Consider the following 63298-nt stretch of genomic DNA (forward strand, 5'->3'; position numbering starts at 1 on the left):
GTTCTCGGAAACTCCCACCTGCTATCATAGATCTAGTAAACGAATTAAAAAATAGAATAAGTCAATAAGATATCTATTATTATAGATGAGAACCCATAAACAAAAATAAGCATTGGCTTGATGGAGTGAAATGAATTCTTGAAGTGCTTAGTCCTATGACCACGGGATTGATCCCTGCCGGTTGTTGTCTTTTTTTTTTAAAAAAAAAATATTATTAAATATTACTTTATTTTATTGAGAATCCATAAATTTAAAATCTTAATTCGCCTCTAATTTTATATTTATTTTTAGTACAGTAAACATTTATATTTATTTTTAGTACAACAAACAAGTATCGTAGATCAAAGGTAAAAGATTAACAGTGAGATGTAGAAATACCGGTTGAATGTAGTAAAAAGATTGCTCAATTTCACACTATGTTCTTATCCTATTGTAACTTTTGAGTGTAGTTGCAAGTTTCTTTGCGAAAATCTGCACCGCAGCTGCCACAATTCAGGTGAGCACGGGATAAACACGCTCTTGTGCAATAGCTTGCAAATCACACAAAAAGCAAACTGGGTGCAACATACTCAACTGAAAAGGCATTGGAAGAATACAATACTAAACAGACTAACTACGACAAGTTCAACTGAGGTGGTGGGGGAGATCGATCCCCGACCTCCTTCCTTGTGGGATATTCTCTGCTGCACTAACTCAGCCACCCTTACGAGTTGCAAGAAATCATTAGAACTTGGTTCTAGTAACAATCTTTTCCCATAGTCCGCGGTTACATCGGAATAGCGAAGAGATAATCGTATCTAACACCATTTCACTATTTTTGATTGATTGCCAAAGTCTAGGTAGCACAATTCAATTTGTGACAAAAGGGAGTACAGCTGAAAGGAGGAGCCACAAAATAACATCACAATACACAATTTAAAACCCACATTGCTAATAACTGCTACACTGGCTAGCACAAGTTTGCAAAATAGCAACTCATAAATCAGTTGCCGCCAGACTTTAGCCCCTGGATTCTACCTGCTGCATACAACAAATAAAACTTTCTTTAGATAACATGGAAAACAAACAACTCTCCATAATTAGGCACCTAGACTTTATGCATATACCAGTTCGAGTTATCTCAAAAACTGTTGTAGATCTAAGAGCCAGATATTAGGTCATTCAGAAAGGAGAAATATGACAAACTTGATTTAAAAGAAGTCGTAATCAAAAGAAGAGGAACATTTATAATCATATCTAAAGAAAAAAAGTAATATTGGAGAGTAACTTTTTCTACAATATATAAGAATCGATGCACAGAAAACTATATGACCAACAGAACTTAGCTAGCATTAACTCAAAATAGTGTTAGTACGCATCCATTACATCCGGTGTTTGTCAGGCAATTTTTTTAGTTTATTTTGAGATTTGCATGTCAATAGGCATAAAAGTATGAGACTTTGGGAAACCCCTGGTGTGACAAAATCTCTAATTATTGTCTTGAAAGATAAATCATTGACAATAGGAATGAACAGGCTCAAATATAACAAAATAGACATACAGAGTTCAAGCAGCCGACTCAAGCCGGTTTGGGATAGAAGTTTAGGTGTTGTTTTAATGCAAGAAAAATGACTGCTACAATATTGATGAAACAACTTGGCGGTTCGACCAATTTTTCCAATCTACAGTTTTGCAACTGAGGACCTAATAAGTACGGTTTAATACGTTTAGCTACTTTTATGGGAAGTATATACAACAGAAAATATTTTCTTAAAGTTATCTTCCAAAGTTAGGTTGAATGAAAAGGCCACTGACTCACTAGCTCATAATGATCAGGGTGGGGGATCTGGCATCCAGAATGGTGTTTAGTTTAGGCCATTTGTCGTAAAGAGTAAAGTAGAAACAGCATTTACACGTTAGTTGATCGTTTTATGGATCAGGGCTACTCAAAAAGGCAAAAATGATTTCCCCTCTTACATGGATCTCTTTCCCACATTGGCTGTCAAATTTTTCCATGAGGAAACCATTATGTGAAGTCCAAGACAACCAAAACTCACAATTACGCATCAATTGAAACATGTTATCTTAATAAATAGGGTGTACGTATTGCAATTTTTTTCTTTTTCTTGTTATATTAAAGGCCATAGAGAATCAAAAGCAAATTACAAAAGTAGAGGCAAGGGAAAACTAGTCTTAGAATGTTGTCAAATTACTAATAATCAAGAAGTCATCTCATAAAAGTGCTCATTATGATTATGTGAAGTAATTACTGACCCGAAAATCTCATACTCATGTGTCATCAATGAACTCATTTAGACACTGATTATAACCTGGAGATAAAGAAGAGTATTAGAATATATTACAATTCCTAGGTCATAAAAGTAGAATATTTCATTACGCGAATCAAAGACACCTTTGGAAACCTAAAAAAGAGTACATTGCTAGCAGATCAGATCATGAGATCAACAATAAAACCACTTCAAAAATTCACCCTTGCCCCAATTTAAGCTTCATACATGGAACTTGGAAGCAGTGTTCATGGAAGCGTGATGCGGAAAAAAGCGACAAGGCTCCGCATCAGGCATTATGCGATGCGTGAAACGATGCATGAAACGATGCAACCGCATCATTGAACTGAAGCGCAATTTAAAAGAATAAAGACCAAATAGCATCCAAGCAGTAAGTCATAACTGAAAAGACCACAACAACAATATAGACAACAACAAAGATAAATATATAAAAGCAAAAGTTTAAACGAAACACCAAAATCACAAGTTTGATCACCGAAATTAGAGAAAAAACAAGTGAGAAACATAAGTAAAAAAACAGAGAAAAGGAAAAAGAAAAATAGAGAAAGAAAATACAGCAAAGCAGTAACTGATCGCAGAATTGAAAAAAGAAGAAGCAGCAGAAGATAAAATATATATAAGCAAAAGTAAACGAAACACCAAAATCACAAGTTTGATCACCGAAATTAGAGAAAAAAGAAGTGAGAAACATAAGTAAAAAAACAGAGAAAAGGAAAACGAAAAATAGAGAGAGAAAATAGAGCAGAACAGTAACTGATCGCAGAATTGAAAAAAGAAGAAGCAGCAGAAGAAAAAAGCAGTGAAGTCGCCGCAGTGAAACACAGCAAAGCAGAGAAGAAAGAAGAAGGAAGAAGAAAGACGAAGGAAGAAAAATTACCATCAAATCTCGGTGAAGAGGAGAAGAGGTCGCAGCAGTGAAGTCGCGACTCTCTTCAGAGCTAACCTTAAAATTTCGCAGAAGTGAAGGCAACAGTGCTCTGACTCTTTTTTAACTTTAAATTGACCTGACTCTTTTTTTTTTTTTAATATAAAAATGACCCTAAAAATAAAATCAACATAATGTGAGCACATCGACTCGCATCTCGCATCACAGGGTTACGCGCCCGCATTTGTTAAAAAGCCTCGCATCAGTTACTCGCAGCAGGAAAGCCTCGCATTGCATCACCGCATAATGCGATGATGCGCTCACATTCCAGAACACTGCTTGGAAGAGCTCCTGGCTAACTTAAAACCTCATCTTGGGTTAGTGAATTATCTTAAATCTCATTCGTCCATCCACCAGAGCAGGTTTATACAGAAATTGCAACTCCTTCCAGCAAAATAAGGGAATGAAAATGGATCACAACAGACACTGCTACAAAGTTACCATATGCCACACTTTGATCAAAGTTATTTTCGGCACAAAGCATAGTAGAGTGGAACTCTGTACCTAGTCAACTTTGATACATCAACAGAGTACAAGAATAAGTGCTTGTTGACATATTTGCAAAGAGACTTTAAGCCCCAAATACTTCAATGACCATTTAAGTCTAAAGTCATTCAGATTTTATAAGATAAGATGGTAAAAGTAGAAAAGTTAATAAGATGATGAGATGGTAAAGGTAAAAAGGCGCACGGAAGCTGCAATAAGCTACTGACCTAGCTCTAAAAAAATGTGTCTACCATAACAGCTAAACTAATTTACCACATCTAATTATGACATGTACATATATAAATAAATCAACATCCTTTTGGCAGAGAGACAGTATAGTTTGCGATCTTTTAATGTCAATCATATCCTACTAGCTTTACACACACATACAAACAAACACTAACTAGTTAAGCCTCTTTTTTCAACTTCTGAATGTATAAAATTCATCCTTATATAAAAAATTATTAAATATAAAGTTAATAAAAAACTAAAATACTAAATAAATCTAATACTACATCAAACCTAATACATTCAAAAAATTATATGGCAGTTGGTGGTGGTGGCTGTAGTTGTGGATGTCAATGGAAACGATGTTGGCTAATGTTGGTGGGTAGCAGTTAGCTAGTGGTGATGGTGGCAAGTAGTGGTTGATGGTGGTAGTTGGTGGTGGCGGCGGATAGTTGTGGTGGAAGATAATGATAGCTTATAATTGAGATGGTGAATGATGTCAATGGTTGGCGATATATAGTGATGACTAATCGTGGTGATTGCCGGTAGTGACGGAGGTTGTTATGGTAAAGATGATTGGTGGTGGTGATTGTAAAAGGTGGCTAGTGATGGAAATAGTTGTAATGATTGACAACGCTAGCGGTTGTGACTGAGAATGATAGTTGTGAGTAGTGGGTGGTGGTGGTCTATTGTTGTGGTAATGGTGGTTGGTAGTATTGTTGTAAATGGTGGCTAGTGGTGGTGACGCTGATTGTAGTGCTTGGAAGCGGTGATGGTTGTGGTTGAAGATGGTAGTTGTGGTGGTGGTGGTAGTTGATAATGGTGGGAGGCGATGATCATGATTAATGATAATAGTGAACAGTGGTGGTGAATGAATAGAATTGGTGAACTGTCACCTTTATAAAAAACTTTTGAATAGACATCTTAATGATGCTAAAACATTGTTACAGATACTCAAACCAATTCAAACTCATTAAGGGGTTGTAACATAAAATAAAACTCACTTAGTGGTCAAGATTTGAATGGTTGAGATTCAGACCTAAGAAAAACAAACTTAATAACTAAGATCTGAATGATTAAATTAAGACCTTCTTTAAGTGCACAAGTGAGGCCTTAATATATTAGAAGAAATATAAATACTAAAGTATATTAGAGAGCATCTAATGTTTGATAATCTATAAATACAGAGTATTTAAACATTACAGGCCCAAAAAGAGCATTTATGCTATTAAGGATTCATTCAAATAGTGCAAGGTCATTAAGAGAGGTAAATTTACTTTTCTTTATAAGTGGATACGAGACTAAGGTTCAAGCGACTGCATAGATACAATTACAGAAATTGCAGACAACTATTGTAGATTAGATACAACAGACATTAACAAAAAAGCCAGCAGGCAGCTAAAAACTTTATCACAAGAAGCAAGACAGTCACAACATTAAATAACAATCTCAATACAAAAACTATTTCTCAAAGAGACCATTCAGCGTAACACTTCAAATCTAATTCCAAGATCCATTTCAAAGTACCGGAAAGTAGCAAGCACAACGCCATGTGACAGCCTACATGAAATAGTTTATCTGGGTCCTTGAGCTCGTTGCAAATCATAACCACTCCAAGCACCAGGTCCATGACCATATTGAGAATAACCTTCAGTACCACCCTGCACCTAAAATATAAAAGAACAACTAAACTTAGAAAATAAAACACTAAAAGGAAAAAATGTTTCACATTTCATCTAAATGAACAAGAGCAAAGTGTTGATTGCCTTCTTCACATTATAATCCCATCAAATGCCAAGACCACCACAGAGAATAACTTACAGGATGAGCAGGGTTCATAGGATTCACTCCGTAACTAGCAGGATAATAATTCCCTGGATAACCAGATTCCGTATTCCCATAATTTGCATTGTACCCTGAACCTGTGCAGGTAAAGATGAACTTCATGAAACTGTTACAGTACTAATATTCTATGTCCAATGAACTTGAGAAATATTAACGCAGCAACTGTGAAAGATTGCGTGTGTCTCTCTGTCTGTACACAAAAAATTATTAAATGGGGACCAACTGGAGCAATCATATCCTACTGAGCCTGTCAGGGATTTGAACGGTTGATTGCTCCAGTTGGTCCCCATTTAATAATTAAAAAATTTGTTAATTATATTACCCACTAAATGTATACACGACCAGAAAAACCCCTGAATTCTGATAGGAAGCAATAAATCAAATGACAACCAGGTAATGGCATGAACCATAATAGCTAGCTTAATACATTAAAACAACATCACTATCCAATCATGCTTAAAAGTGCTCTCCAGGCCCCATTTTTCATTGTGTGTAAAGAAGAAAATTCCGTTGAGAAACACAACAGCGAGGAAAATTTGTCCTCATCACAAGATGGACCCTTGAACGTGCTTTTCCATATCTGCATTTTATAGTTTTCTGAACTTGGATAGGGAAAAGTACCTGGATTCCCAACAGCTGCTGCTGCTCGAGCTCTTTTTTCTGCATTAGCAACCTCAGCTCGAAGTTTTTCAAGCTCTCGAGCCATTGTTAGTAAATTTTTCTCCATAACCTGACCATGTTCATAGTTTTCTGCATATCCTTTCTTTTCATTCTCAATAGCTGCCCTGTAAGCCAAGAGTGCAGTAAGAAACTATCAATTTGAAAATGTTCCACATAGAGCAGATTCACTCTGGAAAAAAAATACCTTGCTCGCTGCAGCTCTTGTTTTAGACCTTCAATTTCAGCTTTTATTGCTGGAGTCTGATGTAGATCTGCAGTCATTCTGGTCAAATCCTGTGTCATTCTTTGGACCTCAACAGTAAGCTCTTGCCTGGCAGCAGTAAACTCCTTAATATCTGAGCGCACTCGCATAAGCTCTGACCTCATACCATCAGCTACTTGGAGATCCATTTCCATCTTAGCAGACTTCTCATAAAGTTCTCTCATTTGCACATCAGTTTCCATACGCAAAGAACGGGCATAATGATCAGTTCGCTGAAGTTCGTATTGAGCAGCTTCTACTTCTTGTTTCAAGGCTACATGAGTTGCAGCCAACCGCTGGTTATCAACTAATAGTCCCTGAATCTCGTCATGCTGAGAAGCCAGGTGTTCTTCAAGAACAGCGGGGTGTGGAGGCATCGGTCTGTGGCCCATTGCAAACTGCGATTCTCTTATTTCTTCAAGCAATGCCGGATGAGGCACTGGAACACGACCCATGGAAAATGGGGGTTCATGAACCGGCGGAGGAAGTCCACCATGAGGACCACCTTTCATTGGAATAGGATGCCCACGGTTTCGACCAGCCATCTTCTTTGCTTATAAGGAGATCAAATATATTTGTTAGAAGAAAACACCAGTTCTCTACCAAAGATAGCAAGAAAAACAAATTCAGTAGTAGTCAGGCATTTAATGTTCCCCTTCCCAGAGTTTTAGTATTATTCGCTTCTTCCCCTTAATGTTAGATTTCTATCACTACTTGTTGTTTCAGTATCTCATTACCTTGCTGTTGTTTCCATTTGTTGCTATTGCCACATTTTCACTTTTTGCTCAGCCAAAGGTCAGTCGGAAAGACGGAAACAACATCTCTGCCTTCCAAAGGTAAGGATAAGGTCTGTGTACACTCCACCCTCCCCAAACCCCACTAGTGGGAACACACTGGGTTTATTATTATTACAAACAAAGTTGCATGGACTGTTCACTTTCAATGCCGCACCAGTGTCAGATTCTCCAAAAACATGCCGCACCCACGTCGGATTCTCCAATACTAGCTTTGGATAATCCAACATGCAACCATTGACATTGTTGAAGAGTCCGAACAGCATAGGTTACAAAAACTATGATGAATAAGGGGGTGTTAGTCACAGTAAATGAGTTCCATTCCCCACTCCAAAACCTGATCTTAAAATCAATAGTGACCGAGCAAGCATCAATAGAGATTTTCTTTTTTAATAACCGTGGCACACGGGCCAGCTTTCGTGCACTTCAACTAAATCCACGGGGTACCTCCCACCTCCCACCAACAAAACATACCACGTAACTCTGTCCACCAAGGCTAGGACAGATAGGAAGAATCAATCCCCTAGTGTGTTTTGCCTCTGTTGGAATTCGAACCTGAGACCTTCCATTCTCAACCCACTTCATTAACCACTAAACCACACCCTTGGGTCCATTTTCTTTTGTCAAACAAAAGCAAGTACCTCAACAAAAAGTACATAAAAATTGAAGCTTGATAGTTCAATCTAATCAAGAATAATTCAAACAAATATAAACGGCTCAAGAACAGCTTATCTCTTTAATTCACAAACAAATGAATACATCTAGATACAGATTACATGAAATTAAACAAACTGAACCCTAAAAAGAGCGAAAAAAATAAACAAAAAATTGAAAAAAAATAAATAGAAAAGTAAACAAAACAAATAGATTTAGCTAATAATTAAGAAGATTGAAAGACCAACCTTAAAAAAAAAAAAATTGGAAAATCCAGGAGAAGTGAAGTGTTGGTCACCTGTAGCCGACGAACAAAATAGTAAAAGCCCTCCCTTCTTTACATGTGTTTATGAAAAAGAACAAACAGCCCCTTGTTTTATATTTTTTCTTTTGATGGGTTTTGGTTATATTTTTGCATATAGTTTGGCCCCAAAAGTTTGTAAATGTAATTTATTTATTATTTAACTTACCCGTTTAACCATAGATTTTCAAAGTATATTTTAAAAATTTTGTTAACAAATGTATGTTTGTTGTCAAGTCTTTTGATCATTATAAACTTATATTTTATCAAAATAAAATCAATTCAAGATAGAATTGTCTGATATTTATTGTTGTTGAAGTATTGTGTAAAATCCGTGAAAATTGATCCAAACAATATAATCATTAAAAGAAAAAATAATTCACAGTCGGGGATAGTAGAAAGGAAATATTTGTTAATCAATTTTTTAATAATTAATATTTTATTTAAATATCATAAATAAATGCTAATTTCAAATCAAAACTTTAAACTTCTATACCAATTGCAAAATTTTAAAATGAATGTACATGAGCTAAGAAGTCATTAAAAAGACAATAAATAAAAAGAGTTGTTGGGGAATATTATTATGAATTCAATTTAATTAATTATGAAAGATCGTGATGAAATAAATAAAATTTTATCAATATTATTCATTTTTTTTTCTTGGTAATAATATGTGAAAGATTGTCATAACAAACAAATAAAAGTACAATCTAAAGAGCCTATGATGGCTTAAGAAAAAACAACATAAAAGAACAGCTCGGTGCACTAAAGCTATTGCTATGCACGATATTCGGGGAAGGATCCCACCACAAGAGTGTATCATACGCAGCTTGACCTTATATTTCTGTCAGAGGTTGTTTCCAAGGTTTGAACCCATGACTTTCTGGTCACATGACAATAACTTTATCAGTTATTTCAAGGCTTCCCTTCAAGGAAAAAACCACATCCAGATACATATTTGTTGTATCAATCTATGACATTTTTGTGCTCTCTTTGAGCCTTTAAGCATCAATTTTGTTGAAAATGCAATCGAAAAGAATTTTTTATGGATCTTCCTACTTTTTTATTTTATATTTTAAAGATTAGAAATCGTAAATTACATAAAATGGAAACTATTTTTTTTGTGCACTTTATTTCTCAAAAATATTCCTTGCGGAATAGCAGAGTTTCATCAATACTTGTTAAGCTAAAATTTGATGATCACACAGGCGTTTTGTTGTCATTCATTTGGCTCAACTTGACTCGTAAGGACGTGTGGGACATTTAAGTACCATTTCAACACCTTGTAACGATTCCAAAATAAATTTCATAATCGCATCTCCTTGAATATATTCTTTAACCGATCAAATTTTTTTAATAACAGCTCCAACAAATTGCCTATAAAAGCAACCTATCCCATTATATGAATTACAAGGCACAAAGATATGCTCTCATCCTCTCGAAAAGTTGTTCTTCTCATCTGTTTTGACCAATTTTATTTTTACAAATTCCAAACTTCGAATCACAAGTGCACGTGTTCACGAATATTGTAGAACAAGATTTCAGGTTTAAACCTTGAAAAGGAAAAAAAAAAAAAAAACGTAACAGGGAGCTAGCACTTATCCCTCCAATTAGTTTCGAGTAGCGAATTTGAACTAATCAAGATAGTAAGACAGTTTAAATTCCCATTTCGTTACCAATTATCATTTGGTAATAGGTAGAAACAAATACTTCTCCTACTTATTTTCTAATTAAATTTTTATTTTTACATGTCATTTTCGACATATCAAGCAAAAACAACTATTTTTTATATTTCACCCTTAATATTAATTGTTTATTCTCTGAACTAGTTTCAACACAATAATAACTACTCCCTTTGTCCCATTTTATTCATCCTAATTTGACATTGCATATTGATTAAGAAAAATTATTAATAACATAACTACTTTATTATAGTACCTCTATTAAATGATATTTATATTTTAACTTGGAGATAAAACAATTAATATTAAGGGCTGAATAGAAAAAAATGTTTGTCTTGTCTTAAGTAATGAAAAATGACAAGTAAAATAAGAAATCAAATTAGAAAATTTGGAACGAGTAAAATGAGACGAAGGAAGTATGTACTCTTGTAAGTGTTTTCTCAATAGGCGTGTCAAGTTAAAATGTGTCAAGTAAAAGCGAACGGTCTGAGCAGAAAAGATTAACAATAGGAACAAACGGCTAACTACAATTATTCAATGGGACGAAGGCCCCACTTATAGAAATTTAAAGCACCAAATTAAAGTGAGTCAACATCAGTAAGGCGCCTAGAGATTGCAATACAACAACAAACAAACCCAACGACTAGTTTTTTTTTTTTTTTCCTTCAAATATATGCACATAATTCATTCTCCTAATCATTTCATCAATTATTTTCTGATACTTACTTGCTATACAACATGGAAGCAATATGGAATTTAGAAGACAAATGGAAAATTTCGACGCTTGGAGCTATCGCGTTACTGGTAATATGCACCTGTTTCTTAGTTATTGGAACTTGCATTGTCGCTGTTTTAAGGAGAAATGTAAGAAGGAGAAGCGAGGATCAAGAACCACAACGTGCTGATGAGTCAACCAGCGTAGTAGATTGTGCAGAGCCACGAGGAGAGTTGGGTCCGGTGAAGGATGTGCTTACGAGTTCTATGAGGTGGAGCCAGAAAGAGAAGCTTAGCGGAGATCAGCTAATTGAAGCTGATTTTGGTTGCCAGAGTAGCAGTTCAGATTCACCTGTGTGGAAAAGACCGATACTTATGGGTGAAAAGTGTGAGCTGCCAAAGTTTAGCGGGCTGATTCTCTATGATCAGAGAGGTTACGCCACTTCATCAAGTCGATAATGTGTTCAAATATGATCACGCAACACATCAGAGAAACAACTACTTATGATCGATCCTGAAGCATTTGTATTTATAGTTGGTTTTCCATCACGAACTTTGACAGCATACATATATACTAGAAAAAATGCAAACATACACAGCGAGTACTTTTACACTTAGCAACCTAGGAAATTTCATTCAACAATTTTATATTTGTTCGAAAAAGTTGTGCTTACCTGATTTGCAGTATAACTTTCTGAAGGGGGAAATTCAATCGAACCCTTATCAATAATGCATTTGGCTACGCCACTGCGTATAAGTTCTGAATAATTACTTTCCAGAAAGTGGTATAGTTGAAGGTGTTCAATGAACAGGAAACCGTCATCACCTTGAGCTTGGAATTCTCATCATGCACAAATAAAAGGGAAAAAAGAAGACAGCTTGAGAAAGATAAATCTATGTTCACAAAATGCACAAGTAAAGACCATTAGTACTAAGATTCTTCTTGATGAATCAAATGCTAAAGATGTAGAGCATTCACCTTTTCTCCTAGGTGTTTTTTCGCGCATAAGATACTACTTTCTTTAATTTTACGTCATGAATAAGACACTATAAATTAAAGCCTTCAGTAGAGTCTCTTAGAGGAATTCAAGTAAGATGCATATAATTGCAATTGTACAGCTCCTAAAACTGTTCCTATGCCCTTTGGTACCCGAAATTCAAGTAGAAACGCTTTGTGAGTCAGGCGAGAGAATATAAGGTAAGGATTCGAGTACACTCCTGGTCCTGCTCACCAGACTGTATGAGTTATTCAGTGAATCAGCGAACGTTAAGAATAAGAACTTGGTAGAAACGCTCAGAGGAAATATGGATGTCAATGGTCAGACATGCAATGACAAACAGTACTGGCCGGGGAGGCAAACATTGATGTGAGGGAAGCACAAAGATTAAGTATAAGCAAGCTCACAAGTACGATAACTGCAAATAGGCCAAAGACTGTGAGTATCCATCCGAGCATCCTGAACTACGAGCAATATTTATGGGCACGCAGATTAAAAGGTTACGCTATGAACAAGTGCACAACTGCTTTAAATATTACTACAACAGAAGATTATTATTAACCCTTTTCTCTTCCTCTGTATGCATACATTACAAAATGTACAACGCAGGCAAGGCAAGTTGAAAACAGCCTACCAGGCCACAGATCAAGCAGTTCAAGAATGGAAGTATGAAAAGCTTAAGACACATTGGAGACGGAAACAATCCAAAAGCAAAAATTTCCCTGCAACAAGAAGCTAAGATGGTTAAATTTTTCTCTTGAGTCGCGATAAAGCCTCAACAATAAGTTTGCAAACCTAAATTTAGGGGGGAAAACGCGTTGCAATCTCATTTTCCCTATACAACTTATTTCATTTTATAGTGCGGCAAAAAATATGAATCCGATGAGATTGAACAAAAAGCGACTTTAACATGAAAAACAATTCATCAAGAGTTCAATCTAGAAATTGAGCTTCTAAAATTGCTTTAAACCAGCAAGTTTGGCACCATTTCGGTCTATGTAAAACCTTCTCAAATCTCAATAATATTAAATTTGAATCCATAATTTTAATGTTACAGCGACTTGAGCATTAAGAATCTTAAGAGCTGAACTCGTTTAATTTAATTTTTCGATCTGCCTATAGTCTAAGGTATTACTACTATTAAGTTTATGTCTTATACACCTCCGGGCTCAGTAATCAAAATTCTGTACTCTAAAAGCTTACTTCCCTTCTTCTTCTTCCTCAAAAAAATATTATCTTCCTGTTTTTTCTTTTGTGTAAATTTCTATGCCCCACATAATTAATTTATTTATTGGTTTAATAATAATTGAATAAGTTAAATCCTCAATCCATATGGAAAGTTACCTAGGATAATTACTGACTCCTAGTAGTATAATGATTGTATCCACCAATCACGTTGATGGAACGTGAAAACAGAACTGACTATGGGTCCTCTCTCTGCCAAAAAATAATAAGCTCCATCACAATTATTGTGAAAGTAAGGTAAAGAGAGAGAAACAATTCTAAGTAATTCTTTATTGAATTACTATTATTATGTGTATGTGAAAATTATTAAGTTCAACGTTCCTGAATAATACAAAGGATTATGGATAGGATTGTTTATGTATAAGATTGTTTAAGTTTATATAATCCGTTTTATGCCTACATATTGAAATTCAAGGAATTCTACCACAAAGCGCCACTATTATACCCTTGGCATAAACTCCACTCAAGTATAATATAGTGGAGAGGCAAATCGCACTAGACAAACCTCATGCCATGAGTTCTTCTGAGTTCAATCATGAATAGTCCCTACTCATTTTGCATTGTCAACCATTACATTGCCATATCAAATTTGCAATAGAAGCGATGTTAAAGTGGATAGCCAAAGAAAAGTATAATAAGAAATAGCTTCTTCGTTAACTAATATCGAACTCTGTACTTAATCACTTGGAACAAAAGACTTACCTATCAATTGCAAGCTCAAGTACAAAACACTGTCAACCGTCCACACGTCCTCCGTACAAGAAGTCAAGAATGTACCATGACAAAAATAAAGAGACACAATATTCATCAGCCATACATAATTTAGCTTGCAGAAGAAAAAAAACAACATGTAATGTTCAATATTCATTTGTGGTTCCAAGTTAAGCAGTACAGAGAGAAATTGTATTTTTGTCATTGATACTTGCACACGTTTTTCTTTTACTACTATTTATCGCTGTCTTTTTTTCTTTTAAGCTAGCTCCCACAAATAATTATTTCAATTATTGTGGACATGATCTACCTACCATTGGACCATAGATTTTAGGAGTTTATTTTAAATAAAAAAATATAAAACGTCATAGTATTTTTTTTTTTCAAATTTTAAGTCCTATTTGTCATTTTCAAGGGCAGAGGGACCAGATTGGTCACATGTCTTTCAATGTACATCACTTGTTATAATTGACAGATTTTCTTCTACACTCAGGTTTGGCAGATGAATTGTTCACTAATACCTATGGCTGCTTAGTCATATACATTTGTCATTGAATTGACAGAATTTACCTATATTCATTACTCATCATCGCTCCAGTAAAATATTTCTTCTCCTGTCTTGTTGGAATGACAAAACTTGCTTGTATCTTCTAATTGTTAACTTCGATACAATACTCACTCTCTTGTTAAAATAATTTTTGTAAATCATGTTTGATTGATAAAACTTGTCATTCATGTGCTGTTAAGAGTTAAAAATTTCTAATGTATAGGCCATGTTTGTTTGACATTATGGTCACCTCTGAAACATTCACATTTCACATGAAGTATATGACAATCTCCATAAATTAAAGCACCTATTTCCAAAGAAATACAAACGACCAGACACGACGACATATAAGCAAAAAAAGATGGGATTCATTTTTAGGTGTACACATGATTCAAACTCGAAATCGAAATCTCTAATTAATAATCAAGGAATCACAATCATTTCATCACGATTGCATTGGTGGAGATCACATGTTGATGCTATTTTTAAAAAATGAAAGAGTGAATAATCAGCAATGATTAAGCTAAATTAATTAGGTTAATCATATAAAGTTTTTGAAACACAAGAATTAAACACGAACACATAATGTTAGTACTAATAATAATAACGATAAAAAATTTTTGATGAAAAGGTTGTCGAAACTCGAAACTTCATTTGCCTCCACATGTGTCTACTCTCTCATAATTTTGTTCTCCACTTGAATAAGGTAAAAACTTACGTGCATCCGGTGTATATATCAAACTAATATTTTTTACTATAGTTATTGAATAAGGTAAAAATTTACGTGCACCCGGTGTATATATCAAACTAATATTTTTTACTATGGTTATATAATTAAATTAAGTAAAATATATATTGATTAATCATGATTAATTAACATGAACTTTAAATTCAAACACATAGTATACATGTATTAGTTTAGTGTGTACACTGGGTGCATGTAAGTTTTACCCAATAAATAAACCCAAAATACTACTTTATCCGTTTTATATTACTCGGTCATTTTCTTTTTTACAGGTCCAAAATTCCAAATAATTATGTTAAAGTTTAATTTAGAGAAAAGACATATTTTTCCCACTGAACTTGTCCTCCCAACTCACTTTAGCACTTAAACTTAACTTTCGTTTATTTACCCCCTTAACGTCTTTAAAGTGTATTTGTTTGACCCCTAAAGCTGACGTGATATTTTTAAAAAAAAAAATGGGGGCGTTTATTTATTGAAAAAATTAATTTCAGTAATATTATATTTAAAATATAATTAAAAAATAAAATTAAAAATAAAATAAAAAATGGACTTTTTTTCTTCTTTCTTCTTCAAATCATCATCAACAACACTCAAACCTCCATTAACAACCTCAATTTTTTTTTTCACTTTCCTCCATTAACAACGCCACCCAAGAACAACAATTTCCTTTAATTTTTTTTTCACTTTACTCCATTAACGCCACCACCCAAGAACACCACTTTCCTTTAATTTTTTTTCACTTTCCTCCGTTAACACCACCACCCAAGAACAACACTTTCCTTTAATTTTTTTTCACTTTCCTCCATTAACAACACCACTCAAGAACAACGCTTTTCTTTATTTCCTTCATTAACACCACCACTTAAGAACAATACTTTTCTTTATTTATTTATTTTTCACTTTCTTCCATTAACACCACCACCTAAAACAACACTTTCTTTTAATTAAAAGGGAGAAAGAATAGCAGGTGAGGCTGGGGGGGGGGGGGGGGGGGGGGCGAAGGAAGGGGAGAAAGAACGGGGTTGAGGTGGAGTGGGGGCTGAAAGGAAAGAAGAGCAGGGGGTGGGGGGAAGGGACTTGAATGGTATATATAGTACATGTATATTTTTATTTTTAAAATAAAAATACATAAAAATAATTATATAAAATATATATTATTTAAATGAAAATAGGTAGGGGTGGGCGTGGGGGTGGGGGCATTTTTGTTCTCTCTATATATAAATAATATTTTTTGATTTAAAAAAAAATATAAAAATAGTATGTGTGGGATTTTTTTTTTAAATTCTAATTTATTACGTGGCAATGATCTGACACTGATTTGGCACTGACATGACGCGTGTGTAACCCACTCTCCGTTGTGAGAGTGATATTTAATTTTGAGAGGTGAAATAAATAAACTTTAAAGATGTTAAGGGGTAAATAAACGGAAGTTAAGTATAAGTGCTAAAGTGAGTTGGAAGGACAAGTTTAGGGGGGGGGAAATATGACTTTTTCTCTTTAATTTATTAAAAAAGAAAGCGTTCGTTATTTATTTTCGTTTGAACTTTAGTCATATGAAATTTCAGACATTTTATCTGGAATTTGATTTTATTAAATTTGTTCCAAAATGAGTAGACATGCCAGTAAATTGAAAAAAATATAATAATAGTGTGTTCAAATACGATACATTATGAAATTTTTTTTCAAACTGTCAAATTTAAAATGTCGAATTAGTAAAACATAAAAGTCTTTTTTTTTTTTTTTTTGAGAATCTCTTAAAAGTGCTTAACCAAAATATTTGATGGTATATAAAAATGAAAGTAATTATCTTTTGTAGTAAACAAAACAAATCTCTTATTAGTGATTTACCACAATATTAGGAGAGGTATCGTTTGGTTGGCGTATAGAAAGAATTAATCACAATATAAAATCGCACATAAAATAATAATCATACTTCGTTGAAATATCCCAATATTAACTTCATAACACAGTAACACTTTTCCTTTTTCATTATTACTCATCACATAAACAATTTCTTGTATTACTAATTCAGCAAAGCCTACTTTTAAACAAAAGTACGACACCTAAATGGTAAGCTTTCTTTGAAAAAGCAGAAAAAAAAAAAGCAGCTAAAATAGATTAGATTAATGAATTATTTCAAATTAAAATTTAGATATCAAAAAACTTGTGAAAAGTAATATAAATTGCATTTTTCTTATATTAATATAATGAAAAAATACATGTCATTAGTCAAAGTTCATATGATTTGACTCTTAAAAGAAAATCTGTGACAAGTATTTTGAAATAGAGGAGTATATATTAATTAATCTCAAACTGCTATTTTATATTGAAATAATATGATTAATTATTCCATATACAAAATGAGTATGTAACTCTTAATTTATAAGTCATCGCCCCCGAGGCTGATTAATTTGTTGTACATAGTCATCCACCTGATAGAATTTCAAATTAGAATTAGAAAAATAGAAGCTCATTGTAGGTATTCTTTTGACTTAAAAATATGCAAAATATAATTACATTTAATCTTGATTGTCCAATGAAAATAATTATTAGGGAGTTTGTCAAAATTTTGAAATGATGTGATACTATAAGAGACAAATAAGATTAGATGATGCCCCAGGAATCTTGGAAGTGAACAATTGCTATTAGACATCGACAACATCAGTATACAGTGGCGGAGTTAAAAATTTAAATATACAAATTCACCGACTTTTACAAAGAAAGTTTATTTGACATTATGCCACCACCTATGCTCGTATATATTGTTGTTATAATTTACAAGTTCAACAATTTCTCTCATGAGCAAAAATTAAACTCAAAAAAAAATAGGAGGCAAGTATTATTACTAGTATTTATGTTGGAGTCCTTATTAATTTAAAATTTATAAAAATATTGTCCAGCAAATACTTTTCATTCATCTTTGAAAAACAGTCATTGTTGTGAAGTTTAAATTCAACAAATGAATCTCCAATATATATGCAAATTTTGAAATTCAATGGCAGTTTACAAAGGGCTGAAGTAACTATTTGTAAATATTTTTTACTTTTCCTCTGTACGTCTTTACTAATTCATTTTTGATTTGACATATCTCCTAAAAAACAAATTCTTTTAATAAAACAAGTACAAAAATAAATACTATATATTTTTAATATAGTGAACAAATATGAAATTGTAGACGAATAGAAACACATTATACTCGTGTTGGTAATTTTCGAAACGTACTACCACTATATAACAAACACTTTGGTCCCATGAATAAAGCAACTTGTTTGATAGCCAAATGATAAATCAAATGGTAAAAAAAAAAAATTAACTGCATTTGATGTTTATAGCATTAAAATAACTTATTTTATCATGAATGTAGTTTTTTTTTTTGTTTTCAATCCGGTGTTTGGTGTCCGCATTGGAGCCCCGACTAATTCGGATTACGCGTTGCAGGGCCCATTAAGGTGATAGCGCTCCCAACAGAGTTTTCTCCATACCCAGAGTCGAATCCTCGACCTCTAGTTAAGGATGGATCAGCCTTATCCACTGCACCACCACCCATATTGGTAATGTAGTTTATTTAAATTGTTGAATTTTGAAGATAAATATAAGAAATGGAAAAAAGTTATTGAGTTCCTCTGAATTTGTATTAGCTCCCGGCTTTGATTAAGTAAGAGATAAGGCAACTATGCATATTAATTAATCATAATAAATGAGTAAAAGAATAAGTTGAAGACACATATCATGTTATTAATTGTTTTGATTGTAATTTGTAAATATCAAATGCCAACAAGTAATTATACTTGAATGTTTAAATAATGGTTTACATTAGTCAATAGCATGTTAGATTTGACTATTTTGATCTAATTAAGTATTTTGCACTCTTTAACTACAACAATTAATCATATTAGTACTCGTCTTTCTCTATATAAAGAAAAATCAATTTCTTAGAACCAATTGCTAACTAATTAATTAGTCTAATAATATCACTCTACATCTTCTTATAGAAAAAGTTCAAATCCATAATATAGGTACATTTATAAAAGCAACGAACTTTGCACACAACAATGCTTATTATCATATTTGAAATATTTTTCTAATTATACTCATATACTTTCTTGAGCATTATGCAAGAAATGTTTGATTATATAAAATCAATTCATGTCATATTTGAGTAATCATTCCTACAACTATATAAACAATTTAATTACATCTTGTGTTTAATGAATAAAAGTTATATATTTTGATATTCAGCTTTTAAAAAGTGATTTTACTCAAAAAAAAAAAAGAAAAAAACTAAATAAAAAAATATAACATCCCAATCGATAGTCGGTAGCCACATTAAAACACGACTAAATCTGAATTCACCCTGAGAAGTCTACATTAGAGGTAAAGCGCTCACTAACAAAGATAACTCTGTACAGATTGAAACACGATACTTTTAATTAAAAATGAAAGATCACTCACCGCTCCACCTGATCGATAATTATTGTTTTCATTCCACATATGAAAAGGATATTATTCTTCATTTTTACCTAAAGAGTAAAGTGCAATTGACTCTATATTTTATTTATTATTATACTAAATTAACTTGTGTTTGAATTAAATTTTCTCTTTGCTTGCTGACTACCTTTTCCGTTGTCGGTCATAAATTAATTTAATTAAATTCATTTCATACTTAAACTAAAGATACACATGAATTTGACAGATATGAAAACAGCTATTCTATGAATCTGCAATTATGGAATATTAAAAAATTCCCAGCAAAGAGTATTGATTATGACAGTCAATATTTAGTCTCATTATTTAATTATATAGTTACTATAATAATTATCATAACATAAACCAATCAAAAAATGCCACATTAACTAGCTAATTCATGCAATCACGTGGCCTTTTTCGCATTCCACTGTCTCCCAAAGCCCATTAACATATTGATTTTCCATTTTTATTCTCATTATTATTACTCACTTCGTCTATTTTTATTTATCCAATAAATATATTAAAATAAATATTTGATAATATTTTTTTAGAATTAAAAATTAATAAATAAATTTACGTTTATTTTACTCATGATATTAAATATTATATTAGCACTCACTATCTAATATATTATCAAAAATATTAAATTTATTATATTAAAAAAGTAATATAATAAAATTATATTTATTATTTATTATTTCTAAAATAGGTGTCGTTCAATAGTAGAGAAGTAAAGTGGATAAAGGACTATAGGAAAAGCTATATCATGTTGAGAATTTTGCACTCTCAAATATCAATATATTTTTAAACTTTGATGCTTGTGATTTTTAGCTAAAAAAAATTAATTTTAAATTAGTTAGTATGAACAATTTTGATCTCTCTAATTACAAATCTTACAAGCTAAATAAATTATCTAATGCTAAATCCTTCAATTGTCAATGTGTTATTCATTCTTCTTACTAAATTTCAAGTACGAATATTTAATAAAGAAAAAAATTATACTTAAACGATACACAATAGTTATTTTATAACTTTACGAGGAAAAGTCTACTAATATTTATCTTTTTTACTAGTTAAATGTACGTGCTTTGCACGTGTATATCACGTTAGCTATAATCTTTGAATATAAAAAAGAGAAATTATTGTGGTTTTGACATATTTTCTTAAAACTACAATAACAGTTGTTCATTAATCGATAGGATGATTATCTCTCCTCTTATAATATGATGACTATTGAATAGTATTTAATTGTAAATCTAGTTTTTAACGTTGAATATAAAAGTCTTGTAAAAAAAATATTATTTGGTTTGAATTTTTAATTTGAGAAAATAGTTCTTCTTCTTACCATATATTTTTTTTAAAATATCTTACTGTCTTACCAATATATTTTAGGACTCAACAACAACAACAAACCCAGTGTATTCCCACATAGTGGGGTTTGGGGAGGGTAAGATGTGCGCAGTTCATACCACTACCTCCGATAGACCACTGGCTCAAGACAAAGAAGTTAAGATTAATTTTAGGACCCAGTGTTTCCGATATTTTAGGACTCCTTAATATTAAATATTATAAAAATAAATAATAATTAAAAAAATAAATAAAAATATAATTTTATCTACTTTTATTTATAACACCTCAATGAAATCCGAACCTCAAACAGCAATATATCAATATAACAACATATATTTATAGCATTCATGAATTTTTTTGAATATTGTATTTACTAAAATTAAACCACCAAAAAGGAAAATAAATTAACGGTCTTAACCAACTGCCGTTCCCACGAAAAATATCCCCGACAAAATCCTCGTGACGTAAATATATCCACCATTCAAAGGACAAAAATGTAATTTCACATTCCCCTGTCACCCTCCCGCTATAACTCCTTAATCACTCTGTTTCCATTTTTGCTTTTTTCTGGTAATAAATATGAACATCATGATCTGATTTTGCTTTCCATTTTTATTTTTATTTATTTATTTATTTTTTGAGGGTGAGTTTGCGTGTATAAATATACGTAGAGGAAAAATAATTGACTCATATCAAGCAATACACGCTTTCTCTCTCTCTCTCTCTCTCTCTCTCTCTATACAAAAATATATAATAAGTCTCTTCCGCTTCTCTCTCCATTCTTTTAGTTCGGGGTGGATCGAAGATAAATAAATTGTAAGTTAATTTTAATTTTTTTTTTATGGTTATATTAATTTTTGAATATTTTGGTTAGATCTGGCTAGATCTATAATGTATAAAGGAGGATATAGTGTGTTTTGGATCTTTTGATCTGTGCTTGTGTTTTTTTGAATTTCATTTCCGTGTTTTTGTTTTCTTTTTTGAATGTATATTGAGAATTCATATAGTCATAACACAAGATTATTTTGTGATTTATGATGTAATTAGGTTGATTGATAGTTTTGCTGGTTTTAATAATTTTTAGTTGTTTAATTTCAATAGCTTGGGTACACTTTACTATTATGCTGAGTATGTTGTTGTTGCTGCTATTGTATAATTTAATTTCATCTGATCAAGTGGAATTGTTTATTAATTCTTTTTTATTATTCCAAATGAAAAAATGTACCAGTATGATCAGATTCTATGTTGGTTCGGACTCTTCAAAAATGTCATTGGGTGCGTATCGGATCCTTCAAAAGTAGTGCATTTTTGGAGTATCCGACACGGGTGAGGCAACTTTTTTGGAGTGTCCGAGCAACTTAGGTCAGATTTATGGCATTAGGACCAGGTTTGTTGATTTGCTGATGTCCTGGAGTTCTTTTTTGGTAATCTTTTTGTTGGTTTTTTCACATTGATGAAGTGGTTTAGTTGCTGTTTAATGCTCAGATGTTGTTAGCTAGTCAGTAATCTAAATAAAGATTTCATTTTTATGTTTTTTCTTGCCTTTTTTGTTTTTTTTTTAATCTTTAATTGACTGTTGTTGGGAAATTTTAGTAGTTCAGTTTGTACCAAACTGTAGTGAGGGTTCGATTTCTCCGTGCCCCTACCCTGAAAGTTTTTATAAGGTTTCTGTATGTATGTTGTTGATTAGACGAAGTTAATTCTTTTCTTTTTTGTTTTGCAGGGTTTGAGTTGCTATTAAACTCCGAATATATTTGAAATTTGGCAGAAAAATGTCTACCTACACCCCAAAGAATATACTCATTACTGGGGCCGCGGGGTTTATTGCATCTCATGTTGCCAACCGACTTGTTCGGAGTTACCCTGAGTACAAGATTGTTGTCCTTGACAAGCTTGATTACTGCTCAAACCTGAAAAACCTTTCCCCATCTCGATCTTCCCCTAATTTCAAATTTGTTAAGGGAGACATTGGCAGTGCTGATCTTGTTAACTACCTTCTTATCACCGAGAACATTGACACCATAATGCACTTTGCTGCTCAGACCCATGTTGACAACTCTTTTGGTAATAGCTTTGAGTTCACTAAGAACAACATTTATGGCACGCACGTGCTATTAGAGGCATGCAAAGTTACTGGTCAGATCAGAAGGTTTATCCATGTCAGCACTGATGAAGTTTACGGAGAGACTGAGGAAGATGCTGTTGTAGGAAACCATGAAGCCTCACAACTCCTTCCTACAAATCCATATTCAGCCACGAAAGCTGGAGCTGAAATGCTTGTTATGGCATATGGAAGATCATATGGATTGCCTGTTATAACCACTAGAGGGAACAATGTGTATGGTCCCAATCAATTTCCTGAAAAGCTAATCCCCAAGTTTATACTTTTGGCCATGCAGGGGAAGTCTCTTCCTATACATGGAGATGGTTCAAATGTTAGAAGTTATCTCTATTGCGAGGATGTTGCTGAGGCTTTTGAAGTCATTCTTCACCGAGGAGATGTTGGTCATGTTTATAACATCGGTACTAAGAAAGAGAGGCGAGTGATTGATGTTGCCAAAGATATATCCAAGCTTTTTGACAAGGATCCAGATGCAAGCATTCAGTTTGTGGAGAATAGGCCCTTCAATGACCAGAGGTATTTCCTAGATGATCAGAAGTTGAAGAGCTTGGGTTGGTCCGAGAGGACCACGTGGGAAGAGGGTCTGAAAAAAACCATGCAGTGGTATATCAATAATCCTAATTGGTGGGGAGATGTCTCTGGAGCATTGCTTCCCCATCCAAGAATGCTGATGATGCCTGGTGGGATAGAGAGAACTATGGATGGAGCTGAAAAAGATGATTCTGTAGCATCTGAAATCTCAGGAAAATCCAATCATACCGGAATGGTAGTCCCAGCTTCCAAGATCAGCAACTCCCCTAGTAAATCACCTAATAAGTTTTTGATTTATGGTAGGACTGGGTGGATTGGTGGTCTGCTAGGCAAACTGTGTGAGAAACAGGGAATATCTTATGAGTATGGAAGGGGACGTCTAGAGGATCGCTCACTACTTTTGGCAGATATTCATGCTGTGAAGCCTACACATGTATTCAATGCTGCTGGTGTCACTGGTAGACCTAACGTTGATTGGTGTGAGAGTCATAAGACTGAAACAATTCGTACAAATGTTGCTGGAACTCTAAACTTGGCAGATGTTTGTAAAGAGCACGGTTTACTGATGATGAATTTTGCAACTGGTTGCATATTTGAATATGATGCTGCACACCCAGAAGGTTCAGGCATTGGATTCAAAGAGGAAGACACACCCAATTTTACTGGTTCTTTCTATTCAAAGACCAAGGCCATGGTATGTACTCCTTATGATTCTATGTTGTGTGTGGCTAATCTTTTACAAATATTGATATTTTTGTTCGTTTCTCCACCAGGTTGAAGAGTTGTTGAAAGAGTACCCTAACGTTTGCACCCTCAGAGTCCGGATGCCAATATCTTCGGACCTCAACAACCCCCGTAACTTCATTACCAAGATTAGCCGCTACAATAAAGTGGTCAACATTCCCAACAGCATGACAATTTTGGATGAGCTTCTTCCAATTTCAATCGAGATGGCAAAGCGTAATCTCACGGGCATATGGAATTTCACAAACCCTGGTGTTGTGAGCCATAACGAGATTCTGGAGATGTACAAGAAATACATAAATCCAGAATTTAAGTGGTCCAACTTCACCTTGGAAGAGCAGGCTAAGGTAATTGTTGCACCTCGCAGTAACAATGAAATGGATGCGTCCAAGTTGAAAAAGGAGTTCCCTGAGTTGCTGTCTATCAAAGAATCTTTGATCAAAAATGTATTTGAACCAAATCGAAAAACTGCTGCATAATAAGCCTTACGATGCGGTGAGCAGACTTCTGGTTTGGATCAATATGCTACTTCACTTTGTATTCTAGTTTAGACATTATTCATATCATTAGTAGCCAAAATTTTCAAAAATATTTAGATTCTTACCAGTGTTTAGGATCCCTACACTAGGTTGTTCTCGTCAGTTTATCTATAAGTTTATAATGTTTAATGTGCCATGAGGAAGGTTTGTGTATGAGTTCCCCACACATCTTTTGTCAGCTCGGTATGCTAAGCGTTTATAAGTCGATTTGTTGGATCTTAATATATATGGAGTCATGAATTGTTTCTTACCCCATTTGTGTTGTGTTGTTCTTTCACATATTGATTGGGAAGTAGCTTTGTATCTTGCTAGTATTCTAAAGGCAGAGTAAATGTATTTTTGTTGAGCTCCAGCTGTTATGGAATGTATGTTACTAAAAAGGACAAGTTATGGGTGAAATGGATGCATTGCTACTATGGGGGCTTATGAATGATCAGGCTCTGTCCTCTCTGCGAACATGGAAATTAGACCAGCATACTTGTTCTTTACTTGTGATGTCTCTGCTATCTCCTAGAAAAAGCTGCATAGTTAGGCATTATAAGGAAGGGCTGCCGTCCGATGGGTAAATGGAAGCGACAAAGTTTCTTTGACTACAAAACCATGCTTGTCTGTTGGAGCGAATTGGATGATCGAACCATGTTTGTTTGTTGGAGCGAATTGGATGAACGGGTCGAGGGTTGCCGCCTCTTCCCGTCACTCTCCTTTCCTTAAAATGAACCTCGAGTCATCAAAACCTTTCTAATCTGGCCTTGCCCAGTTGCCCTATGTTGCTTGTCTGTCAGAGCGAATTGGATGATCGGGCTGAGGGTTGCCGCCTCTTCTCCTCACTCTCCTTTCCCTAATATGAACCTCGAGTCATCAAAACCTTTCTAACTCGGTCTGGCTCGATCGCCCTACGTAACTGGCCATTTGTTCTCGATCGTAGTCTGGCTACCTATCTTCAGTAGGGGCCTTTAGTCTTTTGATTGGAGTACGGGTCGCGAGAGAGCAGAGCATGCTCCCTGCCATAGTCAGCACTCTGATTACAGTCGCGGTTGTTGTCATAGGCCTAAAGAATGGAATGATGAGTTAAATTGGGCTGGTACATACACCAAAGGAAGATCCCATAGTTCTGAGGTGTATAGGAATCATCATACAGGACTACAATTGTTACCCTGATTAGTTGCCCTCTGTGTCAATGAACCATCTTTCTTTACCACTGTACAAAGTTCACTTTTGGTTACAAAATGAGTTTATTTACCCCAAAACAAAAAATATTCATTCACCCTAACTATAGATTCCTCCAATTTTTTTGGCTAGTTCCAAGTTCATTTTAATGGGTGCCTCCAAATATAGTGGTTGTGATTTGAATGGCTCTGTAAGGTATGTTTCTACAGTCTATTATTAGCTAGCAGAAAGGCTATTTTCTTCACTTTGCAGACTTTTGAATTCAAACATCTAATATATCCAAAGTAAAGAAGGTATAAACCTTTGGTCAATATCATCTCAGACAAATCTCCCTCAATCAAAAACTTGGGTACTGATTATTCATCATCTACCCTTATTATTTTCATGATGCCCCATTTGAAACAGGTGCTTCAGCTAGTTCCCTTAGAAAAGCAACAACGTCGTCAGGTGTATTGAGAAGATACCGAGCATTTGTACGAGTCCTGCCAACTGCACAAGAGAAGTAATTCTCCTTCTTTAGATCCAACACATTCCATGACACGTTTTCAGGCGAGGGCCTTCGTCCACCATTATGGTTGGAAGTTTTCTTCTCTGAGTTTGAAACCGGCCTGTTCCTATTCTGAGATGACTTTGAGCTAGTTCGACTAGAAGGGAGTTTTGGAACAGATCGCCTTTCCCCGGGTACCTTTGGTGCATCACTGACTTTACTTCTTGGCATACCAATGCAGTCAGAAGGAAGTTCTGGCTCAAAAAATGTATATACATCCTCATCCTATATTACAAAGACAACAGGCATAAATCAGAGGAATAGAGGTGTTTGTATTTCATAAAAAACTATAAAGCATTCAAAAGTTTGAAGAGTTAAAACACTCTGCATATGATATTTCCCACCACGTTGCTCCGCTAATCAAATAAACTGATACAGATGGACAGATTGTAGCAACGCAATGGGCAGCGGAATATCAAAATTCAAGATGCATCTTGAAAACAAGAATATACAGTTGCAAGTGATCAACCTGTCCTACTCTGATTTCTTAATTTATTTCGGTTTAAAAAGATTCATTGGACTATTTCACCAAAATCTGGAACTAGTTAAACAAACAGTGGGCATTTTGAAATTTGAATTATCAAGTTTAAAACTCACAGCAAAGCAATATTAACTTGAAGTGAGGACATTTAAAAAGCATCAAAGAATTTACCTTCCCCAGAAAATGCCCTATGCATAAAACGTAATCAATTGGTGTTGCAATGGCTTTACTGTGTACTATCTCCCCCAGTATACGATCTATTGCTGCTCCCTGCATGTGTGTGTATCCATGAGTGTTTTGATGATTGGGAAAAGGAATTGTCACATAAACTAATCAAGTGCTCGAAATAAAATTCTTGGAGGAACTTCTTGATCACTTTATCATAAGAAACAATGTTGTCACCTTTGTAACACCAACTGCTCGGACCTCAACAGAGCGGAGTCCTTGTACAACATCAACGGATGCGTTTGATATCGGACCTGTCCAGAGATGCTGAAGCATGTCTCGAGCTTGCAATCTTCCAAATTCAACATCTAAAAGGACATGGAATAAACCCCCCAAAAAGAAGAAATATTTCCAAAAAAAAAAAGTTAGAAAAGGAAAAGAGAATTGACACACCTAAGGCAAGACTAAGCTTTGAATAGCTATAGACAGGTTCTTGAAAGGAAAATGGATGATGAAACTAAGATCACCTGAATATTTGTAATTCCAGACAAGCGATGTTTCACGTTGTTCAAAGTGAGATCTCGGTGTCCTCTCAGTGAAGTACTCGAAGACGTGCTGAATAGAAGAGTGAGAGAAGTTAGAGCTGAAAGATGCACTACCAGAACTAGCTACACATGCTCATACCTTTACGCTATCAACCCAGTCCATGTTTAGATGCTCTGGCATGGTTGTCATCCATACACCGTTTGTAGATCGTAAAAACATTCCATTTTCTGCTGCTAACCACATGTTGTACTCACTGAAGTTCTGCAAAAGCACAAATTTCACATGGGGAAACGCCGCTACAGTTGAAGGAATTGAAATGTTGCTAGTTGTAAGGCAATACATCATCTAAGACGTTTCTATCACTTCCACTGAGGACAACAACTGTTGTTTTGGGGTCATTACAAATCGCAAGCAATGATTCTTTCAATTCAGGATGCAATTTCAGTTCCATTTCTTTGATTTGATCTCCACCTCTCCTTCCAGGGGTATCCACCGATTCTGTCAGTGTAGAATTGAAACCCTGCTTTGAGGACCACAGTAATGAAGTCAAGAAATTGTCAACTTAGATAGTTGCTGCATATACTCATCAAAGAATCAGAAAGTTGAATTCAAAAAATATAATATCCCACAAAATAAGTTCCCTCAGAAAGGGGGAAGGGGAGACTGCATCTACTTTCTACTCTTCACCACATTTATAACCCTTCAGAAATGTATACCACTAACCGGAGATGTTTCCTCCAAAACACCTTCCCCAAATCACTGAGGCACTATATCATGGTAGTGTCCCAGATCCCCTACCCAAATATGAAAACAAAAGCAGCACGGATGTGGACTCAAGTGCACATGTCAAATCCAACACATAGTTGGGAAGCTATTCAAAATTTGCATCTTATCTTTCCACTAACGTGATTTATCATCTAAAGCCATATAGATAAACTTTATGCTATATATGAACTCTTCAATGCTAAAAAATATTGGGATCAAAATCAATAGGCCGTCATGTGGAAGCTTATAATTGCAAACCATGGAGGCCATAAATCTGACAACTCATAGAACTATACAAAAAAGCATTTTTATTGATATGGTTTGGTAAAAAATTATCATCAATCTGAGAGTCATAAGGAAAGTAGTCAACTATAGCTTCTGGATAAGTAATAATTTCAGGCAGATTTCTTTTGAAAGAGGAGCGAGTGATACCAATATTAGTAGACGATTATTGGAAAACGAATAGCGCTCAATTGCATCACTGATGTTAAGCCGGGGCGGAACTTTTCTTATCCTCTGCTGTGCTTCAATAACAGTATCATTTAGTTCACTGCAAAAAAGAGAAATAGTGGCTAATTAAGATATTATCAAAAGAAGCCACGTAAAAACACAACAACAACAACAACAACAAACCCAGTGTGTTCCCACAAAGTGGGGTTTGGGGAGGGTAAGATGTACGCAGTCCATACTTGAAGCCACGTAAAAAGCTTCAAGTATAATCTCAGCTAACTTGACAATTCTTAAATTGTGCCTAACAATGAGAGATTAACACAGCTGGTAAAAGAGTGTTGGTGTATATCATGAGAAGCCATGCAACTAAACACAGAAAGGACCACGGTAGAAATGCAAACCATATAAGATGGCGCTATAATCCATTCCCCAACAGTAAACAGGTTGCGGATGTGGTTTAATGACCCTAAGAATACAAGTACATAAATCCTGAGGAATAACCAGACCTGTTCCAGTCCATGGATCAAATACCTCCAAAGTAAATACAGATAGAAAAGGTCAACTTGAGTAAACAAAGTGCAAATGAGCACTGAAGCATCAGAGCTTCGGCAACAAACTTATACTCAAGCAAGAAGTGACTTCTCTACTGTCTTCCTTCTTCAAGAAGTCTTTGCATGGTATTGTGTTTTAAGTCCAAACTAAAACAGTTGGAGTCGCATTATTATACTATTATTATCTTTTGCCGCCACACAGTGTTTTTATAGGAATCTGAAGAATAATTCAAGAGGTTCTCTCATAGGTGGTAGTGATTAAGTGACCGTATTAGCTTTACACTGTTAATGTCATCTTACCTCACAAAAGTTTCAGCCCATTCTTGAGCAGTATGGGTAGTCACATGCAGAAAATTATGCCTGTGGCGTTTTTCTCTTTCTTCAGCTGACATATTTAAAGCTTGCCCAATCGATGCAGCAACCTCTGTTATATTCCATGGATTCACCAGAATTGCTCCAGCACCTAAGGATTGTGCAGCACCTGCAAACTACAAACAGGGGAGGCTCAATAAATCAGTGGCCTAAAGCCAAAACTTGATAAAACATCATAAATAAAATTCATATAGTTTAATGTCAAAATTCACCCTTTTTAATCTTTTTAGATGCAAAGTTAAGCACGCTTGTGTTATCCATGGTGGCGGTGCCGACACAGGCAAGTTGTACTTTTTAAGAATTAATTCATTCAACTATTTCTTTTCATAGACAAATAAAAACAATTGATTCAGAAAAAATTGAATCTAAAACGGTATATAAAACTGTCTTAAACATAAAAGGGGAGAACCAATATACAGGAAGAAGAAAAATCATATCCAACTGGTATGTATATGCACTAATTAATGAGAGATAAAAACTTAACCTGATTTACTCACTCATTTGAACTACCCAAACTAAAATCTTAAAAAATGAAACCTTTTATTTATGATAATTAGAAAAATCATATATTATATACAATTAAATATCATTTTCAAGTCTTTTTACCATAAATAGTAATTTTACTGTATATCAACATAGAAATGCATTAAATTTTCCTCCGTGATATCAAGTTTTAAGTTCAATATCCGAAGTCACAATTAATTACATTTTTTCAACAAAAATCTTCTTATAGTCACTAGAAAATTACTATATGCAGTACAAAGTTGCAATTAATATTTAGAAAAATTCATTATTTCCTTATATAGTAACGACATTAGAAAAGTAAGTTATCTTTTCAATTTTAAAAGTTTTTAGTTAAATGATTGTAAAACTATGTATGCTATTTTAGAATTTTGAATTAAGCTACTTAAAATCTTAATATCTATCAAGAAGGTTTTTGACTGCAAGAACGAGTATTGTATGGCAACAAATGACTAAAATTTTATTAACTTTAAAAAGACTTCTTACATACACAGTTATAAACTATAAATATATGTGAATTGACTAAATATATAATAATAGAAAGTGTCCGAAGGGTTGTGCCAAAAAAAATCTTTTCATCTTATATGTCCGAAAGCTCATAATACCTTAATAAGCAAAAATTTGTAATTATGGCATTAGAGGAAATAGAATTTTGCAATGAGATATAAGATTATTACTTCGCTGAGAATGAGGACTCCTTTTTTCAACTCTTGGCAGGCCACAAATTCATAACTGACGAGATTCATGCCATCCCTTAAGGAGGTGACCAATGCTACATCTGATGAATAAGATATTGCCAACATGTCAAATACAATAGGAACTTGCAAATAGCTACCTCGTGGATTTAGCTAATGATGAAAAACAACTGAAGTTACCAATAAATATCATATAATTGTACATTAACTACAATTCATATCAACAACAATAAGAATGGCGTTTGGGAGGACGACAACGATATGTCTTGCAATAATTATTTTATGGTATATGATTAATATGTTTGATTTTTTTAAACCATCATGTCAGTATTATATTTATGTAATTTCACCATTCTAGAATCTAGAATCTACAAGAATACTAACAAGAAGAGAAAGTATTTTTGATAAAACCTTTATTTGGCATGCATATGTTTTCAGAATGTGACAAATGTCATTCTGAATGTTTTCAAGATCACTGAAGCAATAAGGAAAATCGGCACATGCATATGTTCTCAGAATGTGACAGTGCCATGCTTACCCCTCATTTAAAACCTGCAGTGCAATTTATGCATTCTCTACTGAATACATTTTTAACCAATTCCAGATCTGCAAGCTTGAAATCCTTTTTCTAGAAAGTCCAAATGACGCAGACTTTTCTGAGAGCATATAGAGCACTTTTATCAATCTATTCCATTTTCAAACTAATTTTTAAGGTCCAGAAGAATTGTGAAACTACAAGTAATTTAAGCTTGTGAGGATAATTATCCTAAATTCTGTGAAAGTGCCTTCAAAAGAGAAAGGAACTAGCAAACCTGAAGGGAAAACAACTTTAAGAAAAACAATGTAGAGTTATACCCTTCCTCTAATATGTACTAACAGACAACTATGCTAACGGGGAGGACATTCATTTATAAATATCAAATGCGAACCTCTTCTCACAGTCTACGCCAATTCCCGTGACAATCTAAATGACTCATAAAAAGTGAGAGCACAAGCACATACTAGTGCCTTCAAATGAATTGCAGAAGAAAATAGCAACACTAAACATAGATGAGCAGAAACAACACCACTATTATGCACGAGCATATGTTCAAATAGGACAGAGAGCTGCACAACTGTGGAGGTGGTGGGGGGTGGGGGGGATTCAGACGGTGTCTTGAAGCTGCTAATAGAACTATACAAGAATTGCAGAACTAAATGCAAGATGAAAAGAATTACCAGTTACAGCATATAGTGCACATAATGCATGAAAGTCAAGAGAACGGTCCTGCATGTAGAAAACAATATTATCCATATTTAAGTCAAGAGAACGGTCCTGCATTCAGGCACAATGAATATGACCAAAAAAGTAAAAAACTAACCAGATGATGAATAGGTACTGCAGTCAAAGTTCCAAACCGGCCATTGATGCGTCCAACAATCTCATGAACTTGACTGGTAAGTTTTTGGTCTGCAAAGATATAAGGTGAAAGCGAGTAAAATATCATACTTGAGCATGAAGATATATTATAACAAAAAGCTGCATTTATAACCCAAGTAAATCTCATTGAAACTTGAGGATCTTTAAGTCCAACCTAGTTCATGAGTTCCAAGACTACTAAGTTTTTTAAAATTTAGAAAGGGAGAGGGAAAGGGGGACATTGACCTAGTTGAAAGCTCACAAGAAATTTCCCTTTTGAATTATAATCGAGTTAATTCAAGGCAAATAAGTTTGTCATCAAGGATCATCATAGAAAAGTGTCATTTTCATGGAAGCATTTCTGGAATCAACAGAGTGAGTTTCTGCTTGGAATCCACTGGATTTTAGGTGCATCAAGATGTAGCCATCCATGGGCCGGATGCTTAATACGCACTGGTAGCCATCCAGAATTCTAAATTGTACTGAACTGCTTCAACTTTGTTGGGAGAAGACGTACATGTCTAAAGTTTTGTCAATGTACTAGCACTACACACTTCAATCTTATTCTAAAATGAACCAAAGGAAAAAACAGATAACCAACTCAACGAGTTTTCTTGCCTAGTTTTCTAATTTAACTACAGATCATCATTGAGTGCAAAAAAGAACGGTATACAACAACACCCCAGCGTAATCTCACAAGTGGGGAACAAAGCATAATGTTATACAACTTTCTTACTCAAATTTTGTTTTTGATGTTTCTGTTGCAGCATGAAACATCATATGGGTAGTGTGGATGGTAGAATGAGCATGATTCTCTCAACATACAGTTTAACATCAACGAATGTCTTCGAATATCTTAACCAATATGGCAAGTACAGATTAGGTTTAAGACAGATGGAAAGTGAAGAACAAAGAGTAGAAGGAGGAGAGAGATTTATCTTATAAGGTCGCTTATATCAACTGTGCATCATTCTGGCTCTTTGGTAACAAGTTAGGAGTAATCAAGGACAATCACATGGTTCCTAAGCATAGATAGCAAACAGGAAGGGGGCATTATATTATGCACTAAACAGATTCACGACAAGCCAACAGGAAGGGAGCATTATATTCTGCACTAAATAGATTCATGACAGATTGCTGGTGGTACATGTCCTTTTCCCGGGCTCTCAACTCCGGATCATTAAACAGGATTTTCAAAATTTTAGTTTGGTGAGGAATATATAATGCTTCCCCCAGAAAAGAAATTTTTTAGGACCTATAGACTTATGAATCAAAACACTCTCCTCCTAGGAGCCTCCCCATTCAGCTGCCAAAATAGCTGATGACCGAACTGAATCAGTATAGTGGAATGAAAACTTTTTCTAAAGGAAGTAATGATAGGAGAAAAGGAAAATATAAATTAATTTAAAGGCATTAAGAAGAACTCAGAGTGGATCTGCTCAAGAAAATACATTCAGGAACATCTGTTCTTGTTGGCACAGCAATCTGTAGCAAAACCACTTTATCACGCCAGTACGGATTTTCTTCAAGGAATTTTTCAAATGCCAGGATCTTTTGCGGAATTCCTTTAATCATATCCAGGCGATCAACTCCTAACATCACCTGTAATCAAATTTCTTTAGCAAGAACTAAGCAAGTATAAAAGTTTCTAGGACGTGCAATTAAACATCTCTAATGCGTGCCCAATGCATAAAATAGTGTAGTAGATATAAGTGTCAGCCTCCAATCTTACTACAGGCAAAATTGAGGAAAGTGATCTGAGTTTGATATACATAAAACAATATAAGAAATGCTTAGCAAGAACACTAGACTGACAACTTTGCAACTAAGGGTGAGGAAATTCCAGTTAGCCTTCAGAAAATTGAAATATTCATGAATTAGAAGCTAATAAACTTCCGCCTTTTAAGAAAAAAAGGATTTCGGGACTTTGTATAAACAGAAAAGTGGGGAAAGATCTCTAACCCTAGCGAAGACACATGGAAATTCTAAGAAAGCCACATCTGCTTGAAGACCAAAACAAAGGAACACAATTACTCCTGGCAAATCCAAACAAATCTCTCTCTTTCTTCTTTTTTTCTTTCTCTCTTTGATTTATGTCCAATTTCAACATTTAGATATCTACTGTTCAATAATAGAAGAGCCTTTATTAAGAAACATACTCTCTAAATGGTAGCTATATCAACTAAAATAACACAAACAAGTATTTATTATTACGTCTTCAAGATAACCCTGCTGCTGGTGCGTAGTGAACTGGCAAATATTTGTTTCATTTAAGCACGTGCAAACATTGTGATGACAGGTTGCCGTAGGATTTGAATCTATGGTGCATGCCTGAAACCTATGTCATACTATTCTATGTAAGCCCCATTTTATCAAAATTACACCGTTAGAAAGGGGAGCCATTACTTTTATCAATCTTTGGTTGAACGACAGAAGGTATAATTTTCAGACAATGATGGTAAAACTGCCCAAGATGGATCCAGGTCATGACCAAATCTGACCTAAGGAACTATGGGAAGAAAATAAATGCCGCTGACCAAAGTCAAGGCCAAGATTTCACAATTAAAGTAGACACTGAATTTGGTGAAGAAATTCTCAAAACGCAAGTTTTCCCCCAACGTTATGCAGCTTATAAAAATAAACGTTTACAATCAGACAAAACAGCAAGATACTTCTTACTTCATGAAAATGATATCATACCAAAAAGAAAAACTGGGTCAGAAGGAGAGAGGATCCATAGAGGGATAATTGTACCTTTCTCCCAGCAAATCTCTCTTTTAGATCTTTAATGTGCTCCTGAACTTCATGAACTTCAAGTGCTCGAATAAATCGTTCTGAATCTATACCAATGGGGAACTGTATGTACAGGAACAATTTAACATGGTTCAGAAAGAAATCAAGTAGATATTTCGCACGGCCAAGTACATGAAATTGCCTAGATGCGGATTAGAGAAGTTCTTAACGAAGAATGTGGTGTGGAAGTGAAGAAAGTCAACTTCAACATACCGCAGCAACGCGGGTCAGTCTACCTTGATCTTCTACTCCTTCAGGAGTTCCTTCAAGTCCCAGGATACGAGTACAGGCACTAACAAAATGCCTTGCATAGTCATAGGTATGGAAACTGCAAAGTAAATTAAGCATATATATCCATTAGAATATTAAATAAAAATCCTTACAAAAATTATTAGCATTCCTAGCTTTAGTGGCAAAAATGGTTTTAAATCATCAAACTATGCAAATATCGGTCAAAGCCCAAAGACTTTCATTAAATATAGGTAAAACAGACAAAAAGTCGCACAGGATCAGAAGTGGACAACATTTCCTTAACAAACCAAGGTATTAAAGATGTACAATGGAGTGGATATTTGTTATTCTGCATGATACAACCAAATCACAGTACCAATGAAATCCACAGATGAGCAACATACGACAAACTAGTAGATGGAAAGTCAGGGGGAAAACTTCAGAAGTCACTCATGCACTCTTCCAGAATTATTGGATAGTCATTATACAGAATTACAGATAGTTACAAAGTTACCAGTGAAACCAACACATTCCCCCTTATATGCTACAATTTCTTAACCAACTTAGCCAGTACATTTTCTTTTGCAAATCGACTAGGCCAAAGCGCTAGCCAGTTTTTCCATTATTTCATTTAGTAGTATATAAGTATTTCTCCACAAAAGAAGTATCAGCATATTAGTTAAAAATTTTAAATGATACTTTAAAGCCTGGTTTGAACTAAATGAACTTTTCGTATTTTACATGGAATGGTTAATGGCTAACAATTTGTCTTGAAAATATGACTATATGTGTGATTCATAGAGGAAACCCATGGATGAGCACTTTGTTTTAGCGTTCAATCAACATAAGGAGGAACAAATCAGAAGCCATTTGGATGACTATTTTACACTTAACCGGTGATCATCAGATAGGCAGCTTCTCACAAAAGTTGACAGACTAGCATATTCCTTTACTTCTGAACTAACAAGACGTGCTTCAAATAAACTTTTAGAAATAGGATCCTATTTTAGAAAAAGGAAAGAGGCACAACGACTTAAACTTTCATCTGAAGCTTGACAATCCAAAGGACTGAAAGAACATTCCATCTTATACATGGAGAACCTCTCACCAAAAATGAAAAAGGCTATGATAGGAGACATTGGATGCACGAAAGTACTTGAGACTGCACTCTAAACCAAAAGCGCCAACTCATATTTGAATGCATAAAGGTACAACTTTTACATGTCGATACAAAAGTTAGCGAAAGTCGAAAGCATCTCAATTTCGATATAGCTAAATCCAAATATCCAAGCAAATCATAATTCAACTAAAGGATCATCAACTTCAGCAAGAATTGCCAAGTATCTAATATAATCGAACAAGAAGCAAAAAGTAATAGCAGATATTCAAGGAACACCTATTATTGTCAACATTAATGATTGGAAAACTGATGCACATTTAAAATAGTAGAATCAGCACTCTTTGATATTTAGATTTATTGTAAATCTCTTTAATAAGCAGCTTTTTGTAGTTATACTTTATTGAGCGAGCATCCTGCACAATCACACTCACGCGATGCAACGCATACCTTTCACGACATGACTCACCAGGTAGAGTTAATGAGAGGCAAAGACTTCAGAGAGATCTAACCAGTAGTATGTTAAGTATTTCTCTGCTAACCGGTACCACTAGTATGTTATTTCTAGTGAAACCCGCAGATTAGAACCCACAACCTTAAGATTCAAGATCCTTCCATTTCACTTCTTCAATTTTTACTCCCAGCACAGACAGACAGGGATCTCATACTAGGTCCACCAACTATTTCCAGGCAGTAGCCCCATTATTATGAAGGTTAAACTAAAATGACAAGTTAGTTGTTAGATGATATGCAGGAGAATAAGTGGTTCAGAGGGGTTTACCCAACCAAATCAGCTGCAAGAACTGCTCCGAGCAGCTCTGATCTAGACGGCAATGTCCTGTGGATTTCTGAGGATGGAAAGGGGGTGTGTAGAAACCAACCGACTTTCATTTGACTGTTATAATCCTTGAGACATCTTGGAAGGAACATAAGATGGTAGTCATGACACCATACCACATCGCCTTCTTCATAAATTTCATTCACAACATCAGCAAACATTTGATTCGCTCTCTTATAAGCAGCAAACTGAGACTGGAAGCTTCTGGTAGTCGCAAGGCGGTCTTCTTGAGGAAGTCCAAGATAATGGAAAAGAGGCCATAATATGTTGTTGCAATAACCGTTGTAATACTGATGAACAATTTCTTCATCCAGGAACACAGGGATACATCTCTACAGAAAACAGTATCAAAAGGTAAACAAATGCCAAATATAGGTAAAAGCAATCTTGGAGGGAAAAAATGTAAATAATCTCAAAATTGCTAAATTCAAAAAACAGCAAGAGAAGTGTGGTAAACTGCTATGTGGTGGCAAATACATGAAGAGGTGGTGTATTAGACCTTTTCTGCAAGTGCCTTAGTAAGTGCCCTCTGCCCAGCCTCATCTGGCACATTCACACCTGCCCAACCAATCCATCTAGCCTCAAACTCCTTCACACCTTCAATAAATTATTTACATAACTATTAGACCTTTTTTTCAACAATATGAATATGAAGTTCCCAAGATAGATAACCAGTGTTCAGGTGAAAAATAAGAGTCAAAATGTAAAAGAAGCTAGCTTACCAAGAAGAGCGCTGACGAGACCTCCACCACTTATCTCGAGCGACCAGGATTCCTCGCCTCTCCTTACTGCAGAGACAGGCAACCTATTTGCCACAACCAAGAGTCGTTGTCTGATGGGCTTTCCATCAGGCTGCTCCCATCCCTCATTATATGCTCGTGCAGCTCCTTCCAGGTCCTGTTCGACATATGAAACTCCTGCATTATCAGCTTCTCCTAGGCGAAAATCATAGTCAGAAAGCTCGCTGCCCCTGTTGCTATCGTTAGATTCACCTGGAAAATGAGAAGCTTTGCTACTTTTCCTTAACTCTCTTTCTCTCAATAGCCTCTCCAATCGAGTGGTAGCAATCGCTTGGTTTCCATTATACTTGTTCCCCGGCATCTGTCTAGAACACAACCTCCTAGTATGAATTCAATAGAGTTATGGTGTACTTGTAAACAACTATCTTTCATCTTGATTAAACAAATTAAGAGGTAGCAAGCGATGAAACTCCCGCATGAACGATACAAGAATTTATACAATTCCACATTAACCTCAAGTACAAACAGTGAAAATGCAATGAACAGGATATTCGCATCCTTGTTGAATAAACCACTACAACAACTACCCCACCTCACTAACCATTTTGCTCCATTTACACCTTTATATATCCAATCCAAAAATAAAAAATCTCGAAAGTCAGTACTAGATAAAAAAGGGATTTATACTAAGAAAGAGATAACATGGAGAATGGGATCCACAGAATTCTACAGGGAAAAAATGGGGTCTACCACTAAGAATCTTGGCTTTTTTCGTCCAAGATTTTTAATTACCCACTACTCGAACTCTTCAAAAATGTCAACAAGTCCATTTCTTATTCTCCAAAAATACACTATTTTTGAAGAATCCAACACGCGTGCAGCATCAAAAGTAAAAGAGCCCGCACAAATTAGCCACCGTTACACAAATTCATTTGCTATATATCCCAAAATTTAGCTCAAGAAAACAATAAAAAATCCATAACACTCATCAGATTCAAAGCGGACACTACAACAAACACATTGCATGCAGAAAATCAAACCCCATTCATTCCAATAAACATAAAAACTATATCTCACACAGCTCTAACATCTACTATACATACATTAAAAAAAAAAAAAAAAAAAACACCCAGCTCTAAGTCTCTAACCATGTATAAACAGTATAATTTTCCTATCTCCCTAAGTAAAATCGAGAATTCTAACCTTTTGAGCAGGTGTAAAATCCAACAAAACACAAAGATTTCTGGCTTAATTTGATCTAAACAAACAAAATCTTGATCAGAAAAAAAATGACTTTATAACAGCAAATCGGTAACTTCTTGTTGGTATAGTTCAGGTGCGCGGAAGATGATTCGACTTACATATAAAAATTGGTCGGGGTGGTAGAGAAGTATGATAGAGAGAGAGGGAAAATGGAAGAGCAGGCGAATCCTCGTGTAAGCTTTTAAAGGTACAGCCATGCAGCTGACACACACATACACACACTTTTTGTTTTTTTGAGACTACTCTTACCAAACAATTAATAAGGGGATTACTACTAACTCATAGATTGCATCAATAATTATCATCTAAGTTGCTCCCATTTTTTTAAAATATTTTAGAGTATGCGTTGAATTTTTTAAAAATAGTATATTTTTAAAGAATCCAAGCGGCTTAGATTATCATGGTTGATATAATATAAAATGAAGAAGTATTGGGTCATTTGTATAATATCCTATTTTGGACGGACTAGTCAAAGGTACATAAATTTCAATCTTTTTGAAGTTAATTAATTTTAAATTTTTTTTAAGTTATTAAAAAAATTTGATTTAGTCCACATGAATATATTACATTCTTTTTAATACATCACTTAATTTTACAATTATACATTGCATTCTTTAGTGATTTATAGGAGTTTTCAAGTAAAATTAGGGATTTATGTAATTATTTAAACGGATTTAGATTTTAAGTAGTAATGGTAAATTAAGTTTTGACAAGATATAATTTTTTCGTAAATTTTTGGTGATTATTAAACGTTGTTGGACCTTCTTTAGTTCCGATTGATCTGTAACGAATATGAAATACATACTCAATCACCAAATAACACATATTAGAGCATGCTAATTTAGCAGATAAGAGATGTCATCTGCTCATTGGAAAGACACCGAAACTCATGCAAACTAAAAAGCGCCCTTACGCTTTAGTTTGATCGGGGGGCCCGCAACTGATATCAGAGGGATAAATTTTTTTGTTAGCAAAATGAACATTTTATTTTCAGAATTTTTCACTTTTTTTTACGAAATGCAATTCCGAATAATCTGAGCGGAAAACTTCTTCCGATAATTGAAGAAGGAGAAAGCTATTCCTAGGGGCCTGAAACTGTAATGAAGGAGAAAGTCATTATATTTTTTAGTGATTTATACGAACTTTTAAGTAATAATGTAGGGGCTTGTATAATTATATAAATGGGTTTAGATTTTAAGTAGTTATGGTAAATTAATTTTTGGTAAGATGCAATTTTTTCATAATTTTTTGGTGATTATTAGCGTTTTGCATTTTATATCACACGTTGTTGAACCTTCTTTAGCCCTGATTGACCTGTAACGTATATGAAATACATACTCATACCAAACAACACGTGTTAGAACATGTTGATTCAGCAGATAACAGATGTTATCTGCTCGTTGGAAAGAAGCCTCATGCAAACTAAAAAGCGTCCTTACGCTCTAGTTTGATCGGGGGGCGCAACTAAGATTAGAGGGATAAACTTTTTTGGTATCAGAGCAAACATTTTATTTTCATGGTTTCTCACTTATTTTTTACGTTCTTTTTTAAGAAATGCAATTTCGAATGGCCTGAGGGAAAAACTTTTCCGACAATTGGAGAAGGAGAAAGTCATTCCTACAGGCCTGAAACTATAATGAATGAAGTAAGAATTTCGGGCTAAAGCCTGAGCATTTACATTCAGGTGCTTGTCTAGTTTCCGGTGAGACTGTTGACTTTGTGAATGCCCGAAGTCTCCGTCTTATATAGAAGGTAGGAGGATATCAATAAGGATAGAATGTTAATAGATAAAAGTGTGTTTATATTAGTTAGAGTATTATATTGTTGTCTTTATTATTAGTCATACGATTATTTTTTATAGTTTATTATTTTTCTATTTTTGATACTATCTAGTGTTTCATATAGTTGTGGTATTGTTCTGTGACTTTTTGTTGTGTTCGTGGACTATCTATTATCTCTCGTATAAGGTGGAAGATCTACTGATATGGTCTTAACCTATTAGGAATACCCTCACGAATGAATATAGGACAGATATTTAAATGTTCACTAGGGTTAGCAGAAAGTTTACTAGACAGACATTATAGAATAACACATTTTGATGAGAGATATGAACAAGAAGCTTCGCGAGAATTAATTTTTTCTGAATTATATGAAGTCAGTAAGAAAACATCGAATCCATGGATATTTGAACCCAAATATTCAGGAAAAAACAAAATATTTGATAGAAGGACGGGGAATCCTTTTGAACAACCCATTATAATAGGAAAGCCTTATATCTTGAAATTAATTCATCAAGTTGATGATAAAATTTATGGGCGTTCCCGTGGACATTATGCGCTTGTTACACAATTCTAGCACAGGTCTCTGAATATACTCTATTCTTCTCGGACTCCACTTTATAAAAATACACTGCATATTGTGGTTATTGTTTCCTTTAGTATTTTAAGTATTAAAAAATTGATCAAAAATATTTTTAACATTAAAAAATAAAAGAAAAATTACAAGGCATAAGTTTATATTTTCCTATCATAATATAATACAAACTAATTATATTGCTCATTTTCCATATAATTTATATTGTTAGAGACATAACTTCGATTTAAAAACTCACAAGTTATACGGACGCAAATTCGATACTACATAAATTGTAACGGAAAATGTATTTACTAGGAGTTTGATCCCTAGTTTTCAAGGTAAATAACTAGACACTCAATCAAGTACACCACTAAATTTTCTTGTAGCATGGGCGCCAGAATCGACTATTATATATATATCAGTTTTAAAAAATATATACAAAAAAATACCTAATTTTATAAAGAGATCACGAATTCACGTGTCCATTATTTTTCTTTAAATTCACCTCTGTCTATAATAATCTAATTTGGTATAATAGGAAACAAATAAAATAATCTATTAGAGTATAACAAGTCTAATTACACCATAAATGAATAGCACAAGCTAAAAATATTTAACAAAATGAGTATTATAAAAAAATATTCTTAAAATATTTTCTTTTTTTTTCTTTGTTGATCAAAGAAAATACAAAGTGTGTGCATACAATGAGCTGTCTATATAACACACCAAAACAAAATATTGATTCATTCACATCAATCCTCCTAACTAATTGAATCTTTTCAACAAAAACAAAAAATTCACAAACTTTTTCTGATTTGCAATCTTTGCAACAGTCCTAGTGGAAACTAAAGTGGATGGTAGAATAGTGGATTGAACACAAAAGAAAGAGATGTGACATTTAAGAATCTGGTGGATTCGGAGTAAGTTATTTTGAGATTAATTATTTTGAATGGAATAAAAGTAACGCTATATTTTCACGATAACTAATATCGAGTAAGTTATTTTATAATTTTATTCCAATTAGACATGAGATAAGTTCATTCTAAAAATTAATCATGGTCTTTATACCTCGTAGAAAACGAGCCCTTATGGATAAATTCGGGAACCGAGTTATAATACTAGATATGAGTTTATGTGAATTCGATAATTTTTACTTAAATTTATATTTATATTAAAATTATATAAGTATTTAACTGTGGAGTAAATAATTGATATAAGCTACGTATAAGTTTAATTCATTATAAATTCAAAATATATATTTGATTATATACTTTTAGGTAAATTAATCAAGTAGGACAAGTTTAAAAATTGAGTGGTATAAATTATATACTCCTATTTTTTAAAAAAAGTACATTTAAACTTCTATTATTTTTTATTTATTGCAAAAAGTATGATTAGATCAACTACTAGCATGGATTGTGGTGGAACAACTCCACTCTCAACCAGAAGTCTCAGCTTTTAGCCCTTGAAAGGGCCATTCCTAAAATAAACCCTATACTGCATGATTCGAGTTAGTCATGACTCCAGCACGAATATCAAACACTGAATCAGAGATAAAAAAAAAAAAATACAACTTTAACTTTTACTTCAATTTTTAAAAATGTCTAAGTTAAATGAATAATATTTGATTTTCCTTGACTAGACGCCCACCAAACTACATAGAATAGAAAGCTAGCTTCTCATACAATCAATATTTTTTTTTCAGCATCTGCTGACATCAGAACTTGAGTGAATTTAATACTTATTTTTTAAATTTCCACAATCCACATAAGCAAGTAAGTCTTGAAAATATAGTTTTAAAATGATTAGTTTACTAATTTCATGTTTTTTAAGTTTTTGGCAATAAGTTCTACTTGAGTGGGCAAGTAGCTCTTGCATTCAATATGGAGTGGCAAATTATCAGTGCACCATATTTAAAGTCACATCCATTTGTACCCTCAAAATTCAAAATCTATCAAATACTCCTACATTTGACTAAGCAAATCTTTCTATTCATGTCCTAGGATATCTATTTACACTTCTATGTATAGCAACAACAATAAAAATAACAATAATAATATATCTAGTATAATCTCACCAAGTGGGGTCTGAGAAAGGTAAGTGTACGTTTATATACCACTATCTTAGAGGTGAGATATAGAAGTTGTTTCTGATAGATTCTTGATCAAAATAAAATAATCTAGAAAAGAAAATACTTTTATATATAGCAAGCATATTTTGAGCCGGGAGTCTATCGAAAACAGCCTCTCTACTTCTTCAAAGATAGTGGTATGGATTACGTACATTTTACCCTCCCCAGACCTCCATTTTACCGGGTATATTGTTGTTGTATAGCAAGCATATACATACATACATATATATATATATATATATATATATACACACACACACACACACACATAAAATATTTTTTTCTCAAGCATCAAAGAGTCAATTGAACAAATTAGGATGTGTTTCTGACGGAGAGAAGTATTTTTCAATTTTCTCATGTTTAGTTAGTTTAATTTTTGAAAAATAAGTTTTCCTTCAAAACAACGATCACAACTTTCTAATGAAAATATGAAAAATAAGTTATACAAGTGTCATTTTAATTGTGTCTTTCTCATCATCTTCACTTCACTCCATTCGGTAGGCCGCATCCCCGTCAGCATCATCCCACCACTAACTCTCATAATATTTGTCTAGAATCTAGATTATTATATATAAATGAATTTAGGATAGTTTTAAAAATAATTATCTAGAACTTCATCTATTTTCTTAAAAAGTATTTTCCAAAAAAAAAGTATTTTTCATGAAAAAAACATTTTTCTTCCTACCAAACACATCCTTATTCACCGATTTATCTAAAAATCGTGTAAACAAGAAGGCTAGCTCATGTGGTTAACCATCATATCATTCGAAGATAAGCGAAAACACACTATTGACCCTTTTTTTAAAAAAAGAGAAAAAAATTGATATAAGGGAACATAACGAGTATATATAGCAAAGGATTAAAATCCATTTTCGCTATGCTTATAATATGTACTTATCCAACCAGAATTTCAGCAATTTTATTATATCACCAATTCAAATTAAATCCAGATCATGACAAATTTCATGCAACAACACATACATATACATAAACACAAAAACCGCAAATTTTATTTTTATATTTTTAAAAAAAATACCTGAAATTAAAGCAAACAACAATGATACCGATACAAAACTGTCATTTACTATTTTCCTCAAAGATAATAGCACAGGAAAAAAATTTATACATACCTGAAATTAAAGCAAACAACAACGATGCCGATACAAAACCATTTACTATTTTCCTCAAAGATAATATAGCACAGAAAAAAAAAAAAATTAAACATACCTGAAATTAAAGCAGAGCTATGATGACGTGACAAAAACTACCTCTGCAATCCTTTGAGCAGATAAAATTGTTGTTTAGAATAGATTTTGCAATCGCGAATTCGAATACAAATCATTCAACCATGAAAAACTTTCATGCAAACGATGAATGATAAGATTCGGAAATTTGAAATGTGGCTGAAACAGAAAGAGAAAATTAACAAATGAATAATTAGTATCAGAGAATATTTATAGAGTTATTATAGAGAAAGAGGAAGGCAACTTTCAGGCTAAGAAATAGAAAGCTCCCGAATAAAGAAGAGAGCAAATAAAGTAAAAGGCAGCTTTTATTTTATAAGTATTTATTATTACTACTACTATTATTTTTTTAAATCTTTTTTTTTTTTTTGGTTGAGTGAAATGTGTACGTGCGCAGGCATATGAGAGGAGTATATTATACTAGTAGGCCTATTTAGATTCCCAGAATCACCAAAAGGGATTTTTGCCTGGCTAAGATAGGGATATCTCATATTTAGCCAAGGCTTTTTAAGGGATGAATGAAAACTACCTAAAACCTATTATAAATTATAATAATAATAATTTACACATTAAAATATTTATAAGATATGAAAAAAATAGAATTAAAAAGACTTATTTAAATCTCGAAATCTGAAAAGACGTCACATAATTAATTGAGATTGAGAAAATATTTGAGTATCATCCATCCTAATTCAAAGTTGTCAATAGAGCTGTTAATACGGGTCGGCCCAACCCATTCAAGCTAGCCCACATGGGCGGTGGAGTTTGACGGGTCAGACCGGACTGACCAATCAAAATGACAGGTCATAAAATCGCAAGTCCAACCCATCACACTGTGGGCTGCGGGACCTCACGGGTCAGCCCACTTTTTAAAATATATTATTTTTTTAATCTTAATTTAAATTTTAAATTGTTAATTATATAAATATGTATAATATAATATTACATGAAGTTACTACTTGTTAATCAAGTCTCAAATTTACAAAAAAAAAAAATCCAAATAATCTGTGAAATTAAATAACTTTTGACACCAAATTTAAATCAAATAGATATGTTGAAAAACAAACGAAACTGTTAATGAGTAATAATATAACTAGTTAAATAATAATATTAACCTATTTTTGTTTTAGTTGATCACAAAAAAACACAAAGAAATATCAATATTTAGTTCACGTTTCCTCAAAAAATAAAAATTCTTAAGGCACTTATGAGTTACAGCGTGTTCAACGTCACCATATTATCTTCATCAAACATATTTGATTCCTTAAAAAAATTAGTATTTAAATTATTTATATATTTTATAAACATATTTAATATTTAAATATCTATGATGGTTCAAATATACTTTGAGTTTGGACTCTTTTTTTAATTCTTAGTGCTTTATTCTATTTTTTAATCATTTTTTGTTTGGCCCACGAATCAGACCAGCCCATATTGCTCAAGCCCACGAGCCAACGGACTTATACGGGTTGGGCTAAAAAGCCTTGTTCTCAAACAGACGATAAAAATTGTTGTCTAGCCCTATCAAATTAAAGGCTGGGCCGAGCCAGCCTAACAGGCCTGACTCATATTGACGGCTCTAGTTCTCAATGCTAGATTCCTATATTAAATCAAGTCATGCTTCAAATATCTAGTCCTGGACATATGAATAATGCTGAAGAAATAGATGATCTCTTTAATAACCTATCTTTTGTGAGTTAATTTTTTAGATTGAATTAGACGATTTCGTTATAATGGCTTAATCAAGCTATTTTCATTTCCTTTTGTTGAACTTTTGGCTAGGCTTGGCCTTAGGTGCTAGTTGGGGGCACCTTGTCCGTCAATCCAATTGGTTTGTATTTTCTCTGGCCAAGCCTAGCCAAAAGGAAATGGTTAGATTATAAATAGATTTTCATTTCCTTTCACCTTGTATTTTTTTCGGATTTTTGGCTAGATTATAGATTATATTTTCTCAATTTGAGCCCTTGAGATTTAGTTAGTGCGAATTTAAATTAATCGAACTATAAGATTTCAAATGGTTGAAAGAATAGTTAAGTTCTAATTGTTGTTGAAACACTTTCATAAACTTCAAATTTTAAATCTACCTTCAAATTATGAAAAACAACGAAAATAGTACGATATTGATACATTATACATATGATCGTTTGTATTCTCTACTTGTATATATAATTGAGACATAACAATCGTAATATAATCAATAGAAAGAACAACGAATATCGAAGATGATATGGTCACTATTATTGCATGGTGGATATGATAGAGACATTGAATTCTTTTTGAATTGGAACAAAGAATTTGTTCTTTTGGTCAATTTTTGAAAGAATGAATGACACATGTTACTTAGGTTGAGTATATATCAACCATTAATAGAGTGTACATGAATACATAATAATTAATAAAAAAATAAAATAAATTGATACTTTTGATTTAAAATTTGAAAAAAATAAACTTCTGTTCTTATTCTTGAACGCGCATTATATAAATAAATTAACTGTAAAATGTGTCATCTCATTTTATTATATGCCTTAGTTTGTTATGGTGGGCCCTAAAATTCACAAAGCTCTTGAACCACTTTGGACCTAATTTGATTCTATAGCTTATAGCCAATTGTGGTCTGCACTTCTATATATGATCTTAGCTGGATTCATTTTTTGTTACACATCTTGTCTAGTTGTCTTTGTATTTACTTAATTTTAGCGGTCGTTTGGTTGGAAAAAAATTATTTCGAAATTAGTTATTTCATTATATGTATGGGATAATTTATCTTATTATTATGATGTAAATAGTGAAATAAATAATCTCGATACTAACTAATACCTCACACCAAACATAAAATAAATAATTTTTCATTATATCTCGAGACTATTTATTCCTTATAAATCAAAGCAAACAACCCCTTAGATTTTTAAAAGGTCAAAAACAATCATAGTTGTTGCAATTTAACAAGTCATAAAATGGCAATTGGATGGTCAAAACTAACAGGATTTTTTAAATAGAGAATGCAGAAAAATAAATGCGTTGTCCATAAATCAAAGTTTTTTTTATTTTTTTGTTTTCCATCCGCCGCATTGAAGCCCCGATTAATCCGGATTAAAGTGTCCATAAATCAAAGTTGTCACTTAAATTTGGAGAAAATGTTCAAATTACCCTTTAATATTATCCCAAAATTGCTCAATTTTATACCAAATAGCACAAAATTTTTGGTAAAGAAATAAAGAATCTCAGTGTTTTTAGAATAAAGTGTTTTAAAAGTGACAGAAAATTTGTAGAATCAATGTTTATAAAATATAGTAAAAATATCTTTTACAATGTTTAAAAAGTCCTAGATAAAAGAAATATTGTCTACCTTTCCCAATACACTAATACATCATTCTTTTTAGCCAGAGGAACATGTATGTAAATTAAAAAAGAGTGTGGCGCTTTTCTTAACTTTCTTTGAATTTACAAAAATTAACTTAATATATATAAATAAAAGGAAAAAAAATGCTCGAAATATATTTAATTTTTTGCGAAATTTGTTACAACACGTCTCAATTTTGCAGGGCCCTATGACCCCCCTCAACTATTCAATTACCGTATTTCTGTGATATATATTTATTCAGCTGGACCACTTTAGACCCTTACATGCTCAGTGTGCGTGTATTCACGTAACGATGTTCAGCTGGACAAATATATACCACAGAAATACAATAATTGAATAGTTGAAGGAGGTCATAGAACCCCGCAAAGTTAAGACGTGTCATAACAAATTTTGCCAAAATTTAAGTATATTTCTGATTCTTTTCTCTAAATAAAACCTAGTAACTTTTTTGTCTTTTTAAAATTTAGAACCCATAAACTCTATGAAAATCCTAATTCACCTTGTAGTGTACAACAAGTGGAAGTGCATATGTGAAGTACAAAAATAAATAAATACTAGTACTAGTAGTAAACTACTAATTAAAAGAATATAGTACTAGTGTAGTAGACTACTATATAATAGTATAAACAAGAATTGCCTAAATTTCAGTATTAAAATTGATGAGGAATCTCAAAGCATAATGCTAGTTGGTGATGACAAAAAGGGGAAAAAAAAGACATGCTTTTTGGCTTTTGCAAAGAGAACAAATCCATCTTTATAAAAAAAATTAGCATGATATACTTGGCATCAACTTAGAAAAAGTGAATTATCAAAAAAGATGGAACTCACGTGACAGCCAAACACGTACTAACATTTAGTACTAATAATATATATAATAAAGACATAAAACTGTTCATTTTTTAGTTAGCTTAAGGTTAAACACTTAAACTAATCATTTTTAACTTGATTCGTTAATATTTAATTATCTCTTAAATATAGTTTACTAGTTGACTTAACTCTGTCCATCAACGTTTTCATGTCCTTTTATTCTTTTTGGTGGTCCTATAAACTCGTAGGGATCTTTTCTTCTTCTTGTCCAATGCACATGCAAGTTGTGGTGGAGTAATTTATCTTATTAAGATATTTTAAATATAAAGAAATAAACACCCAAAAAAATTAATTAAAAATTTAGCATCTACTAATATAGGATATCTTTTTACGTGTGTACCTCTCATTTTAATGAGTTCAAAACATTACACAATAGGATATTTGTTTAAATAGTAAAGATGAGTATAATAATTAAATTTAATATCTTTTGAGTATGTAAACAATAACAAAATAATACGATGATAGAGATATCAAAATAATACAACTAATTATAAACCTAACCTTTACATAAAAAAAATTCTCAAAGCTGACCAACACACAAAATTTTTTCAAAGCTGATCGAGATTCATCTACGAATTGTAAACTACCACAAAATAGCAAACTAATAGAGATATTTCAATAATACAATTAAACCTAACCTTTACCTAAAAAAAATTTCAAAGCCGACCCACATTCATCTAGCATCTGTAAATTAAAATAAAATAATAAGATAATAATGATATCTAAACAATACAATTAAACCTAACCTTTACACAAGAAATTCTTCAAATTTCAACCGACATTCATCTACGACCTGTAAACTATAAAAAAATAATATAATAGTGATCACAAAACTTTGATTTTTATCCAATTAATTCTTGTCTGAGCGAAAATTTTGACTCTAACGAATGTTTTTGAATGAAAACAAAGAAGATATATATGTACGCACATGTTGAATTCTATTATACTGACAAAAACAGTGAAGAAGTTGAGAGTTAGAAAGTCAAGTATCTATCAATCTTGACATTCAATCGAATCAAGTTAGTTGAGCATCAATCATATTCTCCTAATAGACAAACTCCCAATAGACAAACCAGTTTGCTATCTAATTTAACGTACATCTCAATATTTATAGAAGTATTTCCTTAATTAATAGAGTCCTATTTTAAGATTATTTTTTTAATTGAACAGTAGAAAGAAAAATATTAATTAATTCTCTTACCATATATTTTAAGAGTCCCATATATTTTAAGAAGTCTAATTAATATAATAAAAAATAATTAAATAATAAATTAAAAATAGTAAAAAGACAATTTTGTCTAAAGAAAAATCTTTTAACGAAGGACAAAAAGTTCAAATCATTTTTCTAAAGGTATTAACACTTTTAATATATATGACATTATATGTACAATGTAAATAATCATCTCCTTTCGCTCCACATACCCATCAATGCGCGTATAAATAAAGGATGTTTGGTGAAACAAGGTGTGCGCGCGTCATTGAGGGCATATGTTATACTCCATCCGGTTAAAAAAAAAAAATGATTTAATTTTTTTTAGTCCGTTTAAAAAAGAATGATCCATTTTCTTTTTTGTAATACTTTAATTTTAACTTTTCACATGGCATGTTTAGGACCACAAAATTAAAAGGGCATTTTGATACATTTGACACAACTTTAATCTAAGGCCACAAGATTTAAAAGTCTTCTTTATTTTCTTAAACTTTGTATCAAGTCAAAGTAGATCATTCTTTTTGAAAAATAAGTAGATACTGAGGTGAGTTGAAGAACCATCTGATCTCGAGTTGATCGAAATGTAACGAAGGCAAAAACACTAATAATTTCTTTTCACCTATCTAAACCTCGGTGAATATATAAAATTACTCATATGTTTGAAAGGTAGGTATAATATGTCCTCATAGAGTTAATCGAAATGTGGGTAAGTTGTAGGAGAACTCAGTATTATCGATCCAAACCTTATCTATATGTTCTAAAAAATCACTAAATATGTATAAAAAATCAATTCAAAATTCAGTTAATTAATTACTAGCTCTTGACATCGTATAGTGGAGTTCAGAATTAATCATAAAATTATCAAATCTCGACTTTGCATCTGGATCCGGTAAGTTGGCCCCAATATTATGTAGGATTATAAGATAAAATTAATCAAATTGTACGCAAGCTGAATTCAACACCACTAATCTTGGAGTAACAGGACATAAATGATGGGACAAACAAGAACATAATGATTAATTTGTCAACAAATAGAAGTTTGGTCCATTGCCATGCAGTAATATAGTATATTATTACACGACAAATTGGTTCCCTCCTAATGGTACATTATTGTTGTTTTGATTAGAGAATTCTATACAAAAGCATGCAACTTTCATCATTTTTCTGTCTTCATGCAACTAATATATTTATTTACTATATGCCATGTATCATGTTTTCTTAGTTTTTGCCTATTTAATGAAAATTGTCAAAGATCATTGTCGAGACTTATCTTTTAACAAAACATTTACTGTTTATTTTGGAACGTTGAAATATACTTCATTTGGAGCACACAAGAATTGTGACCTAGGCTTAATAAAATGGATTGAGAATTACGAAGTTTCAGATTTAAATTTCAGTAGAAATAAAAATATTAAGTAATTTTTTTATATATTCTAATCTTGATGGAAGAATAACCTAGTATCTGTTGCCAGCCAAAGGTGGTAAGTATCCTCCGATATTATTATACTTCATTAGGAGCACTCAAGAGTGATCGAGAATCATGAAGTTTCAGATTCAAATTCAAATTTCAGCAGAAATAAAAATAATAGGTGATTTCTTCTCATATGTATAATCATAATGAAAGTATAACCTAGTATCTGTTGCTAGCCAAAGGCGATAATTATCCCGGGATATTATTCAATATACATGCAAATTAATCCGTACATCATGGTTATAAGAAATATATGCTTACTTGGAAGTTTTTATTTTATTTTTTAATCATAAAAGGAGATACTTATATTGCATACTTGAACAAGAACAAAAACAAAAAAAATCTACAACGGACTTTATGTGACTATTTTTTCATGTGATACACATCGTTTCCCTCTTTGCCTTGGTACTTGGTGTAGAAAATAGTCATTTTCAGCCCGTGTTTCAACAAAAAAATCTAGTTAATATCATAAAAAATTGAACTTTAAAATTTCATGATATATTTGAAATGCCAAAAATATTCATTTATTATATGTAATGATGGAGCATCAACGACTAATGAAGGATTAGAATTTAACCAAATCTCGTATGTTGAAAAAACATATCATAAAATACACACTAGATAACAATCATTCAAGCAAATTTTTATATTAAAAATTTTGACTCCGCTACTGGTATGAAACCTAATTAGGACCCACTCAAAAAAGGAAGAAGAAAATAGTTATAGTCAAAATCAAATGGAGAAACAAGTAGTATTGGTATATATTCGTTTCACACAACCAAGTGTAAGTGGATGAAGAGAGGTCCCTCTCAAAAATCTAAGGGAAGCATGATACACGGAAAAGGGGAAAATTTTGTTAATCATGGGATATGGGAATACAATAGTCAGAGGCACATGCATAGTGATGATAGATATCCAATTCATCTGAACTCAATATTTTCAACGTGAAATATTAAATTTATGAATAAAATTCATAACATTTGTAATATAGTAAGTATGAATGAATCATAAAGGATCATTCGGTGCACAAAAGCTTTTGCCATGCGCAAAGTTTTGAGGAGTCAAACTCAAGGATCTATTGTACACATCCTTAATTAACGCTGCATGCATTTCTGTAAGAGTTGTTTCACCACAACTTGAATCTGTGACCTCTGTTGAGTTTTTAGGAGGTGTGAATGGAAAATAAATAGGTATTTTAAGAAAAGACACCAAAAGAAAAGATGAATTTGTAGACATTTTTTTCTCGATTTGGATGATTATGACCTTTCAAATGGATTGTGACTTTTTCGAATAGTTGCACCTTTATGAAAAGGTGCACATTTGTTTCTGAATCATACTTCTCTTCATGAAGCAACACCTTGATGATTATAGATACTTGAATTTTTTCCTCAATTATACACATAAAATTTTGAAGAAAAAATACTCCTCTCTTGAAAAGAACTCTAGTGTAATCTACTATCATTGAGTACATTCGTAGTTCAATAAAATTTGAGATACCCATTTTTGTGTGTAGAGGGAGAATAATTGGTGAATGGACTAGCTAGATATGTGTGCTAGATTATGCTTGGCTCGACCAAGCACAAAAGCAACAAACAGAATGCTTACTCTTGTCAGGATTTTTTTAGCCTTTCGGCTACTGAGCAAAAATTGTCCTATAAATTTTACGTACCCACAAAATACACAAATGAAATGATTGTTCCCTTACACAAAATATATTCGTGTAATCTTTTTGATTGTTACTTTTGACTCATGCCAAGACAATTTACACGATTCTCTTTTGATTTTCCTCTCCATTTTTTCAAGCCTAACAATTATTTACTCAGTTAAAGTCATTAATGAAAAGTTGCAGAACGTGAAATAAAACTTAAATTCAAGCCCACCGAGAATTTAGTAGGCGCTTGACCATAAAAACTCAATTTTTTTAAAGTTGTGTTTGATAATGTCTTTTTGAATTTCTTTTTTTTTTCTAGACTTTTGGAAAGACTCTTTTAAATATAATTTTATACCCCTAATTTTTAATCCATCAGAGTCTTCATAAGAACTCTCGGGCGAGGGCCAAGGTGAACCCGGATTAACAATGAAAAGCTGTCAAATAAGTAGCAAAGGCACCCGGACGGACGATTGGTTGAACCGGATGATAGCTTTACTCTTAATCCATATTATCTAAGAAAAGCATAGAAACAATTCTCTCTTCGATACAGGAAATTAAATCAAATTATCAAAATCACTCAATTTAACTAATTTACTTACAAGATACAACCAAATGTGAGAGGAGACAATAATATTGTCTTTGTTGTTGGTGTTGCATAAAAAGTTGCAAGAATGAGCGGACTAAAATTCCGTTTTATCATGAGGAGATTTTTGAGGAAGATGGAAAAAATTAAAGTTGCCTTCAATTTTGAGGTCTTTTATCGATGGAAGTAGAAAGAAGTGGATAATGTGATAACTAGACATTAAACTCCGGTTGTTGGTTGAAATTAATAGGGTGTTTTTATACAACAACATAAACCCAGTATATTCCCACAAAGTGGAGTAAGAGAGTGTTTTTATAAAAATTAAAAAGAATGGAGTTATTTGCAACAATAAATAAAGTTGAAATTGAAGTTGAAGAACTTTTTAAAAAACAATTTGAAATTCTCATGGCCAAACACCCCAACTTTCACTAAAGTGAAATAATTTTTCGAAAAAAAAGAAGTGAAAAATTCATATAACCAAACGGGTCTTTAGCATGTATCTTTTTTGTCATTTAATGTATAGATATGAATAAGATGACAATTCATTTTTTAACTTGCGAAATATTGACTTGATACACTTTTAACGAGCAACAAATAAAATGACAACTTAACAGTTTCATACACCCATTTTAATATTCACGGAACATCATCAAAAAATAAAAACACACTCTCCAATCAATCTAATACTGCTATCAATATTCTTTCACCATGTAATATTAAGCCTTTTCTAAGTCATATATCACGTGAATATTATGTTAAAGAAGTAATTGAATTTGTATCTTAATTATCTTTTCGATATCAATTATATACAAATTGACCGAGTGAGTTATTTTTAAAAAAATGCATACATCCTCGTCCATTTTTCTATATAGACAAAAAGTTGAATTGATTTTACATTTATAAAAATTAGTTTAATGATTTTAGTGCGGTAAACAAAGTGAGGTAAACTTGTAAGACGCTAATTTGATTTGGTAGGAAACTGGAAAAGTATGGAGGGTTCGTTTGGTACAAAAATTTAGGTGAAATATTCTAGGATTAAGTTTGAGATAAAGATTTACACTACATCTGTTAAATAGAGACTCATAGAGTAGAAGGTTTATCCTAAAAAATTTAAACTGTCTATCAAATATTGTATATACCTTATCTTAGCCGTAATTTTGAATATTTCAAAAATTCAAACTATCTACCAAATTACCAAATATTGTATATATCTTTATCTCAAACTGAATCTTGAATATCTCAAAAATTTAAACGTCTATATCTTATATCAGGTTTAATCTCGGATATCCCACCTTATCCCATCCAGTTTCGAAATTAATTTGGGGATAATAATAGCAAGACTATAATTTTGGAATAATTAAGTAGGCGTACGAAACGATCCCTTAGAATTTTGCTGTTAGAGAAATGACCCGTTTATTCATTCGGATCCGGGTATAGCCGAGCTGGATCCAACAAGTTCGACCCGTTTGATATTGAATAGGCAACTTCACAAGTCACAATTCTCTGCTTTTTTATTGGAAGTAGGTAAGAGAAAATCGATAATGGCGAGGAGGCGATTGTTGCTGTTGTTAAAGCCCTTCGATGTGTTACCAACACACCAATCAGATAACATTTCTCAATTCAGAAACCCGAAGGTAATAATTTAGGAGCTCAACTGCTAATTGGCATGTGTATTTTACGTGTTTGATCATATGCCAAAGCCACTTGTTTGCATGTTTTTCTATGATGAAAATATTAAAGATAACCAAAGTAAAAGAAATGCAGTAGTAACAAAATTGACTTCTTAACTCAACACTACATCCCGTAAAATATAGTCGGTGTAACAACCACTCTGTAGAACTTACCTTTTAAGTCTCAGCGACACGTTCTTATCACATGTAACACTGGATGCGATGTGTGACATCCTCGTCGATCTTCCCATTTCCTTGGATTATGGACCCAAGAAAATGGAAGCTCTCTCTCTTGAGGATGACTTGTGTATCAATCTTCACTTCCCCCGTACGCCTCTTGTGGTGCAACACTAGACTTGCATTCTATGTTTTCTAGTTTTAGTCCTGCTCAACCTGAAGCCTTTAGACTCTAGAGTTTGTCTCCTTATCTCTAGCTCCTCTGTAATCGTACATTGAGGCAGTGGACAGCCTTACCCGTGTTCCATGTCCAAAGGCGGAACTACAACGATTGAAGGGTGGTAGTTGAAGCTACCTATTCAATTGACCTCCCTTCTATCGCTATATCTCTGGCCCCGCCTTTGAGAATTAGCCTGCTAATTATATTGTTGGTGTTGGTAATTTTTTTTTTAAAAAAGGGTAGCCCGGTGCACTAAAGCTCCCACTATGCGCAGGGTCCGGGGAAGGGCCCCACCACAAGGGTGTATTATATGCATCCTTACCTTGCATTTCTGCTAGAGGCCATTTCCAAGACTTGAATTCGTGACCTCCCGGTCACATGCCAACAACTTTACTAGTTACTCCAAGGCTCCCCTTCATATTGATAAAAAGTCTCCATTAGAAGGTCGTATGATCTTTCGAGAAAACTAGTCGAGACAAAGAAACATTTTACTTATTCTCTATATATCGCTTAGTGAATTTTGAAGAATTATGCTTTCACTAGTAGAATTTCTTTTGTTGGCTTCTTGGTGTTGATTTGTACAACTGTTAAATCTATTATAGGTGTTTTTGGAGATTTAGTTTTATATTACATAGTTTAATTTAATTCTATGATCCACCCATTCATCAAGAAAAACTTATTTACTTCTTCAAAGTTTTGGACATCATTAGTGAGTTCCTGATTTTGCCACTGTCCTGTTTCCACCACTCAATTGTGGGTTAATTGTGCATGAAAATGTTGTTCAACAAAATAAAATTCTATGAACGAATTAACATGAACAATTGGATAAACAGAAAAGAAGGAATTAATAGTCCTTGCACAAAGGTGGCAACTATTTGACTACCTATAACTGTTGACAGCTCAGATTTTTCCCTCCCTTGGCTATTTTTCCTTTGAAAGTGTTACTTCAGAGATATTTTATTGACTGTTACTTGTATAATTAGTTATGTGCTAGAGCTTGAAGCTTTTAAGTATTCAAGCAACTGAATGATTTCACCTGGCTGATTCTGGTAATTGACCCATAATAAGTTATAACTAGCAGATGATTTGCACTCCAATGATTTTGAACATGATATTATTTCCTTTTACATGTTATTCTGCAAATATTTGAAATCCCTGATGACTGGCACATGCCTCAATTCTTAAATTATGATGTTCCAGCAGAGTAAGACTTCTTCTCCTGCAGTTATTGCAGGTATTAAAATATCTAGACAATAGATGTCTGGTTCACAAAGAGGCTATAAACTTCTGTCAGACCATTTTGAGGAAAAAGTTTGTCGACTGGGAATCTGTTTATCGTTTTAATCTATGTCGGCCGATCCACGATGTAGATTTGGTAGTAACTATAGGAGGAGATGGTACATTACTGCAGGCAAGCCATTTTATGGACGACTCCATTCCTGTTCTAGGAGTAAATTCTGACCCAACTCAAGCAGAAGAGGTTAGCTCATTTTGCAATTGTTCAGAAACCATATTCAAGTCCACCTGTGATGACTTCTATTGCAAGTTGCTGTATCACTTCTTATGTGGTTTAGGTTGAAGAATACAATGAAGAATTTGACGCTACAAGGAGTACAGGATATCTTTGTGCGGCAACTGTCAAGAACTTTGAACAAGTGAGACTTTGTTACTTACTATTTAAGCTTTCCCGTAAATATACTAATGACTTTGTATGATTGTTCATGATTAGTTTAATGCGTGAAAATACTGTTGAATAATAGTACATCAGAGTAAATTTAAGTGTGTTTATAGATACAATTCTAGTGTTAAATGGAATTGGTTGGTTTCTGGTCATTCTGGAACCCTAAAGTTTGTTGTTAGTCTTGCTATCACCAGTGAGACTTGGCTCCTGTGGCAACCGAGCACCATAACCTTTGAGGTGTATTTATTTTAGTGAGGACAACTACTGACTTTGTCGAACTGTCTGGAATTATTATGTCATGTTCAATTACTTTGCCCTTATATAGTTTTGTTTCATGGTTCTCTCATACCGGTTGCTTCACCCTTGAGAAGAGCAACAAAGTTGTTTTTGTTCTCTAGCTTCTACTTGTGATCTTGTTTATAAAAACCTGGAGCATAAAACTTGTTTATTTCAGAATACCACTGAGTAATGTGCATGGGAATAAGAAAGCGCAAATTGTGGTTCAAAAAACATTCACACAATGATGTCACTGCATAATATATCCTAGTTGTTTCATGGTCATGTTTAAGTTCTAGTAAGGGGATCAGGCTGTCGATATTACGGTTAACTATCTCGTTTATACGGACTTGCTTCAGCTGGAGTAGTGTTAGTTTCTTCTCATGTGGAATTACGTTTATAAAAGGGGTGAATCCCAACCAAAAGTAATTACTCTTGCTCATGAAAGCAAATTCACTTTCACATAGGGACATAACTTTTTCACCATTATGCCGCCGTAACTCGTGATTTAGGATCCTTTTTTTTGTGGTGGGGGGTTAATTTCCTAAAGCTGCCCAAGGTCTTAGTTAATATCCTTTTGTTGCAGATAATAGATGATATCCTTGAAAATCGTTCCAGACCTTCTGAAGTCTCAAGGATGTCGATCACACTCAACTCAAAGCAACTTCCGACTTATGCATTAAATGATGTTTTGATTGCCCATCCTTGCCCTGCTACAGTTTCTCGATTCTCATTCAGGTGAAGGTTTTATTTGTTGTAGCACATGACGCATACTGCCTATCTATGCTGCTTTGAGGTTGGTGCTTAACGATGTTTTCACTCGACAGTATAAAGAAAGAGGGCGAGTCTTGTTCTTCTCTGGTGCATTGCAGATCAAGTGGACATAGAGTATCAACAGCTGCTGGATCAACAGCTGCAATGCTTTCAGCAGGTGGATTTGTGATGCCAATTTTATCTCAAGATCTCCAGTATATAGTGAGAGAACCCATTGCTCCTGGAGCTTATAATAGCCTGATGCACGGTACTGTGAAGCCTGACGAGTTGATGGAGATTGCATGGTATTGCAAAGAAGGGCTGATTTATATCGATGGCTCTCATCTTACCCACTCTGTTCAACATGGGGATGTCATTGAACTCTCTTCCAAAGCTCCAAAATTGAAAGTTTTCTTGCCACCCCACTTGATATCGTGAAGAGCACATAGCAGAATAGAGTTACTTGTAAATTTGTTGACACGAAGGTGTAAGGGTTGAGCAGATTCTCCATTTTAACTCTGGCAACCTTTTCGTGTTTGGGCATAATGCTCGATGCTGGTAGTTTTACATTTTCTTAGCTCAAAGGCTGCAGGGAAGAAGGTTATGCCCTAGGCTTTTGCTTCCTAGACGTCCAACAATACTTGTCCACTATTAACTTGACACGTACATTTAAGAAACAACATATAACAGTGTAATTTTACCATATCATCCCTTGAATATAATAGATCTAATACTTTAGGAAATGCATTGAGTGATGAATAATATTTAATAACAAGGGTAAAGTGGGTAGAAAGAGATAGACTATCCATTGGTATTTCAGACTGGACAAGTATTACTGGACATCTTTTTTTAGTAATACTGGACAAGTAAAGATGGACAGTAGTTTCTAATCATGCAAAAGAGGTTGTTTCAGGTTGAGAAGCTAAGACCCATGACAATGTTATATAGTATGAACATCGAGATCGACGTCCTCCTAAGGGAAGTGTCATGAGGTTTATCCAGGTTCGGAGTTACACAAACACATACAATCGATTGGAAAAGAGAAGTATTTTCTGGTGTAGTTAAGATAGAGCTTGTGTAGTTTGTTGATCATTAGAAATTTACTATGAAAATTTTCTGGGCTTGTAGGGAAAAAGGGTTAATCCATAGACTCTGGCCTATTTGACAAAACAAGGAAGAATTACTCATAAATCTTGTAGAAATGGCCAAATAACTGAATAAGGACCTCCACTTAGTTTCACCGAGCTTCATCCTAATTATGAATAGATCATGCAGGTTCGGTTCGGTTCGGTATTACAGGTTCACAAGGTTCTACCACTATATGATTTGGCAAGTCTTCTAAGTGATAGAACCCCGCATAGTTGGTAGAGGCAGTTCGTTATGTGCAGGGTTCGGGGAAGGGCCTGATCACAAGGATCTATTGTACATAGTCTCATCTTACACTTTTGCAAGGGATTGTTGAACCTGTGGCCTCCTGGTCTGGCAACAACTTTACTAGTTACTCCAAGGATCCCTTAAACAGTTTCCTTTTTCTACAACACATCATAATATCTTTCTTCCATGGATATTTCGTTTTAAGCTTCTTCTCTGGGGAAGTGGGGTAAGGGTTGGGGGATACCATCTTAAATGTTAAATGCCATTGAAGACCTTACCTTTATTTCTTTGGTATAATGAAGAAAATGTGAAGTCTCTGGTTGTGGCTGTCAAAGGCAGGCAAGTAGAGAGAAGTGAATTAAAGTAGAGTATGATAGTGTTGGACAATAAAATTTCGAGATCGAAAAATAAATAATTCGAGATAAAAAAATATTGCAACAATCGATTTTATTGATTTCAATAAGTGAGTGTTACAATCTTTATGAATCCTCTAATTCGTCTTTTCGAATATAAATTCTAGGACTTAAAGCTTAGTCTTGAATTTGAATTTGATTTGATGGACTTGATCTTGACTTGTGCTTGAATTCAAGAGCTTTTGAGCTTGTTCTTGAACTTGATTTGAATGTTTGAGTTTTTTTTAGATAAATTGCGGCATTTGATCCACAAACTTTCTCTTGCTACTTGTTAGAGTTCTGGGGATTTTTCTTCTGAATTATGAGACCCCTATTTATCGTTGTAGGAAAGGAAGAGTCATGATGAATATTGACTTTCTTTGACCAATCAGATTTAAGTGAGGTGGCGCTTTTTATGGGCTTTTATTTCATGGGCCTGCTGCATCAGTTTGACATATGGCACGGTCCTATTGGCTGCTTCACTTGACTTGACATGCCATCATTTGACACGTGACGCTTATTTGGGCCTCTAGATATGACAATATTCTTGGGCTTAGCAAAGTGGGCTCATTATTTATAGCTCAAATTAATGGGCTAGCCCAATAAAAATTGGACTTTAAAACCCATATATGTTTGGACTTAAATAATTAATTTAATTATATTAATCCACAATATTTATTTAGGACTAATATATTTTGAATTTAATATAATCCGAATTTTGTACAGATTTAAATTTAATAAAATTGCATCGCCTACAAATGCCCCCTACTTCAAGACTTGTCGAGACATTTAATATTTTGGAGACTAACCTTGAAGTATGATTATTTAAGCATGTTTCCTTCGTGTTTCAACGATCCTCATACTTATGAATACCACATTCAAAAATTTAAAGCCGAACCATATTGATATTGCCTCTCAAAACTCTCTTATTTTTTCCATGAATCTCTATACTTAAGCCCCATTGGTGAGGCATGATATTCAATTTCAAACAGATTTTGGAAGACTTTTTTATTGCCTTACTTAATCAGGAATAAAAATCTTCCGATTTGAACTTAGATTGGAGAAGGAAACAACCTCCAATTTGACTTTGTATGGGAAAAGGAAACAACCTCCGATTTGAATTTGTATGGAAGAAGGAAATTAACCTCCAATTTGAATTTGTATGGGAGAAGGAAATAACCCCCAATTTGAATTCGTATGGAAAAAGAGAACAATCTCCAATTTGAATTTAGAGATAAAAATTATTTCAATCTGAATTTATATTGGAGAAGGAAACAATCTCCAATTTGAATTTGGAGATGGAAATTATTCCAATCTGAATTTATATTGGAGAAGGAAACAATCTCCGATTTGAATTTGGAGATGAAAATTATTCCAATATGAATTTATATTAGAGAAGGAAACATCCATCCTACAACTCTATAAAAGGAGGTAGTTTCTCCACTTTTTCAATATCAATTTTGAGGTTTTCAAGCCATCAACAATATTGAGGTAATTTCTTTTCCTCATACTTTTCTCTTATTTTCGTCACTTTTTTTTCAGCACACCATGTTAGTGGTAGAAAATTCATATCTAATTATAGAAATATCGGAATCATGAACCGTTTGATAGTCCAGAAACTAGACTTCGAGATATATAACATATCCAAAATTCAGCTTCAAATTCCTTCAATATAATTCTCGATAATTTTTTGAAGTTAGCCTTGAATTTTATCATGCTGAAAATTTCAGATCTGCGCGTCTTTACTAAACCTTTCATATCTTGAAGTAGGAAAGATGAAATCACAAGCCGCTTGATTTTTGTGAAACTAGACACAAAGATCTATAACATATCCAAAATTCATAATTTAATACAATTGAAATATTTTCAGGTGTTATCTCAAAATCAACATTGAGTTTTGATGCATCAACAATTTCAAATTTACGTGACATCACCAAAAAAAATTATATCTCAATGTGAGAGTATTGAAATTATGATCCGCTTAATCCTATAGATGCCGAAAACACGCATGTATAACATATCAAAAATTTGGATTTTAACACCCTTTTTATTGTTCTAGATGATGTTTTTGAAGTCCATCTTGACAGAGGATTCCAGATTTGCACTACCTCATCAAATAATTTATTTCTTGATGTGGGACCATCACCACCAAAGGGCGTTTTTATTTCCTCAAACCAGATTTTGAGGGCTTTATTCTCATCAAGGCATCTTGTCTCAATCCAAGTTGGTGATATACAACTTTTAAGATCACAACGCTTTGATAGGTAACGTCCTTTCTATTTGTGTTTTTGCTTTCTTTCTTGTTTCTTCTTCTTTTTTTTGGAGCATTGAAACAGATAGCAATATGCAACAATCGGCTTAGGGTGCGAGAGTTTAACTTCGCCTCCATCACCTTAAGTCCG

The 63298-nt window shown here is 33.5% G+C and overlaps 6 protein-coding genes across 40 annotated transcripts; 3 read left to right on the top strand and 3 right to left on the bottom strand.

Annotated features, from left to right (window-relative positions):
• Window positions 1-794: 794 nt before the first annotated feature.
• On the bottom strand, window positions 795-8576 carry LOC107878564 (protein FLX-like 1). 25 transcript variants are annotated; one of them, XM_047415544.1, is made up of 7 exons: window positions 8441-8576; window positions 6638-7239; window positions 6394-6557; window positions 5749-5849; window positions 5492-5594; window positions 2254-2309; window positions 795-1017 (listed from the first exon to the last, which is right to left on the bottom strand). In XM_047415544.1, the coding sequence occupies exons 2-5, from the start codon at window positions 7237-7239 to the stop codon at window positions 5502-5504; spliced, it is 960 nt and encodes a 319-aa protein (XP_047271500.1). In that variant the 5' UTR covers window positions 8441-8576; the 3' UTR covers window positions 795-1017; window positions 2254-2309; window positions 5492-5501. The 25 variants fall into 25 exon arrangements, with proteins under 25 accessions (XP_047271500.1, XP_047271495.1, XP_047271490.1 ...); XM_047415539.1 differs by having other exon boundaries at window positions 795-1020; XM_047415534.1 differs by having other exon boundaries at window positions 5455-5594.
• Window positions 8577-10863: 2287 nt separating this feature from the next.
• Window positions 10864-11298, top strand: LOC107876881. The gene has a single exon (XM_016723702.1). The coding sequence runs from the start codon at window positions 10864-10866 to the stop codon at window positions 11296-11298; it is 435 nt and encodes a 144-aa protein (XP_016579188.1).
• A 457-nt stretch (window positions 11299-11755) lies between these two features.
• On the bottom strand, window positions 11756-13770 carry LOC107876882 (bidirectional sugar transporter SWEET2). Its single transcript, XM_016723703.2, has 2 exons — window positions 12157-13770; window positions 11756-12063 (listed from the first exon to the last, which is right to left on the bottom strand). Exons 1-2 carry the CDS (start codon window positions 12293-12295, stop codon window positions 11903-11905), a joined length of 300 nt encoding a protein of 99 aa, XP_016579189.2. The 5' UTR covers window positions 12296-13770; the 3' UTR covers window positions 11756-11902.
• A 7690-nt stretch (window positions 13771-21460) lies between these two features.
• On the top strand, window positions 21461-25088 carry LOC107878567 (trifunctional UDP-glucose 4,6-dehydratase/UDP-4-keto-6-deoxy-D-glucose 3,5-epimerase/UDP-4-keto-L-rhamnose-reductase RHM1). Of its 2 annotated transcripts, XM_047415552.1 has the most exons (4): window positions 21475-21718; window positions 22131-22289; window positions 22626-24249; window positions 24329-25088. In XM_047415552.1, exons 3-4 carry the CDS (start codon window positions 22675-22677, stop codon window positions 24776-24778), a joined length of 2025 nt encoding a protein of 674 aa, XP_047271508.1. In that variant the 5' UTR covers window positions 21475-21718; window positions 22131-22289; window positions 22626-22674; the 3' UTR covers window positions 24779-25088. The 2 variants fall into 2 exon arrangements, with proteins under 2 accessions (XP_016581092.2, XP_047271508.1); XM_016725606.2 differs by lacking the exon at window positions 22131-22289 and having other exon boundaries at window positions 21461-21718.
• Window positions 25089-26259: 1171 nt separating this feature from the next.
• Window positions 26260-45526, bottom strand: LOC107878565 (alpha,alpha-trehalose-phosphate synthase [UDP-forming] 1). Of its 10 annotated transcripts, none has more exons than XM_047415551.1 (18): window positions 45194-45526; window positions 38200-38578; window positions 37977-38074; window positions 37421-37809; window positions 35505-35619; window positions 35253-35354; window positions 33950-34100; window positions 32461-32549; window positions 32318-32366; window positions 31082-31182; window positions 29811-29998; window positions 28942-29059; window positions 28085-28264; window positions 27883-28005; window positions 27726-27813; window positions 27436-27566; window positions 27205-27303; window positions 26260-26777 (listed from the first exon to the last, which is right to left on the bottom strand). In XM_047415551.1, the coding sequence occupies exons 2-18, from the start codon at window positions 38576-38578 to the stop codon at window positions 26388-26390; spliced, it is 2790 nt and encodes a 929-aa protein (XP_047271507.1). In that variant the 5' UTR covers window positions 45194-45526; the 3' UTR covers window positions 26260-26387. The 10 variants fall into 10 exon arrangements, with proteins under 10 accessions (XP_047271507.1, XP_016581090.1, XP_047271505.1 ...); XM_016725604.2 differs by having other exon boundaries at window positions 28085-28267; window positions 45194-45507; XM_047415549.1 differs by having other exon boundaries at window positions 38200-38582; window positions 45194-45490.
• Window positions 45527-55289: 9763 nt separating this feature from the next.
• Window positions 55290-59873, top strand: LOC107877376 (NADH kinase). Its single transcript, XM_016724030.2, has 5 exons — window positions 55290-55987; window positions 57646-57900; window positions 57995-58075; window positions 58964-59115; window positions 59205-59873. Exons 1-5 carry the CDS (start codon window positions 55895-55897, stop codon window positions 59566-59568), a joined length of 945 nt encoding a protein of 314 aa, XP_016579516.1. The 5' UTR covers window positions 55290-55894; the 3' UTR covers window positions 59569-59873.
• Window positions 59874-63298: the final 3425 nt, after the last annotated feature.

This window comes from Capsicum annuum, chromosome 7 (assembly GCF_002878395.1).
Source record: "Capsicum annuum cultivar UCD-10X-F1 chromosome 7, UCD10Xv1.1, whole genome shotgun sequence".
NCBI lineage: Eukaryota > Viridiplantae > Streptophyta > Magnoliopsida > Solanales > Solanaceae > Capsicum > Capsicum annuum.

Excerpts from the sequence above, each read along its gene's own strand:
- LOC107878564 (XM_047415544.1), bottom strand. The coding sequence starts at position 7,239 with ATGGCTGGTCGAAACCGTGGGCATCCTATTCCAATGAAAGGTGGTCCT. Across the intron at positions 6,558-6,637 it reads CAAGAGCTGCAGCGAGCAAG|GGCAGCTATTGAGAATGAAA; the intron begins GTATTTTTTTTC and ends CTTGGCTTACAG. Across the intron at positions 5,850-6,393 it reads AGCAGCTGTTGGGAATCCAG|GTTCAGGGTACAATGCAAAT; the intron begins GTACTTTTCCCT and ends TTACCTGCACAG.
- LOC107876881 (XM_016723702.1), top strand. The coding sequence starts at position 10,864 with ATGGAAGCAATATGGAATTTAGAAGACAAATGGAAAATTTCGACGCTT.
- LOC107876882 (XM_016723703.2), bottom strand. The coding sequence starts at position 12,295 with ATGCTCGGATGGATACTCACAGTCTTTGGCCTATTTGCAGTTATCGTA. Across the intron at positions 12,064-12,156 it reads TTGTCATTGCATGTCTGACC|GACCAGGAGTGTACTCGAAT; the intron begins ATTGACATCCAT and ends TCTGGTGAGCAG.
- LOC107878567 (XM_016725606.2), top strand. The coding sequence starts at position 22,675 with ATGTCTACCTACACCCCAAAGAATATACTCATTACTGGGGCCGCGGGG. Across the intron at positions 24,250-24,328 it reads ATTCAAAGACCAAGGCCATG|GTTGAAGAGTTGTTGAAAGA; the intron begins GTATGTACTCCT and ends TTTCTCCACCAG.
- LOC107878565 (XM_016725599.2), bottom strand. The coding sequence starts at position 39,677 with ATGGCTGTACCTTTAAAAGCTTACACGAGGATTCGCCTGCTCTTCCAT. Across the intron at positions 35,355-35,504 it reads GACTGACCCGCGTTGCTGCG|TTCCCCATTGGTATAGATTC; the intron begins GTATGTTGAAGT and ends CTGTACATACAG. Across the intron at positions 32,367-32,460 it reads CAGTACCTATTCATCATCTG|GACCGTTCTCTTGACTTTCA; the intron begins GTTAGTTTTTTA and ends TTCTACATGCAG.
- LOC107877376 (XM_016724030.2), top strand. The coding sequence starts at position 55,895 with ATGGCGAGGAGGCGATTGTTGCTGTTGTTAAAGCCCTTCGATGTGTTA. Across the intron at positions 58,076-58,963 it reads CTGTCAAGAACTTTGAACAA|ATAATAGATGATATCCTTGA; the intron begins GTGAGACTTTGT and ends CTTTTGTTGCAG. Across the intron at positions 59,116-59,204 it reads GTTTCTCGATTCTCATTCAG|TATAAAGAAAGAGGGCGAGT; the intron begins GTGAAGGTTTTA and ends TTCACTCGACAG.